We start from the raw sequence: 72,089 nt of genomic DNA, 5'->3' as shown, positions 1-72,089 counted from the left end.
GCTCCATTCTTTCTTCGTATGACAGTCCCGCCATCCCGTGAATTAACCTCGTGAACCTATGCTGCACTCCCTCAATAGCAACAATGGCCTTCCTCAAATTAGGAGATCAAAACTGCACCCAATACAGCAGGTGTGGTCTCACCGGAGACCTGTACAACTGCAGGACTTCTTTGCTCCTGTTCTCAACTCCTCTCGTTATAAAGGCCAATTAGCTTTCTTCACTGCCTGTTGTACCTGTATGCTTACTTTCAGTGACTGGTGTACTAGGACAACCAGGTCTCGGTGTACTTCACCTTTTCCTAACCTGATACCATTCAGATAATAATCTGCCTTCCCGTTCTTGCCACCAAAGTGGATAACCTCACATTTATCCACATTATACTGCATCTGACATGCATCTGCCCACTCATCCAATCTGTCCAAGTCCCTCTGCATCCTCATAGCATCCTCCTCACAGTTCACACTGCCACCCAGCTTTATGTCATCAGAAAATTTGCTATTGTTACTTTCAATTCCTTCATCTAAATCATTAATGTATATTGTAAATAGCTGCGGTCCCAGCACCCTACTAGTCACTGTCTGCCATTCTGAAAGGGACTCATTAATCCCTACTCTTTGTTTCCTGTCTGTCAACCAATTTTCTATCCATGTCAATATCCTTCCCCCAATACCATGAGCTCTAATTTTGCCCACTAATCTCCTCTGTGGGACCTTATCAAAGGCTTTCTGAAAGTCCAGGTACACTACATCCACTGGCTCTCCCTTGTCCATTTTACTTGTTACATCCTCAAACAATTCCAGAAGATTCCAGAAAATCCATATTGACTTGGACCGATCCTGTTACTGCTATCCAAATGCGCCGCTATTACATCTTTGATAATCGACTCCAGCATCTTCCCCAGGCTAACTGGTGTATAATTCCCTGCTTCCTCTCTCCCTCCTTTCTTGAAAAGTGGGATAACATTAGCTACCCTCCAATCCACAGAATCTGTAGAACATTGGAAAATGATCACCAATGCGTCCACGATTTCTAGAGCCACCTCCTTGAGTACCCTGGGATGCAGGCCATCAGGCCCTGGGGATTTATCAGCCTTCAGTCCCATCAGTCTACCCAACAGCATTTCCTGACTAATGTGAATTTCCTTCAGTTCCTCCATCACCCTAGGTCCTCTGTCCCCTAGTACATCTGGGAGATTGTTTGTGTCTTCTTTAGTGAAGATAGAACCAAAGTACCTCTTCAACTCATCCGCCATTTCCTTGTTCCCCATAATAAATTCACCTGTTTCTGTCTTCAAGGGACTCACATTTGTCTCAACTAATTTTTTCCTTTTCACATACCTAAAGAAGCTTTTACTATCCTCCTTTATATTCTTGGCTAGCTTACCTTCACACTTCATCTTTTCTCCCCGTATTTTGCCTTTTTAGTTGCCTTCTGTTCATTTTTAAAAGTCGCCCAATCCTCTGTCTTCCCGCTCATCTTTGCTTTTGCTTTGTGTCTTCTCTTTTATTTTTATACTGTCCTTGACTTCCATGGTCGCCTCTTACTCCCCTTAGAATCTTTCTTCCCCCCCCCCTTTTTTCCTCTGTACAGACAGCACCCGTGGTTAGTATCGAACCCGGGTTTCCGGTGCTGTAAGGCTGCAACGTTAATGCTGCACAGCCGTCCGTGCCACCCCTGACGCTGCTGTCTAGAAATTGCTAGTTGTTATTTGAGCAGCATTGCTGATTGCCTGGAAATGTTTGTGCCAATTGCATGAAGATTAAAACGTCAGTCAGGTGATTCACAAGGACATTGTTGTTGGTTTCTCCTGCATTTACTGGGGTTGGATGGCTGGGTACTTTGTATAGATGGACCATGGGGACCTCCAGGGAGGAGGTTGTAGTAAAGGAATGTGTACCTTGGGAAAGACAGTGATGCAGGGAGTGGCCTTTCCCACTCTGCCTGCTGCTGTGGGCTGAAGGAATAGTAGATGGAATCTCATGGCTCGAAGGGCGGAATGGCCTACTCCTGCACCTATTGTCTATTGTCTATCCCGTTCACTGTGACATCTGGGCAACCTCCCTAATAGAGTCAGAGAGTCGTAGCGTCATACAGAATGGAAACGTACTCTTCGGCCCAACTTGTCTACGAAGACTAACATGTCCCATCTAGTCCCACCTGCCCGTGTTTGGTCCATATCCCTCCAAACCTGTTCGATCCATGTACCTGTTTAACTGTTTCTTAAACCTTGGAATTGTCCCTGCCTTGACTAATACCTCTGGCACCTCGTTCCATACACCCACCACCCTTTGTGTGAAAATGTTACCTCTCAGATCAAATCTTTGCCCCATCACCCTAAACCTATCACCTCTGGTTCTCAAATCCCCTCCTCTGGGCAAGAGACTCTGTGTGTCTACCTGATCTATTCCTCTCATGATTTTATACACCTGCAGCAGAGAGGAGTAAACCATCGATGTAGCAGAGGTTAGCAGTCCTGGGGCTGGGAAAGCTGAGACAATCTATGACCTCCGATCTCCAGCGTCAAAGGCACACAATTGAAGATGAGGTCACCGGAGGTCAGAGAGCTCAGTGAGGACAAAGAATGAAGTCTGAGTGTTGGCCCTTTAAACAGCATGGCTTCAGGGAAACAGATTAGTCACACACACTGTACAGTGGGTAAATAGAACCTTTGAGTTTCAGACCAGGCCGTTTGAAAGCCTCCCTGCAGTTGAATTTACATCTTGTGCTGGAAAGGGATGGAGAACCTAGTGTCATTGTATCATGACAACAACCTGGGCCCTGATGTCAACAAGTTGAAAGAGTTGGTTGCGACACAAGGAAGCAGGGGTGAAGACAACACTGTACCTACTGTAGAGAGGGTCGACATCTTCAGGCTCTTCAGCATCTCCATCACCAGCAACCTAACCTTGTCCCTTCACACTGATGCAGTGAGCAAGAAAGTGCATCAGCATACTTCCTTTTCCAATGCCTGAGAAGATCTGGCATGTCCATGAGTATTCTCGAACCTCTACAGATGCACGATAGAAAGTATTCCAATGCAATGCTTCTCAGCTGGTGTGGCCACTGCTCTGCTCTCAACTACCTGAACCTGCAGAGAGTTGACAGCAAGTTCATCACTTTCTTCCATCTCGTTCATCTTCACGAAGCATTGTATCAGGAAGGCTGGAAGTATTGCCAGAGATACCTGCTACCCCGGCCAAACTCTTTCCTCTCTTCTACCTTCTGGGAGCAAACACAGAGGCTTGGAAGCTTCAATGTCCAGAAATAAAAACAGCTTCTTCCCCAGTGCTATCAAACTCCTGAACCAATCATCTCTTTTTCACCGAAGTTAGACATAAAATGCTGGAATAGCTCAGCGGCTCAGGCAGCATTTCTGGAGAAAAGGAATAGGTGACTGGACTGGACTTACTACGTTAATTCCAGGAATGGCGGGACTGTCGTATGTTGAAAGACTGGAGCGACTAGGCTTGCATACACTGGAATTTAGAAGGATGAGAGGGGATCTTATCAAAACATATAAGATTATTAAGGGGTTGGACACGTTAGAGGCAGGAAACATGTTCCCAATGTTGGGGGAGTCCAGAACCAGGGACCACAGTTTAAGAATAAGGGGTAGGCCATTTAGAACGGAGATGAGGAAAAACTTTTTCAGTCAGAGAGTTGTGAATCTGTGGAATTCTCTGCCTCAGAAGGCAGTGGAGGCCAATTCTTTGAATGCATTCAAGAGAGAGCTAGATAGAGCTCTTAAGGATAGCGGAGTCAGGGGGTATGGGGAGAAGGCAGGAACGGGGTACTGATTGAGAATGATCAGCCATGATCACATTGAATGGCGGTGCTGGCTCGAGGGGCCGGATAGCCTACTCCTGCACCTATTGTCTATTGTCTATAACTCCAGTCTGAAGAAAGGTCACCTATTCCTTTTCCCCAGAGATGCTGCCTGACCCGTTGAGTTACGCTAGCATTTTGTGTCTATCTTCGGTATAAACCAGCATCTGCAGTTCCTTCCTATTTTTCACCCCCTTCCTGGAGTTGCTGTCACATATTCTCACTTTTAACTCTACCTCATTCCATTGTTCGATTATTGTGCTTCAACTTCTTTCTGCACTACTTCAGGTTGCACCACAATCTTGCAACATTCTGCCGTTTTACGATACGATTTGGAACGATAAAACTTTATTCATCCCCGGAGGGAAATTGGTCTGCCGACAGTCACAAAACACAAGGAACACAAAAACTTGAAATTAAAAGTGAAACCAAAAAGAAAAAGATGAGCGACTGTTGGCTGGCTGCCATGTGCACGGCGCCTTCACCGGAACAAATGAACAAACAAATATCGCCGCCACCGCTGAGGCTCCTTCGGCCCAGACAGGCCCTGCCACCCGGCTTCACCACAGTCCCCTGGGAGGCCTGTGGGGCGAGTCGGGCCTACCGGGGCGCGTTCCTGTCTTCGGTCGTCGTTCTGGTCATTGGCGCCATGGTTATTGGACTGGTGGATCGGGCCTACACGGCTCACCGGGACACTTCCACCACACGTGCGGCTCCCCGCCACTCATTGCTGTATTTATCATTACTCTGTGTATAGTGTTACTCTGTGAGCTCCATGTGAACAAGGAATTTCATTACATGCCAAGGTCATAAGTGATAGGAGTAGAATTAGGCCCTTCGGCCCATCAAGTCTACTCCGCCATTCAATCATGGCTGATCTATCTCTCCCTCCAAACCCCATTCTCCTGCCTTCTCCCCATAACATCTGACACCTGTACTAATCAAAAATCTATCTATCTCTGCCGTAAAAATATTCACTGACTCGGCCTCCACAGCCTTCTGTGGCAAAGAATTCCACAGATTCAATACCCTCTGATTATTGGAATTTCTCCTCATCTCCTTCCTAAAAGGACACCCTGGTGTATATGACAATAAACTAATCTGAATCTGCTCGTTATTGATATTTGAGGTGTTTCACACTGGAAAATAAAGTGCTTGGAAGAAAGAAAATCCCACGAAAAATGAGTAATAAGAATCCCAGTCAACAGCAATAACGGAAAAGAGCACCACCAAGATCTAGTCCAGGTTAATGCAATCTGCATGTCACAGTGTTTTCCTGGACTGTTGAATATATTTCTGGCCCACTGTCTATGCAAGGTAACTGTGCCTGTAACAGGACTGCACCTGAGACTGCTTGTATCCAGTACCACCGATTTTCCGGTAACTTGTGCTCCAGCACCTCCTTTAATCCAGACAAAATTATGAAAATTATGAGGGAAATCCCCCCCCTGGAAGTCCCCCCAAAAATGTGGTGTCTGGGACAGTTGAGGCGGCCGATCTCGACCTCATCAGGAGTTCTGCAGCCCGTTCTGAGAGTCTAATTTGCCCGCTGCGGCCGGGGCTCTGGAACTCCGGCCCGGCCGTTCCCACATCCGACTTTCGAGGATGAATTTGTGGGCCGGTATCTCGGCCCCTGAACGGCCGAGGCGAAACCTTCCGGTACCGTTCAACGCCTCTCGGAGGCCATGACCTCCGTAGGTCCAGCAAAAGGGACAGTGCTGCAAGCCTCTGGAACCAAGGGTGCCGGAAAATTGGTAATGTACCTGCACCGTGCATGGCCATCTATCTACCTGCGCCAGGTGTGGTACTGTTCTGTGCCTGTACTATGGCACGCTCTGCCCATGTCTGATGTTGACAACCCTCTACTTCTTAAATCCAGCATCTACTTGCAATTTGATTTCAAGCTTTCCCCAGGCTGTTTCACTGAATATTAACAATACCTCATATCAAATTACTGGAGACGCCAGAATTTGGGGAGGATAATTAGCCCCAAATAATCTGATATTTTTGAATACTTCACACTGGGGCTGGTGATTGAGTAAAGGTAGCTTCTGCCTCTCAACACTTACTAGCCTTGTGGCCAGTCTGGGCTGACCTGAAAATTTAACAGTGCACTGAAGGACAGTGACTAACTTGCAATCCTCAAGAACTGTTGTTTTTAATCCCCAAAATAAAGACAAATTCCTCTCCAGTCAGAAGGAGGACGGTCTGATCTTTCATCTTGAGGGGTGGTGATAAACAGTCTGAGAGAGTAACCCTGAGGCTGCAAACCTGCTCACCGAATGGCAGGAATTTTCTGCAGTTCTCAGCCAAAGACATTCACTTAAAGACAAATGTTCATCTTGGGGAATTGAATGTGACACAAGAGCTGAAATAAATAGGAGCAGGAGTCGTCTACCAGGCCCCTCCAGCCTGCCCCACCATTCAATATGATCAAGGCTGATCTGTGCTGGCCTCAACTCTCCTTTTGTGCCAGTTCCCCATAACCAACAAGACCTCCAAAGACATATAGGTTTGTAGGTTAATTCACTTGGTAATAATGTAAATTGTCCCGAGTGCATGTAGGATAACGTTAATGCACGGGGATCGCTGGTCGGCGTGGACTCAGTGGGCCGGAGGACCTGTTTCCGTACCGTAGCTCTAAACTAAACTAAAAATTCCTTGATGTTTCAAATATCTATCTACAGTGGCATGGTGGCTACCGTTAGCAGCTGCTGCCTTGTAGCTCCAGGGACCCAGGTTTAAACGGGACACCTTGGGTGCTGTCAATGTGGAGCTCTCTCCATGACTGTGGGTATTTCCTCCAGGTGCTCTAGTTTCCTTCCACATCTCAGAGATGTGCCGTTAGTTTAATTACTGCAGCTGAGTCTCGGAGGAATCAATAAGAGATGTCGATAGCCACAAGAAAGAGAATGAGCTGTGTTGAACAGAGGAAACAGGGAGTTGGGAATGGGACTGATGAAAGTGTCTTGCTGGAAGCCAATTGCCAATGGACTGAATGGCTTCCTCCAATGCTATAGAACATTTCACAGCTCACTAAGTGCTTCAGTAGCTTATCTAGTAGTGTGCACACAGCCAGAGCTCACAGATAATGACTCAGCTGTTCCTGTTTTGGGTACATGTGGACAGGGCAGCACAATGGTGCACTGGTAGAATTGCTGCCTCACAGCACCAGAGACTTCAGTTCAATCCTGACTACAGGTACCATCTGTATGGAGTTTGTACTCTGTGACCGCATGCATTTTCTCTGGGTGCTCCAGTTTCTTCCCACATTCCAAAAATGTGCAGGTTTGTAGGTTAATTAGCTTCTGTAAATTGTCCCTAGTGTGTAGGATAGAACTAATGTATGGGCGATTGTTGGTCGGTACCAACTCAGTGGTCTGAAGAGCCCGTTTCCAAGCTGTATCTCTAAACTAAACTAAACACTGGAGGAGAGTTTGCTGTGAGATTGCAATGTGCAACCAACAGGCAAGTACAACCTATGATAACCGACGCATCCCTTATTCATGGGTTGGCACCCATTAATGAATCCACAGAACTCCTCCATACAACAAAGGCTGAGAGCTCAAATTCTGGAGTATCACACAGCCATTCCGCGACAGGAGTGTCAGTAAATCAACCGAGCCAGCACGCCAACCTGGAGCCATCGTTTTTTTTTAAAACACAAAAATAAATATTGAAGAATATTGTATCAAAGATTACAGAGGGATTGGCTCTGCAAATATTTGTCACCATGGAGAAAACTAGCGAGGGCCTCGGCCCAGAGTGAGGGAGACCGATGTGAAGTGAGCAGCATTGAATGAAAGAGCCGAGCGGCACAGAACAGACCATTCGGCCCTACCTGCCCATGGTGACCAGTGGGCACTCTTGTTGCCCAACACTGGTCCATAGCCCTCCACGCTAAGAGAATCAAGTGGTCATTTTGATACTTGTTAAGTGCTCTCAGTGACCCAGCTTCAATCACTCGTGCAGGCAATGCATTCCAGATCCTTAAGACTCTCTGGGTGAGTTGGCCCTCCTTCTATCCCATCTAATCTCTTTCCCCTTACCCTAAACCTGGTGGTCTTCAGTGCCACCGGGCGGTAGTCATTAAGGCACACTAACTTTTCTTTGGCATCAGGATGATAGTGGTCTTCTTAAACCATGTGGGGAACTCAGAAGGGAGGGGAGAGAGGAGAGGTTAATGATATCCATGAATACATCCCTCCTAACTTTATCACCTCAATCAGGTCCCCTCTGAACCTCCTCTGCAGACCTAGCTTCTCAAGTATCTCCACATATCCAAACTGCTCCATCCTAACCAACATCCTGCACATATATAAGAAAATATCTGCAGATGCTGGTACAAATCAATTTATTCACAAAATGCTGGAGTAACTCAGCAGGTCAGGCAGCATCTCGGGAGAGAAGGAATGGGTGACGTTTCGGGTCGAGACCCTTCTTCAGACAGTGGGCACTCTTGTTGCTTTTGAATTTTGGTTGAAACACATCATAAGATTGAGCACATCCCTCTTCCTCAACACTGTCACATCCTCATACTTTGGGTGACCAGAAACGCACGCAATACTCCAGCTGAGGAGTGTTCAAGGTTTGAAGTGACTGAAACGGAGGTCTGAGTAATATTAAGCAAGGTTTGAATTTTGGTTGAAACACATCATAAGATAACACGTTGCACACGGGAGCTTTGAATAGTTGAATTTATGATATTCATTGCACACTTCTGCATTTTTCTGTTAATTCCATAGCTACAAGGAAACACAAGAGACTACAGCTGTAGGAGTCAGGAGCAAAAAACAAGCCGCTGGAGAAAGTCAACAAGTCAGGCAGCAGCTGTGGAGGGAAATGGACAGACAGCATTTCAGGTCAGGAGCCTTCAGCTGGACTGAATAAGAACAAGGCTTGACATTAAAAAAGCAGTCAGTGATAGAAATGAATGAATTGTATCTGGAACATGGTGAATTTCAACACAGCTGCTGAACTGACCCTGTTTGTGTTGTGCAAGATATAAGCAATAGCTAATTATTTAAAACATTTGAATGGCATACTTTTAGGTGAGGTGAACACTCCCTGAGAAACATAGAAAATAGGCACAGGAGTATGCCATTTGGCCCTTTGAGCCAGCACCGCCATTCAATATGATCATGGCTGATCATCCAAAATCAGTACCCCGTTTCTGCTTTTTCCCCATATCCCTTGATTCCCTAAATGAGTTCAGCAGAGTTATTAACCAAATATGATCTACACATGTAACATAAAGGAACTACAGATGCTGGGGTATACCAAAGATATACACAACATGCTGGAGAAACTCAGCGGGTCAGGCAGCATCTCTGGAGAAGATGGCTCAGTGACATTTCAGGTCGGGACTAGTCTGAAGAAAGGTCCCGCCTCGAAACATCACCTATCCATTTTCTCCAGAAATGCGGCCTGTCCCGCTGAGTTACTCCAGCATCTATGATCTACCGCATGGTTCAATGCACCAGGATGAACAGTCAAGGTTGAGCTATGTGAATTAGGGTGCGCATATAAATGGAAAAAACTGATGTGGTAGTATTAGTTGTCATCAAAGACAATTCAGCCAAAGCATAACAGTAAAAGGGAGTACCACCAGCCAAGAAAGGCAGCGTTTGGATGTTAAAATAATTTCAAAGCGATTGAAAATACTTCTTTCAAGATAACAGAACGTGCAGATCAAACCAGACAGAAGAGCGTAAGGAATGCAGTGAACTAATTGATGAAAGAAGTGCATGTTTTACAGTCCAGCTAGGTGCAGTTGGTTGGAAGCTTTTGAGGCCACTTTCCACTTCTACATTTGAGTGTCTTGCTTTCCAGTCACCATGTTGTTTGTCCATTTGAAGGCATCCCTACATTTTAATTGTAAAAGTTTGAGTCCCAGCCCTACATAATGTTACATCATTAATTAATGCCTATTCTGTTTCCTGTTTACCAGCCCATATTCCATCTGTGTTACCTCTTACACAATGAGCTTATAATTTTCCAAATGATCTTTGATGTTGCACCTTATCAATGCCTTCTGAAAACCTTTCCATCTATTTGCCTTAAGGTGCAGCATGCTATTTCTTCAAAGAACCTAATAAATTGGTCAAACATGATTTCCCTTTCATAAAATCAAGTTGACTTTGCCTGATTGCCTTGTTTTTTTTTTCTAAGTGCCCTGCAGTAACATATTTAATAACAGCTTCTAACATATTTCCCTTTGACAGATATTAAGCTAACTGGTCTGCAATTTCCTGCTGTCTCCCAACTCCTTTGAAAAAAAATAAGTTAAACATAATAAGTAGCACAGACACAGGAGTCTGCAGTTGCTGGAATCTTGAGCAAAGACACGAAATGCTGGAGAAACTCAGCAGGTCAAGTAGCATCTGTGGAGGGAACGGACAGGCGATTGTTCAGTGCAGGACCCTTCTTTCGAATAAATAGTGTCCTGTCACAAACATTTATTCAAGTTTACTACAATAAGAAGTCAGCAGACCAACCTTGATAAGCGTGCAACCAGGCTTTAATTGTTAAATGATAATTACAAGTTACCTGATCTTATTCTGCAAAATGTGCTACTCTGCAGACATCAGCTTGGATATTGAATGCCAATCTTTTTGGTTTCCAAGCTGTAACTTCTGTCTGAGTGCTATATATATAAATTGGCCAAGTAGCAATAATGCCAGAAATGGAAGCCTAGTAGCAGAGAGTAAAATTGTAAATTATCCCTAGCCTGTAGGATAGTGCTAGTATACAGGGCAATTGCTAGTCGGCATAGACACGGTGGGCCGAAGGGCCTCTATCCCTACACCAGAGGTCAATGATGGGATTAAAGAAGAACAACATGCATGAACTCAATGGTACTTGCTTCCAATGGAAAGTTTCAAACAATAGGCAAATTTCACATCCATAGAACCACTGAGCTGAGTGCACTGTTTGCCCAGGTCATTATCAATTCACCACCTTGCCTAAACTTGCTCTGCTTTTATTCTCCACCAGAAATTATCAAGTAATATGTGGTCCCAATATTTACAAATAAATTGTACTCAGTCATAGTAAAACAACAAAGTAAAGGTATACTGACTCACATTTAAACCCATCAAGTGGATGGGGTCACGACCACGGCTGTTAACATTTCTGCGGCACTATATTATAAAGAAATTATCAACATGCTCCTTTTCAATTTAACTAAGGAATTCTATAAATCAATATTCCATCAGGCTAAAACGTCAGTCGGGGGGGGGGGGGGGGGGGGAATTAAGCAATTCAGGTTGATAAGTGAAAACCACATTTAGAGGTGAGATTAAAACCTGAGTAAAAAGTGCCTACAATTCACAATATTCAACTGGAGCAAAGCATGGGATCGGTAGTAAAGAAAGCAAACTCAATGCTAGCATTTATTTAAAGAGGGCTTGTATACAAAAACAGGGATGTAAAATGTTGACTCTATAAGGCACTGGTAAGGCCGCATCTGGAATATTATGAGCAATTTTGGGCATCATATCTGAGGATGTGCTGGCTCTGGAGAGGGTCCAGAGGAGGTTTACAAGAAGGATCCCAGGAATGAGTAGGTTAACCTATGATGAGCGTTTGTCAGCACTGGGCCTGTACTCGCTGGAGTTTAGAAGAGTGAGGGGGGACCTCATTGAAACATACAGAATAGTGAAAGGCTTGGATAGAGTGGACGTGGAGAGGATGTTTCCACTAGGACCAGAGGTCATAGCCTCAGAATTAAAGGACATTCTTTTAGGAAGGAGACGAGGAGAAATTTCTTTAGTCAGAGGGTGGTGAATCTGTGGAATTCTTTGTTACAGAAGGTTGTGGAGACCAAGTCATTGGATATTTTTAAGGCAGAGATAGATTATTGATTAGTACGGGTGTCAGGGAGAAGGTTGGGGGAAGACAGGAGAATGGGGTTATGAGAGATAGATCAGCCGTGATTGAATGGTGGAGTAGACCTGATGGGCCGAATGGCCTAATTCTGCTCCCATCACTTATGACCTTATGAAAGCTGAACATCATGTATATCTGTGCACCAATCCACTCCACTATCAAATAGTTCACAAATCATCAAGTACATATCTAGGGCAGTGAAATTAAACGAGACAATAAATTCTGCTCCCAACTGACACAGTGCACCTTTGCTCTTGATTTCTAATAAAGAGAAATGGCATCTTAGCACTTTGAATGGCGGAGTAGACGATGGGCCATGATTGAATGGTGGAGTAGACTTGATGGGCCAAATGGCCTAATTCTACTCCTATTCCTTATGACCTTATGGAAAAGGCAGGAGTGAATGAATGAAATGATTTTGTCAAACTTGTGTCTACAAATTCAAACAGAATTGACACCACAAAACTGCTAATGAATCTAAAGAATTGGAATAAACACCACTGGGCTCATTGTGGTTTCTTCATTGTGTTTAGAATATCACAGCAATGCAAACTAATGACAAATAAATCAAGGAACTTACATTCAATAGAATTGGAGTGTCTTCTCTGGAATTTGCAGAGACCTGATAAACATTTATAAAATTATGAGACATGGATAGGATAGGCTGTCAGAACCTGTTTCCCAGGATGGAAAAAATCAAATACTAGAAGACATAGCTTTAAGGTGAGGGGCAAGGTTTAAAGGGAGATGTGCAGGGCAATTTTTTTAATTTTTTTGGGACACACAGAGGGTGAAGAGTAACTGGAACACACTGCCAGGGTTGGTGGTTGTCAGTTACTTGCTTTTCATCTGATGAATCGAGGAGCGGTATTTATATTGACACCTATTGGAATTTCCAGGATGTATCATGTTTTTGTCTTTGTTGATTATTGGGTGGCAGGTTGCTTAAGTATTCAACGCAAGGATGCTGTACAAAAATGGCTCCAGCATTCCAGGGACCTGCCTTTGATGCTGACTGCAGATCCTGTCTATGTGGAGTCTGCATGTTATTCCTGTGACCATGTGGGGTTTCCCTCAGGTGCTCTGGTTCCTTCCACGTGCTAAAGGCGATGATTAAAGGCACCATGTTGACGATGCTGCCTCACAATTCCAGGGATCTTGCCTCAATCCTGACCTCCAACGCATGTGCGGAGTATGTATGCTTCCCCAGTTACCCCATGGGGTGTCCCAGTCTGTTCTAGATTACTCCTCTAATGATATGCCGGTTGGTTAGTTAGTCACTGTAAATTACCACTTGATGTCCATACCTCAGTGGTGGCAAATGAGGGCCACATTCCACACAGATGTCCGAACCATCTCAAACATTGCACAGGACCTTTGCACCAGTTAATCTTTAATGGGCAATTAGTGCTACCTCTGCGTAAAAGCTGGTTTGAGCTTCTTGGCCTGTTTCAGGCAAGTGAGAACTACTTCTCCTCCCAAACACCCTTCAGTGTTTTCAATTCACATGTTTCTTCAGTCCTAATGCTCGATGACACTTCAATTTTTGAAACTACGGTAGCAAGTTCAAGAATGTGAATGAGTTTATCAAAATATATATCTCTCTTATTCAGTTAGTTCAGTGTACTCAGTTACAATTTTCACAAGTCAAATATTGAAAACAAACACTTAAAGACTGATTACAAGGCAGAATGAAAACCAAATTGAGATAACTCGAAAAGCTATTAAAGATTATATTCAAAGAGCAATGCCAAAAAACAGAGGCCCTCTCGCCATGATAGAACAAGCACCTTCCTGTTAAATGTAGGCCAAAGTTGTGCCTCACCATTTTGTGATGTGGTCTCCTTTTCATTTAAATATGAGGTTCCTTTTTGGCTTAATGCTTTAACTGGTCAGAATTTTGCAATAGATACAAATGCAAATAACTACAATGGATCTTCCTGCTCTCCACCAACAAAGGTCATTGCCAAGGTCCCAAACAACCTGCTTCTCCCAGTCATGAAGGGCTGTTCCGCAAATCAGTCTGGATTCCATCAAAGCAGAAGCCTAGCTCTTCGCACAATAACTTCATGGGAGACACCATCCATGAATGGCCTTTATGATCACACTAGAGCCTTTGATTCAAACAGACCACCTTCCTGTAATTCAGTGTCCACAGGAATTTTGTCTCCATCTTTCATAGTCTGAAGGGTCCTGACCCAAAACATCACTTATCCATGTTGTACATAGATACTGCCTGGCCCGCTGAGTTACTCCAGCATTTTGTCTTTTACTCTCAGCAGGTCAGGCAGCATCTGTGGAAACCTATGACAGATTCCACTCGGGATCGCACTCTTGAGTATTGTCATGTGAAGAGATTTCCAGGTGAAATGAAAAAAGTGCCACAAAGTGTTCAAAACCTCTTTGAAGAATGGGAAGATGGGGAAAAGGCAGGAGAATGGGGTTGAGAGGGAAAGATAGATCAGCCATAATTGGGCTTGATGGGCCGAATGGCCTAATTCTGCTCCTATAACTTATGAACTTATGAAAGCTGAACATCAAGTATATCTGCACCAGTGAACTAATGAAGCGGAATATCCTGACGAAGTCCTAGGAATCTCAGACGGCTTAAACTGGTGAAGCAACATTTGGGATCGCATTGAGAATCTCAAGTCCATGCAACGGGGGGGGGGGGGGGGGGGAGGGGAGGGGGGGAGAGGGGAGGGGGGCAAGAGGAGAGGGGGGGAGTGGGTGCTGCACCAATGCAGGAGAGGTTTGGGCCCAACTTGGTCTAGTTGAATCCATAAAACTGGAGTGGAAGCTAGTCAGCTTTGAGCTGAAGGTCTGCCTAATGATTTTAAACAGGCCTTAGTTTGATCACGCTCTCATACGAGTGTGCACTCACCTATTTCCACTTACGGTCAACCCAGGTGATTCAGTAATCCAGGCACAGGAAAAGGAAAATCTGCCTCATTAAATTTGGATTAAAATCTACAGGTTACACTAAAAAAAACTATCAAGGTAAAAAGACAGGATTCAGTCTGATGGACGAATTGTTAGCATAAATTACAAACTGTACTGAGTGTAGTAGCAGGATTAAGACATAAATATCCATTCATTCAGTCAAACCATTGCTTGATATATTCCTAAGCACAAACTACACACAGAGGTACATGGTATATTTTAATGGTGGCTGAATTTAAAACATGTTTGGGCTTTAGTAACTTTACATTAGTCTCTGGACATCCATCCGTAAGGTGGAGGTTTTAATGCTTTTAAAATCAATTTGAGGCCTCTCTTCAATGAGAAAGGGAAGTGCTCTCTCTTCACTCACTAAATGTAATAAAATATTCACTGGAGACAAAGGAGTAATGAGCAAAGATGCAATTTAGGCTCTTTTTAATACAGTACAGCAGACACTTTTCAAAGTACTCTGCAGGCCAAGCAAGAGATGTTTCTGTTGGAAGCGGTCAGTCTGATGCAGTCAGCGAACAGATTGCTTCAATCAGGGCCTCAATCACAGCACATATTTGATCCAAATCAACCGCGTGGGCAGTAGGTGTAAATATACAACGTAACACCATTTTTAACATTCCCAAAGCCACATTGATGACATTTGGACACGATCAAAACTGTAAAAAGCAGTTTGCTGCTTTATAATAAATACTGGCTCAAACAGCAAAAATTAAAAATCTTTAAAGGAGAAATTTTAAGTATATCCCCATTTCACACATTATAACTGTTCTTTGAGAACAATTGTCGAGTGAACTATATTAGGTAGGGATTATGATATCTTGCACACATGCCAAGCAGCGTTGCTAGGAACCTATTAGAACTATGGCAGATGGATGGATGGATGGATGCAACAGTGAAAGAGTATCTTGCGATATGGTTGAAACTCTCTGGTCTATGGTCCAGCAACTCCTGTGGTCTGGCATGTTTTGATTCTGTGGTACAGATCTGTACTAATTGACTGATTCTAACTATGATCTCATGAAAATCTAAAAGCGAACTAAAATCTGTTCAAATCTGTAGCTAGATAAACCTTCTAGTGCAATTTTTGCGATCTCAGCTGACAGCGTTTCCATTTTATGGAAACTTTGGTTTACAGAACCCTTCCCCAGGGATGGTCTATACTTAAAAACAGTTCTCATACTTGGAGGAAGATGATCAGGGGGCAAATGCTGTGGTCAGGCACCAGTTAGGTCCCAAGGGTGCCAGGCTAGAGGCTCAACCCGTATCATCAAAAATTACTCATGTTGCAGTTACAGCCTGATGCCAGTGGTGTCACTGTGTTGCCACTGCTGGCCACTTGCTTAAAGCGGGGCCCAACACACAATTTTATTCGAAGCAGCATTAAATGAGGAACAAATAACGACATGACACAAGGTGGCAGGAGGGAACTCTCCCGCTTTCTTCAAAACGAGAGGCGAGATAACAAGAACCACACACGTCAGACTCGGAATGGACCTTAAAGGAACTCTGGAACAGGAACCTTTTTTCCCCCACCTCGGAATTTGGACTCCAGAAAATAGAAAAATTGCAGAGTTTGTGCCGGGCCAGCTTCTGAAGCACTGCATGTATCACAGCATTCATAGAATCCTAACTTTGACAGAGTCAAGGACGACAGGATACTATTGAGAAGTACTGCTTTTGAAGCTGCCACACCAACTAGCTGCAATTATGTGGGGGAGGTTATATGAGGAAAGAGGAGACAGCCTAAAGGTAGCTGCCTGCCGCAAAAAAAATCATTATCAAACGTGCAGACAGATACATTCTTCCCTTGCAGGTACAAGGAAATGAAGTTCATTGGAATTCAATATTTTATTATTTCTAACCAGAATTACTAGTCTTCACCATGTCTTTGATCAGTCTTCCTCTCAGAAACAATTGGAAGCTGTGGAGCTAATTGCGTGCACTGGACTGTTCATCAAGTTTATCGGCATTCTGTAAATTATTTTAGAAGAGCTGAAGAGAGGGGTCGAGATCAGACAGCGATGAGTCAGACAGAGACTTGGTCAGCTTCTCAAGGAAATACTGATTGGTTCCTGTAGCGGACTGCATCACAAAGGCATCTGCTCATGTCAAGTACTTGATCGCCAAGACCATGATGATGCAGGTCACGACCATTCCACCGATCATGATGAACTTGTCCTGGAAAGCCCGTTTCTCAATCAGACGCATCACGGTGTTTGACATTCCCAACATATTTGCCACATCGAGTATCTTCTTTTGTGCTCCCTGTAACAAAAGAACACAATAGACACACTTACAATCATTTTAATCCCATAAATCAGCAGCCTAGGTGTGTCCTGCACCATTTGGTTCAAAGCTCAGGAAAATTTCTCCTGATGTTCTTCATGATATTTATTCTTGAACTTACAATGAAAATGTCTGAGTTGTTTGTGTATCCTTCCCAAGAGAAATTGGCTGTCAGTGGCCGAACAGTATAATCACAGCAAGACTGGTATTCATAATAAATGCGGACATAATGTGTATATAAAGGGCAGAAGGCAGGAACAGATCAACCATTTAGAGCCCAATTCCAGTGGAAGAGTACATTTAATCTTGATCCCCGAAGCCCAGCGTCACAAAAGAGAAAACATTAACAAAATAACACCCACACACATTGCATGTGCATGGCTCCATACTTTGAAAGACCAAAGCATAACACAGTAAAATATACTGTTGGGAAGAATCAGCTCATCTGTCATGCTTCCATGTGATAAGCTGTTTAGTACAATAGGTGGATATAGTAATAGGGAAGTTTGCATTTGTCAAAGGACTGAATTAATTGTGCAAAATAATGTCTGCAGGGTGACCAGGTGCAGCTGGTAAAACCCAGTCTCGGGTTCAATCCAGACCTACGGTGTGCGTGTGTGCATGCGTGTGTGTCTCTGTGTGTTCTCCCAGTGAGAATGGTTCTCCCATGGACCACCATTGGGTCCTCTAGTTACCTCCCACATCGCAAAGACATGCAGGTTAACTGGCAACTGCACATTTCCCCTATTGTGTAGGTGAGCGGTAGAATCGGCTGAGGGGGGAATGAGACGAAGAGGGTGGGTGGGGAGTTGATAAAATCCATAGAAAATGGGAATAATGTAGGGTTAGTGTAAGTGGATGGTTGATGTGGACTCAGTGTGCTGGATTCATGACTCTATAGTTTAGTTTCGTTCAGAGATACAGCGCGGAAACAGGCCTTTCGGCCCACCAAGTCTGCACCGCCCAGTAATCCCCACACAGCAACCTCTACACACTAGGGCCAATTTTACACAAACACTAAGCCAATTAACCTACATACCTGTACGACTTGAGTGTGGGAGGAAACCGAAGATCTGAGAAAACCCATGCGGTCACGGGGAGAACATACAAACTCCGTAGTCAGGATCGAACCCGGGTCTCCAGCGCTGCAAGGCAGCAACTCTACCGCTGCACCACCGTATCGCCCAACTATACTGATATGTTAAATTGTATCTCGACTTTACAAACTGATAGAAGTAAATTGATTGTAGTTTCGGTTGCAAGGGAAATAGAACATCACCTTGATGGATAAATCCAATGATGGGTATTCAGAAATAGTGCTACAGAAATGATTCTCCAAGACAACTGGCTGAAAAGAAAGCCTTGATAGCTGATGGTTTGAGAAGTGAGGGGGATAGTAGGCTCTGCTTGTGACTGATGATTCAAACAACACAGGGTCAAAGATAGACACATGGATCATCTAAGCTCCATGACTTAGACGAAGGGATTAAAAGTACCATTAGCAAATTTGCAGATGATACTAAGTTGGGGGGTAGTGTGAATTGTGAGGAAGATGCAATAAGGCTGCAGGGTGACTTGGACAGGTTGTGTGAGTGGGCGGATACATGGCAGATGCAGTTTAATGTAGGTAAGTGTGAGGTTATTCACTTTGGAAGTAAGAATAGAAAGGCAGATTATTATCTGAATGGTGTCAAGTTAGGAGGAGGGGGAGTTCAACGAGATCTGGGTGTCCTAGTGCATCAGTCAATGAAAGGAAGCATGCAGGTTCAGCAGGCAGTGAAGAAAGCCAATGGAATGTTGGCCTTCGTAACAAGAGGAGTTGAGTATAGGAGCAAAGAGGTCCTTCTACAGTTGTACCGGGCCCTGGTGAGACCGCACCTGGAGTACTGTGTGCAGTTTTGGTCTCCAAATTTGAGGAAGGATATTCTTGCTATGGAGGGCGTGCAGCGTAGGTTCACTAGGTTAATTCCCGGAATGGCGGGACTGTCGTATGTTGAAAGGCTGGAGCGATTGGGCTTGTATACACTGGAATTTAGAAGGATGAGGGGGGATCTTATTGAAACATATAAGATAATTAGGGGATTGGACACATTAGAGGCAGATAACATGTTCCCAATGTTGGGGGAGTCCAGAACAAGGGGCCACAGTTTGAGAATAAGGGGTAGGCCATTTAGAACGGAGATGAGGAAGAACTTTTTCAGTCAGAGGGTGGTGAAGGTGTGGAATTCTCTGCCTCAGAAGGCAGTGGAGGCCAGTTCGTTGGATGCTTTCAAGAGAGAGCTGGATAGAGCTCTTAAGGATAGCGGAGTGAGGGGGTATGGGGAGAAGGCAGGAACGGGGTACTGATTGAGAGTGATCAGCCATGATCGCATTGAATGGCGGTGCTGGCTCGAAGGGCTGAATGGCCTACTCCTGCACCTATTGTCTATTGTCTATTGTCTATTCCATGAGATGGAATTAAATCATGCAAAATTCAACTACATTTGCAAATAGTTTGAATGGACATCATTAATAAGATTGTCTGCTTAACTATTTCATATATCTGGAATTAAGATCTGACAAAAACATATTTCCCCATGCAACCAAAACTACGTTCAATTTGTTTCTATTAGTTTGTAAAGTCAAGATTCAATTTAGCGTATCAGTACATGAAATGCCTCAGCAATGTAGGTCCTTCACATCTATTAGATTGCTTCAGTTATCAGCAGAATCACATTATATTATAAGGTCATTAAGTAAATCAATTTGCAGACTTCCTGCTGTTAAAACTAATTTTGGCAAATCTTCATTCGTTCTTGCTGAGGTTCAATTATGGAACTCTATATCAATCAAATAAAATTATCTCCAAATCTGCACTTATTTAAAGCAAACAAAACTGCCAATTTTTCCCACAGCAAAAAGTACAAATCATGAGTTGGCATAAATTATAACCTGCAACACTCAAGGATCCAGATGTGGATGAATGCAAGGTCGCACACAAAGGAACAGAAAAGAATATATAATGGCAAAATTGTTCAGTGTTGGTCACTCTAGACTGACAGTTATCAATTGAAATTAGAAAACTGGTAAACAAAATTGCACTGGACAACCATATCAACCTGGGCCAGGTATATCTTACTGAAACAAATTGTTTACTCTGCAGGCCACATCTTGTTGATATGAAGCATTTATTAATAAATTTCAATTGCTTTTGGTGTTTTACATCAATCAGTTTTCCCTCATTCACACTAAAATAGTGTAAAATACTAAAGACATGCAGGAGTAAAACTATTCATAGGAATGAACAAGTACAAACATTATATGAAACTATCCTTATTTCTGACACAGTGGCCATTAACAGGCAACCCCTACAGACTGGGGTAACACACAGTTGCAGCAAATAGAACTGCTGCTTTGCAGTGGCAGAGATCTGGTTCAGTCTTGACCTCCGGTGCTGTCTCCATAAAGCTTATACTTTTTCCCTGTAACTACATGGGTTTTCTCCAGGTACTTCAGTTTCCTCCAATATCCCAAAGACGTGTGGGTTGACAGGTTAAAAGGCCATTGGAAATGTTCCCTTGCGTGTAGGTGAGTAGTAGACTCTAGGGGGAGTTGTTCGATTAACGTAGAATTAATATAAATGGGTAAATGAAGGTCGGCGAGTCGAGAAGTCAGTTTCCATGTTGTATCTCTGTGTCCCTATGACTCCAACTCGGATTCTGTAGAAGATCCTGTACAGAAACCACCATCCTTCCTATATGCCCCCTCGCCAAATACATATTCTTCTTTGGCCTGGTAAACCCCTAGGCCCTTAGACAGTTTTTTGTTCTTAATATTCTCATCTTTGTGTAATTCCACACAATCGATGAAAACCGTAAATGCTGGAAACACTCAGCGGGTCAGGCAGCAACCGTAGAAAGAGAAACAGAGTTAACACTCAGGTCAACAAAAACCCTTCAACAGAATAGCACATATTTTATTCCATTGTCTTGGCAATAATGTTTAGCGAGATGTACAGAGCACATCAGGACAGCATTTCAGTTTTATCAGCATGGCTCATACTGAGTTTTGAAAACTCTTCCAACTCAGTACGTTAGGTCTATTCAGACAACTTCAGACCAATCTCCAACCTATCCTTTCTGTCCAAAGTTTTGGAACGTGCTGTAGCTTCCCAACTCAAACACCACCTCTCTACCAATAACCTGTATGAAACTTTCCAATCCGGATTCCGTTCCAACCACTGTACTGAAACTGTGCTCCTCAAAATCACAAACGACATTCTCCTCTCCTCCAACGCTGGCAACCTCAACATCCTCATCCTACTTGACCTCAGCGCCGCCTTTGACACCATAAATCACTCCATTCTCCTCACCCGACTTGAAACCTCCTTTAACATCACCGGCACAGCCCTATCCTGGTTCAAATCTTACCTCTCTGACAGACACCAGTTCATCTCCATTAACAACTGTAAATCCCCCACCGCTCCCCTCCCCCAAGGTGTCCCCCAAGGCTCAGTCCTTGGCCCCCTCCTCTTCATCCTCTACCTGTTCCCCCTTGGTCAATTAATCCGCCGTCATGGTCTCAACTTCCACTGCTTCGCCGATGATATCCAGCTCCTCATCTCCACCAAGTCAATCTCCCCCACCACACACTCTACACTGACAAACTGCATCACTGAAATAAAATCATGGCTTCAATCAAATTTCCTCAAACTCAATTGCAACAAATCTGAAATCATCATCATTGGTCCAAAAACGCTCACCAAATCCACCCAAAACTTCATCCTCAACATTGATGGTCTCCCAGTATCCACCTCCCCTCACATCCGGAATCTTGGAATCATCTTTGATCAAACCCTCTCCTTCGACAAACACATCAAACACATCACAAAGACAGCCTTCTTCCACCTCAAAAACATTGCCCGTCTCCGTCCATGCCTCTCCTCCACAGCTGCAGAAACCCTCATCCACGCCTTCATCACCTCCCGTCTGGACTACTGCAACAGCCTCCTCTATGGCGCACCCTCAAAAATCATCAGTAAACTTCAATACATTCAAAACTCCGCTGCCCGTCTACTCACCCACACCCCGATCCGTGACCATATCACCCCCGTCCTTTACAAACTCCACTGGCTCCCCATCCCCCAGAGAATCCAGTACAAAATCCTCCTCATGACCTACAAAGCCCTCCATAACCTGGCCCCATCCTACCTGACCGACCTCCTCCACAGGCACACTCCCACCTGCACCCTCCGCTCTGCTGCTGCCAATCTCCTATCCCCCCACATCCGGACCAAACTCAGATCCTGGGGGGACAGGGCTTTCTCCATCGCTGCTCCCACCCTATGGAACTCACTACCTCAAACCGTCAGAGACTCCTCCACACTCACATTCAAAACATCACTGAAGTCTCACCTATTCGGTACTGCCTTCAACCACTGAAGGTCACCCCACCCTCTGTCTCCTTTCTCTGTTCGTTTACTTATTTATCTATTTATTCACTTCCCTATGTTCTCTAAATCCCTGTAAAGAGTCTTTGAGTATATGAAAAGCGCTATATAAATGTAATGTATTATTATTATTATTATTATTATTATTATTATTAATTCCTCAAGTTATAGAGGTAGTATACTACAGTGATCTTTCTTACAACACTAAATATTATAAAAGGGGAGAGTTATTTGGAAAATCAAAAACTAACTACAAATACTAGAAGTCCAAAATAAAAACCAAGTGCTGGAAACACCCAACAGGTCAAGCATCTGTGGAAAGAGTAAATGTAAGCTTTTCAGGTCCAGGACCTTTCATCAGTTACCCACCATATTAAGCCATCTGGTATCACTTTATCAGAAATATTCCCTTTGTTCTATCCATTCCTCCCACACCTTCTCTGCTACCAAGATCTAATTTACTTTCTTTCTTTCCTTCCCAGGTCTGATAAAGGGTGACAGACCTGAAACATTAACTGTTTCTCTTTCCACAGATGCTGCCAGACCGGCTGAGTGTTTCCCACATGTTCCTTTTCTGTCGATGACTAATTTTGATAACTTGCAGCTACACCATTCCAGCATTTGAAACATTACAACTGATATTTGCCAGGTAGGTGACAGGTTTAACAGTACCAAGTGTCTAAAGCTTCTTACCAACACCATTCAGGGCCATTATGGATAAGGTTCATTGAGTTGCATTTCAGCTAATACCAGATATGGGAAAACATAATGGCTTCTCCCAAATTGTCTCTAACTAAAGGCTTAAGACAATAATGAGTAAACCTTATCAGCTTTACAAACATCAATGATCACTCAATGGGAAATGCAGTAATATGGGAGGGTGCCACAGATTGGAAAACTGCCAACGTAACTCCCTTGTTTCGAAACAAGGGAATATGGAAACAGTGGAACTATAGGCCAGTTGGTTTAATGTCTATTGTTGGCAAGAGGCTTGAGTCAAGAATCAAAGAGGAAGTAACGAATCATTCAGGAAAGCCGAATATAATCAAACCTAGTCACATGGTTTTATGGAAGTTAAATCATGTTTGACAAATGTGCTCAATTTGTTTGAGGATGTGACAAAGTTGATAGAAGGAAACCTGTAAATGTAATGTATTTAAATTTCCAAACGGCATTTGACGAGGTCCCATATAAGATAGTGTATAAATTAAGAACCCGAGGTGTTGGAGGAAGTGTGTTAACATGGATTGAAAACTGGCAGTCACATGGAAAGCAAAGAGTTGGAATACATTTTTATTTCAACTCTACAGGCAGGAGAGAATACCCCAAGGAGCAGGTCTTGGCAGAGAAAGCGAAATGCAACTTTTCTGTGATACAAAAAAATAAGTGCAAAGGCATATTATATTGAGGACATTGATTCTGCAAAACGCTGTAGAAAGATTGACAAAAAGCTGGCAAATTGAGTTTAATAGGGAAGGTGGGAAGGGGTGTGCAAGGTCATGAACTTTAGTAGGAAGGACCCAAAGGCAGATTATTACCAAAATCTACAAGGAATGCAAATAAGTGAAATAAGTGATTTTAGGCATCGAGGTGTTCTAGTGCATGTATCACAAAAAGCTAGCAGGCAGATCCAACAAGTAATTAAGGTGGCTAACAACATGTTGGCCTTTATTGTAAAGAGTTTGGAGTTTTAAGAATAGGGAGATTGTGATATGCAATTGTGCAGGGCATTAGTGAGGCTTGATCTAGAATACTGTGCATTATTTACTATTACTTAATAAAGTCGTTAGTAACATTGGAGGCAGTACAAAGAAGATTCACCAGGTTAAATCTGGGGATAAGAGATCCCATCAGGAGGCTAGATGGCTTGGAACATTTTGCCATTCCTTTGGTTTTTGAAGATTGAGGGATGACCTTATTCAAACATGTACGATCCTGAGCTGGCTTGATAGGGAAGATATTGAGAAGTTTTCACCAAGGGAAGACATCTAGGTAGAGAGTCACAAACAAGGGAATATAAGGGGCCAGTCATTTCAAACTGAGCAGCATAGAAATTTCTTCTCACAGAGGGTAGTGTTTAGTTTAGTTTAGAGATACAGCAGGGAAACAGGCTCTTTGGCCCACCGTGTCCACGCCGGTCAGCAATCCCTGTACTCTAGCACTGCCCACGTGATCACAGGGAAAATGTACAAACTTGGTAGAGACAGCACCCGCAGTCAGGATCGAACCCGGTCTCTGACGCTATAAGGCAGCAACTTTACCACTGCGCTACCTAGTCAATGTCTGTAATTCTCTGCCCCCGAAGGTGATGGAGGCCAGATATTCAGATATACTAACAGCGGACTGAGATGAATATTTGGAAGCTCGACAAATTGAGGATTTTGGGAAACTGGCACAGAAGAGGATTGGAACTAAATTGGCCATGATATATTGAATGGCAGGGCAGGCTTGGGGTGGGGGGGGGGGGGGCAGGCACCACTGCTCATCCTCTTATTTTAATTTATACATTTTGGTAACTTATCAAAGGTTCCCACGCTGAACACCAGAACTAAAAGCAAGGATTCACACAAAAAAAGTTTCATAAAAACTGGGAGTAAAGATTAGAGTCAGCATTCAAAACAGGGCCAGGCGAAGTCAAAACATTCTTAGCCCCACAACATTAAATAATATGTGTTACACATGATAGCAGTCTAAGAGCATTATGCACAGCATTGTTCTTCCAAAAGGCATACAATTCTAGAGCAGTGTAAAAAAAAAATCAGTATTAATCAGTAAATATTCAATTAAATTTAATACAAACCATCTGAAGTATAGATTGCTCTCATGAAATTAGAAGAAAGGGAGCACAGAATAGATAGATTGCTTTTTATCCAAAGGCTCCGTTAATCAAAGGTTACCCCTAAGGTAACAAAAAAAAATAACTTAGAAAGTAGTGGGTATATAGAACGAGTGCCAGAGAAGGTATTTGAGGCAGGTACTATAACAGCATTTAAAAGATACTTGGACAGGTACATGAATGGGAAAGGTTTAGTGAGATATGGGCCAAATGAGGCAAATGGGACCACTTAGATGAGGCATCTCAGTTGGCATGCCTAGCTGGGCTGAAGGGCCCATTTCAGTGCTTCATGACTCTAACATCTTCAATATTTATGAAAAAGTGTGACATTTAATAGACTTACATTTAGTTGAAATACAAAAGATTAATGTGCTGAATGGCAGAGTAAAATGGAAATCCCAAAGATATGGAATTATAAAGCATTAAAGCAATTATATTTGAACTAAAGTAACTAGAACTTCAGCTAACTTCCCCAAAATGTCAAGCCTGTTTAACTAATATCAGAACCAGAAGCACAACACTTTGAGTGTAATGTATGCTACACTTGAATCACCTTGGGACAAGGAGTGCATCAGGTTTCATACATGTGGAAAGAGGTTGAGAAGATCGCTAACACTGATTACAAGCAGAAGAGCTGGGTGACGAGGCCGTGCCAAAAATATGTATCCTTGAGCAATGAAACCCTGAAGATTTGCTGGATCACCTCTAGCTTTAAACCAACAATGAGGTGACGTAGCAGCAATCCCAGATTTGCTCCATACTATGTGCTGTCAAGGCTCAATGCAAAGGACGCTACCATATCCCCAAAGACGTACAGGTTGGTAGGTTAGTTAGCCACTGTAAATTCCCATATTGTGTGGATGATCGGTGGAATGTGCTGGGAGTCGATGGGAACATAGGGAGAATTTAAAAAATGGGCTCAATGTAGATTTATGAGAAAATGAGTGGTTGATGGTTGGCATGGATTTGTTAGGAGGTAAGGACTATTTCAAAGCTCTAGAATAGGAAGGTATTCAGGTCTCCGAAACACAATAGTCAACCCCACATTTCAGCTTTGTGGAACTGAGTGCCAACTGATTGTTTCCCCTGTACCAATTAACTTTGCAATATCTATTTCCAGCACAGGTACATCACTGATTTTCCAGCACCCTTGGTTCCAGAGCCTTTCTGGATTATCTGTTTTGCTAGACCAGCAGAGGTCATGTTCTCGGGAGGCAGAGATAACAGCCCGCAAAGTCAGCCACGGAAATCGGCAACGAGAATCGATCGGCCGGCTTCGTCCGGAGTTCTAGAACCACAGCTGCAGGTGGCATATTTGACCCGCCGATCAGCTGCGGATGTCCCGGAGGTCAAGATTAGCCTCATTCAGCCACATTTTGGGGAGGGGGGATTTTTGTCTGAATTAAAGGGGGTGGGGGGGATTACCAGTTGCCAGATAATCGTGGATCTACATGCAGAACAAAGCAAATTTCTACATGGGCAACAATCTGGTTGCACTCGGTCCCACGTGACTGAAACACGGGGTTAATTGTCATGTTAACTCAATGAACTCAAACAGAACCAAGCATTGACGATGCAAAGACGCCGCTACCGTTTCTCGGGATGAAGGAAGTGGAAGATGACATCATTGTGTTTTTCTACAATGCTGACAAACATGTCAGTGTGCATTCTCATCACTTTCCCTAAAAACTTGGCTATACTGACAGCCACGCAAGGAGATAAAATCAAGGCAACAAACGATTGCCTGCATTAAAAAAATTGCATGAATAATTTTCAACTGAATACAAATGGGAATAAACATCAGAAAATCTTTCTTGGCAAATATTATCTGACCAATGTAAAATGAACCATTTGCAAACATTTTGTTGCAACCATTCAATTGTCATTAAATGCTATCTGTTGCTTGAAATGTTGAGTGCTTAGACCATTTGTGAAGCTGTGTTCGTAGTCCAAGGACACAGATGTTTTCTATCTGGAGGAAGGCACTTCAGAATGGATGCTTAAAACATCAGTGTGGGAACCAAGCTCTGGTGATCAGTAGATAGCCTGGATCTGATCCATCCAGTTACAAATTAGCATCAAATTCAAAACATCTTTTTTAGGAAGGGTGGGGTGAACCAAAAATATGCATTCTGGTTTTCATATTGTTATAATATTCTTATTTGTATATCCCTGACCATTCAACAGAGAATGATCGGGGCATATACATTGGCAGAAATATTCCGACCAGCTGTGGAAACTTCAGTGCAAGTGATTCTGATTTTACTTAATTCCCAACAGAAGCAGGCAGGGCTTGTATTTCTTGCAGCTCTACTCTTTGCTCTCCAGTTCCCAGTGACCACACCTTAGATAAAGAGGCTGACATGATTTCCACTGGCAGATAAAACACAGATAGAGAAAAGGGCAATGGCAAATAGGGAAACAAATTGAACTGAACGTTGAACAAAGAAAAGAAAAAGCAGCCAAGTCACTTTCATGGAGCCACCTTTACAGCTGGGGAGACTTTCGGCATTCGCTGCAATAGAAAGTTTGAAAAAAATTCAGACTTCAAGTAATCTTTTATCTTCATAATCTGCAAAATGCCTGTAACATAAGTACTGCAAATGAGCAGTACATCGTTGAGAACCAATGCGAAAGTTACATTGCTTGATAAGTATTACTGCAAACATTACCAGTTGCCAGATAATTGTGGATCTATATGCAGAACAAAGCAAAATAACCCTAATCGCTGAGGTTGATTGACATTCAAGATTCATGTCAAGTCTGTCAAAACAGATTGCAAAGTAACCATCGTGCATGTGACACCTTTTTCAAAGACTCTTGCCCTACAAGTATTAATCCAAAGAAATATTCACTCAATTTGATAAGTAATCTTCTATTTGGGCAATGCTCCCAAGAGAAAATTCTGCAATAATACCGAGCAGTTCGTCAGTTCTTAGTTTGCTTTGTTGCAAGCAATACATTATCACGGTCTGTTACAGAAGGTTTATTAGGTGAACATCGTCCCATCCATCGATCGGCAAAGCATAATCCGAATCCCTATCGGGATCCATAGCAGATTGGTACAATTGTTAAACATTACTTGTCTTTACTTTACTAAAATGCACCAATTAGGGATCATTGTCGAGCTGACAAAGTTCAGTTAGCAGGCAGAACCACTGGCCAATCTGTTTGGAAATAACTGCTGCAGAACTAAAGGGATTGGCGACAGCTAAACCAGCAGTAGTAATGTTGGGTACAGCATAAATCAGGAACTCAGAGGTAAACATTGTAAACAAAACAATAATCATGGGGTATTCTAATCTATGCGCCGATGGTACAATACAACTTAGTAGTAATAGTGGCCATTTATCTGCAAAGGTGATGGGAATTAGTCATAGAGTCATACAATAGGGAAGCGGGCCCTTCAGCTCAACTTACCCTTGCCGACCAAGATGCCCCATCCACACTAACTCCAGCTGCCCGCATTTGGCCCATATCCCTTTCCTATCCATCTATGTGTCCAAATGCTTTTAAATGTTATATTACCTGTCTCAACTACCTCCTCTGGCAGCTCATTCCATATACACACCACACTGTGTGCAAAAGTTGCCCCTCAGGTTCCTATTAAATCTTTCCCCTCGCACCTTAAACCATGTCCTCTGGTTCTTGATTCCCCATCTAATTCAAGGATAAAACTAGCCAGAACATTTGGGAAAACTTTGTTGCTCTTCAAGATGGTGCCATGGGATTATTTTTATGATTACTCGAAAGAGCCGGTCGTCCCTAACTTTAGCATCTAAAAGATGGCACCTCCAACAAAACAGCACTCCCTCATTCGCACTTTGCAAGGTCAGCTGAAATTTGTGTACTTGTGTCTGTGTGGGACTTCAATACATAACGTCCGAATCAGACAATAGATAATCCACCAACAACTGCCATACAAGAAAAAAATAATTCTTATCATTCAATTCATTTGCAATCTATACAATTAATAAGAATACATCTTATGCAACTTCCAGCAACATTGCAGTCACTAACACATACGGCAAAGATGAAAGGCAAGTGTTTGACGGTACTGGGCCTGTACTCGCTGAAGTTTGGAAGAATGAGGGGGGACCACATTGAAACGTACAGAATAGTGAAAGGCTTGGATACAGTGGATGTGGAGAGAATGTTTCCACTAGTGGGAAAGTCTAGGACTAGAGGTCACAGCCTCAGAATTAAAGGACTTTCTTTTAGGAAGGAGATGGAGGAATTTCTTTAGCCAGAGGGTGGTGACGCTGTGGAATTCTATGCCATAGAGAGCTGTGGAGGCCGTCAATTGATATTTTTAAGGCAGAGATAGATAGATTCTTGATTAGTAGGGGTGTCTGGGATTATAAGGAGAAGGCAGGAGAATGGGGTTAAGAGGGAGAGATAGATCAGCCATGATTAAATGGCAGAGTAGAACAGATGGGCCGAATGGCTTAATTCTGCTCCCATCACTTATGACCTCATGAAAGCTGAACATCCTGCATATCTGTGCACCAATCTGCTCCACTGTATCAAATAGTTTACAAATCTTCAAGTATATATCTAGGGCAGTGAAATTAAACGAGACAATAACTTCTGCTCCCAACTGACACGGCACACCTTTGCTCTTGATTTCTAATAAAGAGAAATGGCACCTTAGCACTTTACAGAGCCCCGAGCTAAAACTGTATTCTACGTATTCAATGCATTTAATAACATACAGAAGTCTTGCTTTGTCTCGAGTCTGTCAGCTCATATACCTTCCCTATTGTTTGTAAGATGGAACAATTTATTAAAAAAGCCCTGCAAACTCAATGCCCTTTATAATGACTGCATCCCTCTTGTCTCAGATCAGTTGACCTACATCCAAGGCAATTTCCATTTTTTTCCTTCAGTTTCATTTTATTCAAGTTTCCTTAATTAGTTAGCTCAGCTTCTGCAGTAGAAATTGGATTGTGTGGCACTGTTTTATTAAGTGCTAAACGATCCAAAACCAATTTTGCCTGGAGTGAATTGTGCTACCTCCGGATGAAATTGTGGCAAGTGCAAAACTGGATCAAACATTTTTGATCCTGACATTTATATAATGCACATTCTCACCCACATCAACATAATTGGAGCTCAAAGCTCCACATAATAATCATTTAGAAATTGTCTTGGTAGAACTAGGATCACTCTGAACCTGCTATTCTCAGTTTAAAGGGACACACGACGAACATTGGGAAACCTGACTGGGCAGTTCAATTGTGAACACAAGACTTTACTAAGCCCCCTATGTCATAACCAGCAGCAGATGCTTTTTGCCGCATTTAGCGCTAAGATACTCATTCACTGGCTACCTCTACAGTCACACTACTGGTAGCATCCCATTCCCGGAACCAGCATGATGGGTCACTCAGGGACCTTGTGCCAGAAGATAAACACATATGCATCTGTGATGTGCCAATTCTCAGACAGATCTTCAGGAACATCACATCCTGTCTGAACAAGGCCTATCCTCTACTACCAAGGTTTCTCATGCCAAATGGGACAGCGAGCATTGCTGTGACAATACCACAACCATGAGCATCGGAGTGAGAAAAACCAGTGCTCTCCTGAAGGTAAGATTCCATACGCAGTACATGTCAACCACAGGCACAGTATTCCTCGCGGTGCTCTGCAGGCTGCACAACCAAGCAGAGCACAGACAACAGGCGGAAGAGCATCATGCTGACCTGGAGCCAGGGATCCATGAGTCGTAACCTGAACACCTATGTCATCAAAACGAGGAACACCTGGCAGGCTATCAACGGCCTCTTCTTTCGGGTAGGGTGATGAGAAAGGCTATAAAGGAGTCCCTCAGGAATCATAAACCAAGTAGCCTGTTCAACACCTCAATTATGCACAGCTACACTAGACATAAATAACACTGCATTGTAGAGCTCAGATGATGCACAAAAGTCCCTTAAAGTGTCCTTACGCTGGAAAGAGTCCAGAGAAGATTCACAAAGATGTTGCCTGTACTTGAGGGACGAGCTATAGGGAAAGGTTGTGTCGGGTAGGATATTATTCCTTGAGTGCAGGTTGAAAGACGATCTTGGAGAGATGTATAAAATCATGAGGGGAATACATAGGATAAATGTACAGAATCTGGGAACAAAGAAAAACAGAGATTTAAAGTAAGCGGGGAAAGATTTAATAGGAACTTGATGGGGGTGCTGGGTACATGGAACGAGCTGCCAGAAGAGGTAATTGCGGCAGATACTATAACAAAATTGAAAGGACAAGTACATGGATAGGAAAGACTTAGAGGTATATATGGGCCAAAAGTGGACAAATGGGACTAGCTTAGATTGGACATCTTTGTTGACATGGACGAGTCGGCTTTGGGGCCTGGTTCCGTGATGTACAGCTCTATGACTCTGACTTCAGGTCAGAGATCATTCGTCGGAACTATTAAAAAGTTTTTGTGAAGTGCACAGTTCGGACATGGGATCTCGAATTTAACATAAATTCAGTTCCTCTGTCCACAGATATTACCTGACTTACTGAGTGTTTCTAGCATTGTAGACATAAGGAACTGCAGATGTTAGTTTACACAAAAAAAAAGACAGAATGCTGGAATAATTCAGCAGGTCAGGCAGTATCTCTGGAGAACATGGATATATGACATTTCGGGTCAGGGTCCTTCTTCAAACTGATTGTGGCGGGGGGGGGGGGGGGGGGAGATTGCTGGAAGAGAGGAGTGGCAGGTCAAAGTTTGGCGAGTAATAGGTGGATAGCTGACATCAGGTCTCAGCGCTATAGATTTCTAGCATCTGCAGATATTTTGAATCTCACTAGTTTTTCTATCTTTTGAGGGGAACCTGACTTGATATGAGCACTAAGTGCAACAGGCCCATGCACCAAAAATGGTTAAAATCCAATTACTAGGCATGTTAATTTGTGTGGAACCTGTAATGGTGAGGTTTTGGTACTTTTACACGTTCTTCCAATATTACAAACTGTGTATTTCATTCCCGATCTGCAATTATTTCAGTGACAAGGAATTTCTAAAGAGAAATTTTTGAAAAACGAATTCTTTCTTTGCTCATATATAATCATTCCCAAAGCCTTACTTCGAATAACTTAACTGCCTTCGAAAGTACCTTCTCCAAATGTTGAAAACTTTGTTATAAAGTGCCATAAGCACTGACCACACATGACACCAACAGCAAAACATGGCATTTAACAGAGCAAAACATCCCAAGGCACTTCACGGATGGAATTATTAAATAAAACTTGACACTGTGCCACACAAGGAGCTATTTAGACAGCCTGACAGAAGATTGATCAAAGAAGTAGGTTTTAAGGAGTGTCTTAAAAAGTGGAGTGCAGCCGAGATGTTTGGGGAGGGGATTCTTGAGCTTAGGGCTCCAAGACCTGACATAGACGGCTGCCCACACAGTGATTAAAGGTAGTACTGCAGAAAGGAGCCTGTATTGGCGAGCAGAACCTTCAAGGTTTTTGGAATTGAGGTTACAAAGAAAGGGAGGGATATAGAGTCACAGGGCACAGAAGCAGACCTTTCGGCCCGCACAAACTATCAACCACTTGCAATGATCCTACACTAATCCCATTTAAGTCATCTCACATTCGCATCAGCGACGAAAGGCTTTAATAGTCACCTACACACACACATGCGCACTTTGGGCAACTTGCTTCTCCGTCTGCACGTCTTTGGGATTTGGGAGGAAACTGGAGCACATTGGAATCCCAGGCAGTCACAGGAAAAATGCACAAATTCCCACACAGACATCACCAGAGAATCAGACGAAATGTGTAGAAAGGAACTGCAGATGCTGGTTTAAACCGAAGATAGACACAAAATGCTGGAGTAACTCCGTGGGACAGGCAGCATCTCTGGAGAGAAGGAATGGGTCTCGACCTGAAACGTCGCCCATTACTTCTCTCCAGAGATGCTGCCTGTCCCACGGAGTTACTCCAGCATTTTGTGTCTATCAACCAGAGAATCAGAAGTTAATTGAAGTTGAGAGGCAGAGATGCAACACTACCTCAGTGTGCCACTGTACCACGTAGTGGTACCACGCAGTGAGGCTATAATATTAGTGTGCCACACTCTGATTAAGCTGAGAAAGGACTCATTTTTGTTTTTCAATTGGTACAATTTATCAATTTGAAGCTAGATTCCTACATTAACCACACATGTTCTATCTTTGCTATTTGTCCAATAGTACTTCTGCCTGCTGTGTACTACTGAAAATATCTAACCAACATCATGAGGGGTCTTGACATTGTGATGTGCAGAGGATGTTTGCACTTCTGTGAGAAACTAGAACTAGGGTTCACTGTTTAAAAATAAGAACCAATAATTTAAACAGTGATAAGGTTACATTTTTGCCCTAGAAGCTTGTGAGCATTGGGGACTCTCTTCCTAAAATGGCAGTGGAAGGGGACGTTTTGAGGATTTGTACGGCAAAGGGAGTCACAGAGATATAGCACAGACACATGCCCTTCTATAACCCCATTTATACTAATCCCAAATCCATTCCACTTTTTAATTTTCTCCACATTTTCATCGATTTCACCCAGATTCCACCTCTACACCGCAGGCAAGTTACAGTGGCCAATCAACCTGCCAAACTACACGTCTTTAGGATGCTGGAGGAAAACCAGGAGAATGTAGTCACAAGAAGGTACAAATTCCCCACACAAAGCACCCAAAGTTAAAAATGAACTCGGATCTCTGGTGCTGCGAGACAGTGGCCCGGCCGCCTGCACCAATGTGCCCAAAGTACTTGATGCACAAGAGGATGATAATTCGTAGGTTCTTGTATGACACAGAATTAAAAGTACATTATTTTCATGCTAAACAGCAGCATTATACTCTACAAGAAGAAAAGGGACATCTCAGCTTCAAATGAAACTGGAAAGGGTGAAAAAAAGATTTAGGAGGTTGTTACTGGGTCTGAAGGGTTTGAGTCATAAGGAGAGGCTGGATCTTTATTTCCTGCAGTGTAGGAAGCCGAGGGTGATGCTGTAGAAGTTTACAAAATCATAAAGGGCGTAGATTCAACCTGGGTGAATCACCACAGTCTTTTCCCCAGGGTAGAAGAATGAAAAACATGAGGTCATAGGTTTAAGATGAGAGGAGAAAGATTTTATAGGAATCTGTGGGCAGCTTTTACACACAGCAGGGTGGGTATGTGGAATGAGCTGCCAGAGGAAGTAGCTGAGGCAGGTACTATAACATTTAAAAGACATTTGGACAGGTACATGGATAGGAGAAGGGAAAGATTTAAAAGAGATCCCAGGGATAATTTTTTCCACACAAAAGGGTGGTGTGTAGATGGATTGAGCTGCCAGAGGAAGTGGTAGGGGTGGGTACAATTCCAACATTGAAAAAGACAGACAGGTACATGGATAGGAAAAGTCTGGAGGGATGTGCACCATGGGTTTGGCATGCACGAGTTAGGCCTGTTTCTGTGCTGTAGAGCTCTGTGACTCTGTGAACAATTTCACACCATATCTGAACTGAGAGAAACCATTGTGTGAAAATCATTTGGATTTGAAATACAGCATGCAGTAACAGTGTATTTTTAGAAATATGCATCTCCAAAGGAGAATATTGCACACGCCACTCTGCAACTTCCTTCCTAACAACAGTGAATACATTTCAGAAAGACATGATTGCTGTAAAGTGCTTTGTTACACCCTCAAGTACTGATTATAACTGCAGAGTGAGGGAACGAGATGATAATGAAGGTAGATTATGGAGGGCAAAGGGACTTTAAGGCTGTGTCAAAAATAAGCGGAATAGCAGAGAAGATAGCTCTATTAAGATGTGTTTATATATAAATACATGGGAAAAACAATGTTATTGTGGGATCAACCATTCATTCCATAGAACAAGCTTATTCCATTCTATCACAGTGCTCATTCGTGCTATTCTCCAGAGTAATCAGAGTAATCATCCCAATTAGGGAGAATTCAAACAATAATATTAGTTGGTTCAGTCTGTTTTTCTGAGGTATTTAGTCATTTATTTTTGGTTCATTCTTTTTTAATGCTTTCTAATTAAAAGGATGGTAGGAAGTCATGTTATTTTCAATAAACGAAACCCAAATGATTTGCATTAGCATATTTACATATTTTATACAATTTATATCAGATGTGATACCCTCCTCAACAGAAAAGCAGATTTTCAGAGAAGACATTAAAAAAAATCAAGTGAAACAAATGTGTCTCCTGTGATTCATGATCTACTGTGGAGATTTAACACTATTAAAATTACTCTTTGGTTAAATAAATAGAGTACAATATCTGTGAGAAAATCCTGCTGTTATGATTAGAAAAATTGGAAGCATAATTGTGCTCGACTATTTTCTCTTTTTTTAAAAGCAGACTTTAAATCATATGCAGTTTCTTTCTTTTCATTTGCAACTGTGTAATTATTGTGAGCCTGTTCGTTGCTTAAGAAAACATCCTTGCCCTAATATGGAAGAGCTCTGCTCCAGAACTAGTTATACCTTTAAGTTAAACTATTCAAATACAGCCAAAGCACTGGCATATATCCAACAAAGGTGAAATGATGCATACGCACGTGCTGTCTGAAAACACAGGACATACCAAATCTAGTTGATTACCATCCAATTCGTCTATTCTCACTCAGTAAAGTGATAGCAAGTGTCAGTATGTTGGTGCTTCCCGCTCACTGACACTCAGTATGGATTTTGTCAGGACCACTTAGCTCCAGACTTGTTTACTGCTTTAGTCCAAACATGGACCAAAAAGCTGAATTCCAGATTAAAGATGAGAATGACTGCCCTTGTCATCAAAGCAACATTTAAACAAGTATGTCATCAAATAATTCTGGTGAAATTAAAATCATTGGGCATTAAGAAAAACCCCCCCACCTGTGGTTGAAGGAAGATGGTTTTAATTGGTGGGTCAGTCATCCCAGCTCCAGGAATGTCTTAACTATCCTCATCTTTGTCCTTCCTTACTTCATAAAATCACATTCACCTTCTAACACCCCAAACCATTCTACCATCTACTGGACATACAAGAAGAGTGTGATTGAAGGCATTCTACTTGCCTAAAAATGCAGCTTCAGCAACACTCGACACCACCCAGGAAAAAGCAGCTTGTTTAATTAATAGCCCAGCCACCATCCCAAAGAGTTATTTCTGTCATCACCAGCACATGCTGCCAAAGTGCTCATCATCTACAAAATGTATTTGAATTTAGCTGACAGTGCCTTTAAGCATACAGCCTCCACCATGGACAAGGCAAGGACAGCATGTAAGTGTGAACCTACCAATCGCAGGTTTATCTCCAAATCACATCCTCCTGACTTGGAAGTGAATTACTGTTGCTGGATCTATATTCAGAAGTTACCCATTCAACTACAGGTGCTCTCCGCCTTAAGATATTTCGACTTTGCGATGGTGCAAAGGGCAGCGACCTGTAGCGAGCCGCAGCTCGCTTCCGGCCACGTGTATTCAATGCATTTCGACTTACAATATTTTCGGCTTCCGATGGGTTTCTCGGAACGTAACCCCATCGTAAGTTGAGGAGCACCTGGAGTGGGATAGTCTAGGACCAGGGATAGTCTAGGACCAAATAGCCTCAGAATTAAAGGACGTTCCTGTAGGAAGATGAGGAGGAAATTCTTTAGTCAGAGGGCGATGAATCTGTGGAATTCATTGCCACAGAAGGCTGTGGAGGCCAAGTCAATTGATATTTTTAAGGCAGAGATAGATTCTTGATTTGTACGGGTGTCAGGGGTTATGGGGAGAAGGCAGGAGAATGGGGTTAGGAGGGAGAGATAGATCAGCCATGATTGAATGGCAGAGTAGACTTGATGGGCCAAATGGCCTAATTCTGCTCCCATCACATGAACATGAAGATTGTGGCAGTACCTTTCTTAAAAGAACTGTGAAAACTCAAGATGGTTCAGCGGTAACATTCCAAGGGTCATGTGGGGATGGGCAATAAATGTTGACCTTGCTTAAACTTGAAATTTGGTTTTACAAAGAAACTGGAGAAGCTGCTACAGTTTTCCTTAGAGCAGATAAATTTAGTGCCTGTTTAACATAAATGTTCAAAACCAGGGAGGCTTTTTGTAGAGCAAATAAAGAAAAAACATTTAACCTTACAAGAAGGTCAATAACCAGAGGGCATAGATTTCAGATAACTGGCAAAAAAACAAGAGGGAATAGATTTTTGAAAATAAGGCAAGTAGTTTTGATCTTGAATATTTACATTAAAAAGTGATGCAAATCACTTGTCAACGTGAATCTGATGTGAATCACAGATTCAACAAAGGCTTTAAAGGGAATCAGATATCCACTTGCACAGGAAACCATTGTTCGACTCTGAAACACCAACAGGGGAATGGAACTAATTAACTCTTTTGAAGAGATAGCACAGGTATTATGGGTTGAAATGAAAGAGTTTCTGCTACATAACTCTATTAAGTCAGTGTGCATTTTGGTCACAATATTTACAGACCGATACACTACTGTGATATATATGATGAGGAACATCATGACAATTAAGGTAGGGCATATGGCATTAGTTGCAGATTCTTGGCAAGACAAAGGAAATGAGGTATCCTGTTTTAGGATTACATCTGAAGGATCATATCAGTGCCATCAACTTTCTATTTTTCTTCTTTGGAAACTATTTATGCAATTGCTTCAGATATCCCAAACATGATTTACATAAAATTAACCATATTAGACGCTGCTTGACATCTCAGTGAAGCAGACGGCTGAAAATACTGTTAACACTGCCATATGTTTTATTTGAGGCAGAAAGAACTTTACATAAGCATCTTTTCTGATAATATATGGCCATCTGTGATGCGATGTTGAGATTAGTACTGGTGATGTGTTGTGCAGAACTGATAAGACTATTTATGCAGTTCTGTGTTATTAACAGATATTTATGGAAGCATTTCTGGGAAAAATATTAAAAGAGTTTAATTTATTGGCTAAACTGGAAGTTACCCAGAACAAGTACTTTCCAAATATCTAGATACAAGTCTCACTTAATTTAATATCAACCCAATGGTTACAGATTCGCGAAGAATGAGTAACAATGAGTTTCACAAATACGTACATCCCAAGTTAATCTCTAGACTGTTTATTTTGGTTAACACTGACCAGGGCAGTATCGTGTTGATATGTAGGTGAGAACAAAGTAAATGATCAACAAATTCCATTTATCTAGCACCTTTAATGGAGCAAAGATGTCAAAAGAACAAAAAGAAATAACATGAAGGTGCAAAGACCAGGGAAGATGATCAAAAATCCAGTCAAACAGCTGGGTTTCATAAAGCTTTTCAAAGCAGAGAGGTTTTCAGGGAAGGAATTAGGAGTTGAATCATAGCCATCACATCTAGAACAATGACAGCCAAGGATGACCAAGAGACCATAATCAGTGCAACGCAACATCTCAGCAGATTATAGGGCTGGACGTGGTCACAAAAACAAGGAGGTAACCCATGTCATCAAAGGGAGGACATGCAAACTTTGCACAGACAGCACCAATGTCAAGATTGAGCACAGTTAACTGATGCTGTGAGGCAGCAGCTCTACTAACTGCCCCACTGTGCCTCATAGGTCTTGAAAAATAATATCTGGCAGTTTGCAACTGCAGTGTGTATTGAAGAAGCCAGTGAAGCTTGCCGCCACAGATTCATCTATCAATGATTACAATTAGCATGAGTGACCACTGTCCAAAGTCGCACCTTGGCAATGAAAACAACATTCATCATGTTGTGTGGCACTATTCTCCAAAAGTGTTGTTCTCTACCACCAAGAACAACAGCAAGCACACAGAACACCACCACTCACAGATTTCCCTCCAACAACATTCTGACTTTGAAATCTATTGTCATTCCTCCTAACTCGTTGGATCTAAATCCTAGAACTCATACTCAGATTGTGAGAGTACCTTCATCAAAGGGGCTAAGGAATTCCAAGGGCAATTAGAGATAGACAATACACATTAGCCTTGTGAACATCATTCAAATTCTACAATAAAAATATAAGCACATTTTATAACAATGCCAAGATTAGACCACATAGCACAGAATATCATAACTTCAGAATGTCCAAGAGTCGAGATAGCCAACAATTTACAAGAAATTCCCAAAAAGACAAAAGGAGGGATTTTAAGGTGGATGGGCAGGGTCCATTGAATTTTTAAAAAAGACCTTGGAAGCACAGGAAGACCTCTGCAATAAATTAAATATAAAATTGATTGAGATTATTAAAACACTTATTAATTCATGCTATTTCAGAATTAATCAGGCTGAAGAGAGCGTGGATCTCAAATAGCAGCAAGAGTTTGGGGAATAGTATCATAGAGATGGAAAAAAAATTGAAATCCTGCAAAAGAACGGCAGCAGAGTCTTCAGAAAGTTAGCAAGGAAAAAGACTTGACCTGGATGATAATGTCAATAGCAGAGAAGCTGGATACAAGCAACATTAGAGGTGATGCAAAGGAGAAGGATTTAGGATCTTAGCTTGAGATCCAAGAACAAGGTTGCATTCAATCTAGTTCAGTGGCCAAGGATTGGGATTACTGTCAATAAATTGCAGAGGGATTGTGTTCCAGTGATCTGTGCAGTTTTAAATGATCAAAGGTGCAGGGATGGCAATATCATTCTGCATGACTACTGCCAGGGGATACTGATCAGGTATGTTACTGTGACCACTACATAACATGTGGTATCTAGGGAGCACACCAAGTAGCTTGGCTCATGTACAATTATTTTTTTTTTAGTAAGTCAATGGAGAAGTGCCAGCATCTATGCAACTGCACACCCACATGAGTCAGTCAGAAGAGGAAGAGTGAAATGAACAGATGGTGAGAGATGTGGGGGAAGTAAATCACATTAAGGCTGTGAACCTAAATGAAACAAGAAGGTGCAACAATTCAGAAGAAAAGTGAAACAAGATGCATACATATCCCAGCACATCATGCAGTAGAGTTACATTGGACAGCATTGATATATTCCAGCAGATTAGTTTTGAACTCAAGTTAAGGGGTTTTGAATAATTATTGAACAATACCAAAGTATACCAAGCCATCGAAAGGAATTCTCCAATTTTAGGTAACTGCAAATCCCACCTCCTTCTTCCCCCTCCCTCCTCTCTCCTGTGCCCCACTTGGACACGTACCTACTTCTCCCCTTCCACCTACATTCCTTCCTCTAGCTTCACAATTCGCAACTCTTCAATCCTTTGATGTCACGTCTTATGTATTTTCATCTCTGGCCTTTGTCCATCCATCTGCCCATCAAAAGCCTCTGTATCCACATTACTTGCCAGGCTTTGCCCTGCCCTTCCTCTCTTCCAGCTTCTCCTCCCCTCCCTCCAACCACTCAGTCTGAAGAAGGGTCCGGATCCAAAACGTTGCCCATCCATGTTCTACAGAGATGCCGTCTGACCCGCTGAGTTACTCCAGAACTTTGTGTCTTTTTTAACAAAAACATTTTGTTTATAATTAATGCAAATTTTAATCCAGGCTCTCACAAACGACAGTCCAAGAGTTTCTTTTTATAAAACAGGTTATCAGTAACAATTGAGATGAAATCATAGCATGTGTATTGTTTTGAGATTGGTTAATCATTATTTCAAATTATTAAAATCTCAAATTTAAGATGAATTCCACTCACGTTGTTTAAACTTAAAATGATTGCTCAAAAATTATTCTCAGCAGCAAAACTTCAAGGGAATTTTAAACTGCTATTGAGCGTTGTCATCCCAGAGAGTATGCTTACTATTTGCTGACTTCAATTCTATGTGATCATTTAAAAAAAATTATATTTATATCTAATTATATAAAAGTTACTCCAACATAATCTGCAGTACAGTCACATGGCAAAACAGTCAATGTTGCACTGATCACAATTATTCAATAACTATTTCTTCAAGGGAAATGATATATAAAACAAGAATATCAGTAAGTTTGAACTTCCAGTTGGGTTTCAGGTGATTGCTCAGACATGAGAGTTCTGCATGCCTGATTTGAATTTTATTTGATTAAAGAAACAATAATTCAAAAGATAATTTTCTCTGTAACGCACAAGACCCATGAGGTCCCATTGCTAGTATAAACGATATGTAACTGGATTAAAGGATGAATGAACATCTGCGGATCGCATCTATCTATTTTAGCAATTTTCATTTTTGTACAGGTCCAAAACATTTGATTGTAAAATACATCTTTTGTTGGCTTGATTTGGCATGTGAAATGTTTATCTTTAAAAGATGGGGTATTCCAAAATTAAGCTTAGTGTTAGGTCAGTATATACAGTTAATTATTAAACAGGATAATTGTTAGGAAAGTAGAAAGTGCAAGACAAATTTTGTACTGAAAAGTACAAGGGCTCATCAATCAAGCTTGAACTTTTCGATTAAAGTTAACAGCAATATAAAAACGCCTCAAGTAATAGATTAGCTCCAAATTGCAGTCAGTTTTCATTCAATTATCAAGGTAGATCTTATCCTTTCAGCTATGGAAATCCAATTATTAATTCTGACTGTGATATCTGCAGGCCAGCGTGAAAATCTGAGATGCTATCTTTCTTTTCCTCATGCATTCAAAAATGATTGTGCACAGTTCACACGGGAAGGAAGGAAGGCAAGCAACCATTCTGATCCAGTCATGTGCACCTTCTACCATTCTGCTATAAAGAGGCAGGTGCCCAGCTGACTTTCCCACACAAATCTATATGGCAATAAAAATAATTACGGAGATAGAGCACACTTACTGGGTGAGTTACCAATTTGATCAAGGATTTAAATATAACAAATATCACATCTTCCTCTACTTCAAAACAAAATATTTGCAGGATGCGGGAGACATGAGGAAGGCGTTTATTGAATGCATGTAAATGCCATTGAGAACATGTTGATGAGACATCTTCTTAAACTCCTGCAGCATGCCTAGTTAAGTTACTCCCAGGGTGTTGTTAATTAGGAAACTTTCCTATTTCGTCTATTTTCTCTACTGGTGAGTTCATGTTTCATCTGGCCAAGGAATGTTTCCATTCCTACAATTCCGCACTTTCCCATAAGATAACAATACCAGGCATGGCTAAATGAAACATCTAGATTACAGGAGATGGGGCTCAGTTTAAACTACAGCAAATTATGAACTAGTTCACAGGCAGCAAAAAAGCAAATGTTAAAATCCAGTCAGTTCAATAACCTATTGCTCAGACAAACAAGGCAAAACATGCAGTTAGCATCAAAGGCATGCAGTTACCCTCGGATAAAAGGCAGGGATCTGCTACTTGGCCTCAAACACAAGTTCGATCAAATTGAAGCATTCTTCTACCAGCCCTGGAGTTTGCATTTGAGTTTATGATGTAATGATAAACATCTACTCCATGCATGGGGCCGCAAAGTGACTAATTCTGCCGCCTCACAGCTCCAGAGACCCTGGTCCAATTTTGCTCTTGCAGATACAATGAATTCATAGGTTGTGCAGATATAATGAATTCATAGGTTGCCTCTGTTTCTCCACTGTTCCAGTATCCCCCTGCATGCCAATGAAGAACTGGGTGGTAGGTTAATCAGCCAGTGTACATTGAAAATACAGGTGCTTGAGGAAGAGCTGATAGGGAGGGACGCTGGAGGAAAAATGTGATAGATCAGATGCATTGGACCAAAGAGCTTGTTTCCTTATGGATGACTCCATGACTCTGAAGACCCTGCAGGTAACAACACGAGGGCACTTGCAATTTAGAAACTTGACAACTGCACTGCCCATCAATTAACACAAATATGGCAACCATTTGTAGGTTGCAAATAGGGTGAGGACTGAACAATTAAAATGACAGATTGCTCACCTTTTAGTCTTTAAATGAATTGCTAAACATGTGCTCTTTTTAGTATGGTTTTATCAAACATTAATGGGTAGATTTGCAAGGACAGATTTAATTTTCCCCTTACTAATGATCCTTGTCCCATGGACAAAGAATAAGCACTGATATGGTTTATATTTCATTGAGAAAGATGTTGACGTTGGGGTAATATCATATGTGATTGATATGTGACTGATAAAGAAAAAAGAAAAACTGGTGAGGGTGGCACAGTGGCAGCCTCACAGTGCCAGAGACCCGGGTTCCATCCCGACTATGGGTGTGGTACTACGGACCACTTTCTATTTGTGAGACAATGGTATGTACTTTTAAAGGGAATGTATTTGGTTTCCCAGACCAGACCAATGGAAATTCCTACACTACATCGAGGAAATAAGTCAAAGATAGATTGGGTGGTGCTCTACGAAGGACATTAACATCAAATAAAACACCAGGGAAATAATAGAGAACAAATTAATAAGTGGACCACAATATATTTTAAAAAATAAATCAACAATTCAACACGTTTTGTCTGGGGAAATATATATAAATGCTAAGAACTACAAAGCTTTTAAAAAAAAATTAAATTATAGTTTTAAAGTAGGTTTGAAAGCAGCTTGTGTGACTGTGACTGACAGCTAGGTCAAAACACTGTAAGATTAGGTTTGCCATTTTCTTCTTCCACAGTGCGACACAAAGTAGTGTTTATCAAAATACAATCTGATCTGCCAGAACAGCTGTTTGAATATTGAATATTCAGAAATGCACAATTTAGCTTCGTGAGGCAAGAGATTTGGGGGAAATGAAGAAAGCGGAGATAGATCAGAGACCCGTTCTTGATTAGTATGGGTGTCAGAGGTTTTGGGGAAATAGGTGCAGGAGTAGACTATTTGGCCCTTCGAGCCAGCACCGCCATTCAATATGATCATGTCTGATCATCCAAAATGAGAACCCGTTCCTGCTTTCTCCCCAAATCCATTGATTCCATTAGCCCTAAGAGCTATATCTAACTTTCTCTTGAATACATGGAAAAGGCAGGAGAATGGGGCTAGGAGGGAGAGATAGACCAGCCATGATTGAATGGAGTAGGACTGGAATGTCCAGTCACAATCCTCCTCCTGCTAATTGTTTAACTGTTCACTCTTCCTGATACAGACCATGGACCTTTGATGAAGACCACTCATGGCAGGATGTTCAAGTCTACCTACAGCATGTTAATCAAGTTTGAATCTCATTCTAAGGCAAGTGGGTTGCTAACCTTGGCATGCTGTGCTACATTGTTTGAACAAGGAATGATTCTCTGACTTGAGTGATGATGGAGTGGGGTTCTATTCGGCCACAAAGTCATGGATTGTGTTAGAATAAGGTTCTATTGCATCTGGTGGCCCAAAGGTGTTAGATTGGTTCTAAATCTACCCCATTTACCAAGACAGTGGGCACACAGCACAAAGGAAGATACCCTCAATGTGAAGACTGACGTGCAGACACAAAATGCTGGAGTAACTCAGCGGGTCAGGCAGCATTTCGGGAGAGAAGGAATGGATGACGTTTCGGGTCGAGACCCTTCTTCAGACATGCAGAGGTCATTCTTACCAACGCTGTCATGAACAGATGAATTGACAAGGACAAGTGGGACATTGTCCTTGCACTGGTATAATCTGCCACAATCCAGACAGCTATGTGGCATTGTGCAATGGAGGTACACTTGGTGAAAGACACTGATACCCCATTCCCACCACCTCACCCCATTTCATCAGAGCAAATTCTGTGCTCTTGCTGCCAAGTGAAGCTCAACATGATAGAGTACTGATTAATAAACAGCTTGGTTAAAAAGATGCTCTTTGCTTCTATTTGAGTTGACACCATGAGGCTTCATACGGTCTGGAGACAATGCTAGGGACACACACTCCCAACTGATGTTTCCATTAGTGGGAGAGTCTAGGACTAGACATTCCTTTAGGAAGGAGATGAGGGGGAATTTCTTTCGTCAGAGGGTGTTGAATCTGTGGAATTCTTTGCCACAAGAGGCTGCGGAGGCAGTCAATGGATATTTTGAAGGCCGAGGTAGATAGATTCTTAATTAGTACAGGTGTCAGGGGTTATGGGGAGAAGGCAGGAGAATGGGGTTAGGAGAGATAGATCATGATTGAATGGCAGAATAGACTTGATGGTCCAAATGGCCTAATTCTGCTCCTATCACTTATGACCACCTTGTAACGTTTGCATGTATCCATGTGTTCATGAGGACCCAGATGGTCTAGTCTTTATCAAATCCAATACCTGAACTCCTGTCAGATAATTAATCAGATTTTATTCTTATCCTAGTTTCTACAGTGATCCCTTCATCTGAAGCTTGTTTAATCATTTTTAGAATGCAGCGACATTGTTACGGGCCTTCCTTAAATACCAGAGGGTTTTATAAAAGAGCTGGCTATATTCTACTTCGTATGGATGATGTACTTAAAAAATAATAAATTGTCATCAGTGAAGTGTAGGAAAGAACTGCAGATGCTAGTTTAAATCAAAGGTAGACACATAATGCTGGAGTAACTCAGCGGGACCCGAAACATCACCCATTCCTTCTCTCCAGAGACGCTGCCTGTCCCGCTGCGTCATCAGTGAAGTGTCTTGTTTACAAGTTTCGATACAATTTTCCAGAGGTAACTGTAGTACGGCTTTTCTAGCATTATTTCATTGCTACTTTATTTTGTTGGCATTCACCGATATAAAATTGAGATTTGAAGCAAAGTTTTGAAGCTGAAGGTCACCATAAAATTAAGATGCTATGGATTATTAACATCAATGGGTACTGGGAGGATCATAGTCCAAGATAGAAACAACCAGCCCATTTATTTGTTTGACTCAATCATGTGAGCAATTTCATTCAATAAAAAGAGATATTAGTTATGAAATAATTTTTTTAGAAGTTTTAGAAGTCGGCAAAGGGAAAATCAAAACAGAATGATCACAGACAGCAATGTCCTTTCAGAGATTCTACATGCGTTGTAATGTCCCACCTTGAGAGTCATCCGCTGATCCCGTAGTCCAGTGAGAATAGAGGACCCGCTCCCCAGGAGATCATCCATTCCTTTGTGTGCATTGTGTAAAGAAGTGTTAAACTGCAAGCTCTCGTCTATTGCTATTGAAGTATCAGCATCCTGCACAAAAAATGGGAGGTCCTTATTACCCATTCAGATTCTTCTCAGTATCAATGTACATTTTTACTGCTAGGAATTTTTGAAACATTTACTTACTGGGAAATATTGCTTACAAGCTCATCAACTCCAGTTAGGATTATCACTTAATTTGTCTTTTTTTTTTAAAATGAACAGGACTGGTTCAGAAATAAACGAATGAAAGCACAAAAATTAAATGCCTGGATTAGAACCCTAATAATCTTCAATCATCTGGACCCATGTGATTGTGCTATTTATTTCTAGTAACCCCATTCATCCCCAAAACCATAGAACTTCTAATATTTCTTTTTTTGTTTCATATATTCGTTGTGAAAGGAAGTTTGAGTCTATCTCTGTGACCACAAGAACTCGAGCACCTTGGTACAATAGTATTGTGGTTAAGTTACTGAGCTAGCAAACAGACCTCTGGACCATGGATTTAGAAACACAATTTCAAATCGTACCTCAGCAATTTGGAAAACTACATTTAATAATTAAATAAAGCTGGAATTTGGGAGAGAAAAAAGCTGGTCACAGTCACTGTAACCATGAAATGACTAGATTATCGGGTTCACTAATCCGGTTCAGGGAAGGAAGTCTGCCAATCTTATCCAATGTGACCTCATAATACAGGATCTACTGGTGGGTCTAACAGTTTTCTTATTTTGGGGCTAAATGGGTATAATCTATGTTCACCCTGCCAGGGACACCCATATTTCATTACTGAATGAATTAAATATTGAGGATAATGTATATATATTTACACCACAAGTGCATGTGTGATGTTTAAGGCTCCATTTACACTACAACAGCAACATTGGAGTGAACCAGTTTTGACCTTAGCCAATATATTATTCCTCTCAAGTTGGAGGATTTATATCATAATTTAGCATTTGCATAAAGTAAAAACAATTTTTACTAATTTGGATTTGGTGATCCAGTGATTTGGATCTTATTAAAATAAGTCATCAAAATAGTTCAACTAGATATGGCAGCCAGTTTGTAGTCCCAAAATGTTGAATTTCCATACTGCAGTGTTAGGTCTCACTCAAGGCAGTAAGGAGGATATTAAACCTGGTCACACTATTTAGTGCGAGAAGAGGAAAGTTTGAATATTCTAGTTTGCTGTGGGAACTATCTTTTGGCATTGCCAAGGTAAAGACCAGGCCCATTCCTGCTACCCGACACCACCATCGAGCCTCACATGAAAAATGCTTAAAAAAGCAACACAAGAGGCCCAAGGAATAATAGGGAGTGAATTGGTTGGGCGATACGCTGAAATCCTCTCCAATGTGAAAACCGAACTGCCAAGAAAACAAGATTAAATCTTTTTGGCGTTTAAAAGAAACGAAAACCAAAATTTTAAGGCTGGTCTTTTTCAACAATGAAGAGATATTTCAAAAGTACAGGGCCAGAAAAAATAAACCTAACAATATTTTCTGATTTATTTAGGTGATCTTAAAAATAAAAAGACATGTTCAGGATTATAAAAGACAGTATTTTCCTCACACATGCACAATAAGTAGTTCGACCATATAATATGGACGAACATAAGCCAAATGGACTCTTTAGATTCAGTGAGATGGGAGAGCATCCGGGTAGTTATTCTGGAAAAATAAGATCACATGGTCTGAAGCTGTGACTCTTGCCTTCTTCACCAAACTAATTAGGTGATTTTGGCTCTAGTAACTTCATGTATAACTCAGTACTCTACCCTATACTCCAAGTTAACCTTATAGTTTCGTTTTAATTGATAAGCAAAGTTCCAGAAATTATAACCTTTCTCAAGAGGTTTGCATGCAAAAAGCTTTTCACTGTATCTCGGCGCACGTGACATACACTCAAAGAGGGTGAGCAGACAAACTATATTACACAATTATTTTACCACCAGGATTGCAAAGTACATTCAAATGTGGAGAATAAAGACAAAGTTTTATTAAAGGTCTAGCACTGATTTTCATTGCCAAATGTTGTCTTTATTACATTTTTTTCTTTTGTCACTTGATAGTTTGTGAAATAAATACCAGGATGTATAGACAACATATTACAGCAAATTTCCTCATGCTATCATAGAGAGAATAACTGAATAATTACATTTCCCAAGTTTAGTTTTCAGTTTTTAAAAAAATAAGGAAAGGCAATCTGACGTTAAATGGACAATAATATATCTCCAACAACTTAAAAATGATTCATGTAACCTGTGACTTTTACAGTGGAGCAGCACTGTCTGTACTCCTCACTGTTTGACTGGAGTTTAATAGCTGAAAAACATATTAAATACTGATGGGTCATGCATTCAAGGTAGCAAGGACCTTCAAGATAACCATGTTTGACAATTGGATGAGGTTGGGAAAGGCAGGGGAGAGACTTCAGTGAAAGTACACCACACACCAAGTGGAAGAAAGCATTCCCAGATGTGTATTTCCTATGATCCTAAGCATCCATGTCCACAATGACCTCACTGTAGTATAGAATTTTCCCTACAGCTACTCTTCTAATCTCTTCCCACAAATCAAGCCCACAACCATCATTCTCCCATCTGGATAGACTTTTTATCTATTTCATCCTGTTCTAAACACATGAACACCTGCACCTTTTTAGAAAGTAACTAGAGGTCTTCAATAACAAACAGATTTCACAGCAAGGGTGAGATGATGGTCAGCCAAACCAAGTATAACAATATAGTAACGGCCCTTTGTAGAGAATATTTACCAAGCACTTTTGACTCCGATTAGTCTATGCACAGCTTCTACAAATTAAAGGTTAAAGAGTCATAGAAACATACCCATGGAAACAGGCCCTTTAGCCCACTGAGTTCACACTGACCACCAACCACACATTTGTATACATTAATCTCATCGTTCTATTAATGAATCCCAAGTGCTCTACTAATCATTCTTTCAACATGCCCTCTGTTACCATACATCCCCTATACCCATATCATTGGGCCTATATTGTGTCTCTTCTGCCAATATGCAATACTTCATCTATCTCAATATTAAATTTCATCCGCCATATACCTGACCATTTATGCACCTTTTCCTGCAGTCTATACTATGCCCATTCAGTGTTTATAGTTCAAGCTTTGGGTCATCTGCAGATAAGGACATTCTACTTGTATCCATATCTAAGCACTGATCCCCTAAGACAGATTGAGTTAGATAGAGCTCTAGGGACTAGTGGAATCAAGGGATATGGGGAGAAGGCAGGCACAGGATACTGATTGTGGATGATCAGCCATGATCACAATGAATGGCGGTGCTGGCTCGAAGAGCCAAATGGCCTCCTCCTACACCTATTTTCTATGTTTCCATGACAGACCCTGCTTATTATCCTGTTGTCATAAATAAAACACATTTACCACTATTCTCTGCTTTCGAGCCTTGAGGCAATTTTCATCCTACGATGCTTAATTTTCTCTACATCTATCTTGCTTACCAACTTGTTTGACACTTTATCTTTATGTTTGAGACTGCCTTCTGAAAATCTGTGCTGACAACATCCATTGCATTCCCTTCACCAACCTATTCTTGACTTTCTCAAAAAACTCATTGGTTAGTCATACAGGAAATGCCTAAAAAAAAAATGGCATTGGCTCTGCTTTAAAAAAACCTAAACTCTCCCAGTTCCAATTGTTTCCCCATATTTCTCCTTTTAATATTTCTGCACCCAAAACAGAAAATGCTGGAATCCTCACGATGTCAATACCTGTAGAAAGAAATATAGTTAATATTGCAGGTCTGAGACAGAACAGGGAAAGAGTGAAATCAAGTTGGTTTTCAGTATCAAAGGAGAAAGGGGAAATATCTCTAACAGAGCAAAACCAAATGAGTTAATATAGCAATTATAAAATCAGATTCTGCTGCCTTGTCTGTGCGATGGTTTGTTAATAGCAAGGCTGTGGGACATGCCCCGAAGGCCAGACTATATTAATTGAATAAGAAAAAATAAGCCAAAGTGATGATAGGCAGAAATTGCAACTCTGATATAGATAGAAACAGCGAGTTATCTAAAGTTGGAGAATTCGACATTGAATCTGGAAGACTGCAACACGCACAGACAGAAGAGGTGGTGTTCCTCAAGCTTGCGTTGGGCCTCACCATAACACTGCAGGAGGGCATAGGCACAAGATCAGAGAGGGGTGGGGAATTAAAGTGCCAGGCAACCAGAAGCACAAGTCACTCCTGTTGGACTAAATTCAGGTGCTCAACAACACCTGATCACCCAATGCATGTTTGTTTTTTTTCTATTGCAAAGACCACATTGTGAACACAAAATGCAGTACACTAAATTGCCAGAAGTAGAAGTGAATCATTGCTTTACCTGGAAGGACTGCGAGAGTCCCAGGGCGGTGGGAAAAGAAGAGGTGATAGGAGGATGGTTCATATGAAAGAAGATGGAAAGTAGTAAATAGAAGATCACGCCAGGGAATCGCAATCCCTTCAAAATGTTGGAAGAGGAGGGGATGAAAATGTGCATCTAACAAAGGATGATCCATTGAACATGGAAGTGAGTATGGTATAAAATGTGGACCAGGAAAACTTTGCTTCTTGATCTGTGCTGAAGGAGGGGTTGAGAGCAGAGGTACAGAGAAAGACAAGATGCAGTCATGGGTTCTGTCCACTATAACAGAGCGAAGCGACAGTTCAAGAAGACATTTCAGAGGCACAAGCAGAGTGAATTCCTGAATCAAGCAGCAATCCATACAAATATCTTCATAATACAAGATACCATGAAGGGATTATTTTAACGACTCGCGTATCTTCCTCACAATCTAATGGAGAAAATATGTGATTAATTAGTTACTCCAAGTTTATAAAATTGATAAATTTCTATCTGAAAGCAAGCGCTCAGCTCATAAACACCTTTTGACAGAAAGCTTGCTGCAGGTTATAAGTTTACTCTATGCATTCTTCCCATTGATTTCAGGGCATACGATTGTTTGCACCTGCAGTTTCTTTCCAAAATAAAGTGGTAGAATCATCCTCTAGATGAATGGGGAGTTTTATACACTTGTATGTCGATTTCCCTTCTTCTTATGTTTACCCACTATCTACTCCAGTGCAGGGGACGATGTGCAGATGCCACACGATAACCAGAGCTAATCATGCCACTGCAGATATGGCGAACCAAGCTGGATGTACCTCCTTCCTTTTCAGACATCAGAAGGCCTTACCAACTCTAACATATAAAGGCCTTCCAGAGATGCAAATCTACAGCATCCCACACGGAAAACATTGTTATTCAAATGTAGGGTACCACCTACTTTTCCTATTATGAATACTAGCAACCATTTCCACCAACATAGGATAAAGCAGCATTAATTAATCCTTACATTAGTTGTGAACGTGCGTTGTAACAATTCCTCGCGCTCTCGATCCTGTTGTTCACGTGTATAGCGGCGGTGCTGGAAATTTTTTAACGCCGTTTGTAAGTGCTGGCAGTCATATTTCAGTTGATCCACTCGGCTAGAACAGAGAAGGGAAGCACTGAATGCCATTTCAAACTAAGCTTAACAGGTATTGTGAAAACATCAGTGCAAAAGCTATTGCAGAGGGCCCATTGATCAGGGAGATTTCAGACACTTTGGACAGCAAAACCACAAGATAGTTGGAAGCAGCACACATACAAAATGATTTAATCCAGCATCCAATTACTTATGTTGTGCAGTCGTGACAGCATTGTGGAGGTAAAGTCGATTGTTTGACCATTATTACAACTAACAGTCGAAATAACCTTGTTTATTTTGGTCCAATTTTGACATAATAATTGAATCTCAATTATGCACCAGAAACTCAAACAAACAACTCCACAAAACTCACCAACTTATTCAGCTTTTTTAGGACTAGGATTTGTTTTGTTGGAAATATTCAAAATTATTCTGAATAAATAAGTAAGAATATAAAATAACTTTCGCACTTACAGCTTGGCATTCTGCCGTCTGTTTGGTGGCTCTTTGCTTGTCAATATTTCTAGTCGCTCCAAACTGGTAAATATTTGATCTATTCTGGCTTGGATTTCATTTTCCACCACTGTAGAAGCATCAGAATTATCAGTTTATTAAAACAATGAAAGAAATAATGGGAGATTTACACAAGCTCCTCAATTAACATTATGCCAACATTATGTCAATAAATATTATGCAACATGCCAACCCAGCTGTATACTTCCAATGCAAAATAGTGTATACGTCTTACAATAGTAGCTGATCACTGGTAATATTCAGGTTAGGTTATGGATACAAGTTAAATTTGAGCACAAAACCGAAGATTGACTTTCTCAATCAAGTGTTGAAAGAGATCATGTATTCAGAGGTGTAGTCTTTTGATAAGACTTGAAGATATCATGTGCTTCAGGTGGACACAAATGACTTTATGCCACTATTTTAAAAAATAGGGACGTTATTGACCATTCATTATTTATTACTCTGCAACTCCTCTGTAATTTATCCGGTCATTATAAATCAGTTTGTACAAATGAGCTTACTTTGTACATATTGACTGCTATATTTCCAACTCTGAAAAATGAACTACACTTAAAGAAAAGTACTTCAGTGGCTGTAAAGTTCCAAGATAAACCTTCAAGTCATGCAAATGATCCCGACAGGGAAAAAAACTTCCTAATCACCAGGTCCATTTAATTTCAATGTTGTAGAAACTTTTAAAACCAATAATGAGGGCACAATTAGGCATTAGAAATCTGAGTGACTAATTCACAATTTGGTTAAGGGAAATCATGTCACACCAATCTGGTCTGATGAGGTAACAGATGGTGAAGGAGGAAAACAAATTAATCTCCATGGATTATCAGGAGACATTTGACCAAGTCCCTCTTAAAAGGCTGCTAAAGGCACATGGAATTAAAAAAATTGTAGGGATGAAAAATTGGCTCGTGAGCAATAACAGAGAGAAGACGTAAGCAGAGGGACAGTAGACAGTGGGGATACCCAAGGACAATGAGAAGACTACTGCTTTCTTTGATACATTGAGGAAGAAATTGGTGAAGCAAATGAAATCTAGAATAGAAAAACATGTTATGTTGAAGAGGTATAAAAGATTGACATGGTCAAAATGGAGTGCTGCATTCAATTCTCCTCACTAAGTATTTGAATGGTCTGGAGAGTATACGAGAAAGAATTCTTCCAAGCATAAGAGGTTTCCTTTCAGCTACAAATTTACAGTGGAGAAACTGGCACTTTTCTCCTCGGAGCACAAGTTTGAAAGGTGAAAAAAAAATAAAAATGCTGGAAACACTCAGAAGCAGGTCAGGCAACATCTGTTAAAAGATAAGCAGAGTTGACATTTCAGGTTGATGACCCTTTGTCCATTTCCAGCATTTGAAATATTCTGCTTCCAAATGGAAATTTCACACTGGTGCAGTCCGTGATGTTTATTCCAGAGTCCAGCTGGAATATCAGGCTATGTAGACTCATCTTAATCTAGATCAAAACAAGCATGTATCCTGCCAAGAAGAAAGAATTATCAGCACATTTCCATCCTCAATATTCCATTATCTTCCATTGTAAGATCTTTTAAGTCTACATAGTGAAATAAGACTGAGGTACACAAATTTCAATTACAAAAGCTTTTTCTTCAGAGCCCGGAAACCCAAGGATAATATCAGTTCAGTCCCACTTCTTCTACAAGTTCCAATTAGCAAAGATGGGGAGTGCTGGAAGTACTGAAATCGCATAAGTGGGAAAAGAATGGGTTGAGGTCTTCATCAGAACTAGAAATGTGAGGAAGAAAACATGTCAAGTTGCAGTGAGAGTGAGCAGTGGACAGAAGAGAATACCTGCGATAATCAGTCCCATTAAAGACTGACTGAAGATATTTAGCAAACCGGACAATTGATCGGTATTTGGTTCCCCAATGTCGAGGAGCCAACCAAATGCAACGCACTAAATTGGAAGAACAACAAAGGAGGAGACAAGACTTTTTTTGCCTTTCATCACAGTGAGGAGGTGCCTGGAGGAGTCACTGTGATGGTTGTTTATGTTAAACTTATGAAATTGTGTGTTTTGTGCTCTTTACTGTCATGACTGTATGGCAACGACATTTCATTCAAATTTATTTTGAATGACAATAAATGCTTCAATTCAATTCAATTGTGCAAGCAAGTAGTTGCTTCACCTAAAATAGATGTTTGGGTCCCTGATGGTGGGAAGAGAAGAGTTAAACAGGCAGGCGTTGTATCTCCTGCGGAACTGGACCATGTGAAAGTGAGAGCTGGGTGCAAATTGGCAGCAAAAGTAATGACATTTTCAAGTGTTGTATTTATCCAGGAAGCAGCACCTATATGGTTACCAATGCATCAGAAGAGTTGAGCGAGTGGGCCTGAATAATACTGAAACAAGGACTGTCCGTGAATCCAATAAAGTGATCTTCACCACCTTCACTACTGACCTTCAGCACCAAGCCGGGCTGCCGACGCCGGCCCATACCACCCCCCTGGCCGCTTCCAGGCCAGGCTGCCAACCTTCGCCACCAGGCTGGGCTGCTGATGCCTCCCTGGCTGCCTCAAAGCCAGATCTACTGCCGCCACCGTCGGCCCACACATTTTCCTTGGTCGCTTCCACGTCATGCCTGCTGCTGCCGACCTTTACCTGCTCTCCGGTTCCCCTTAGGCCGCGACCAGGCCAGGGCCATCAACTTACCTGGATTCCAGGCACAGTTTTAGACCGAGAGTCTGAAGAGGAGTCTCAACCCGAAACATCACCTACCCCTATTCTCCTGGGATGCTGCATGACCCACTCAGTTACCCAGCATTTTGTGTCCTTTTATGCATTAACCAGCACTTGCTATTGGCTGTTTCTACAAATTATACAATGGTTATACAATGGCCCTTACTTGGCTACAGCGGACAATCAGCAATAAAGGATACCATCCCCCCCCCCCCCCCCATATGGTCCACTATAACGAGGGTTCACTGTATACACCTTTATTCTGCTCATTATGAAATTGATATCAGAATGCTGCTGTAGTCACCATAACTTGCTGTATATTTTACTCATCATCCCCAATTATGTTAAATCTTAATGTGTTTTGAAATTATCCAATTTAGACCCCCTGCTCCACAATTAGCAAGCTCCACAATTTCCTGTGTTCCTCCACTTTGGCCTCCGAATCAATGCTGAATGTAATTGTCCCCCCAAAATCCCGAGCACAGAATTTTCTTGGCTAAATGTTTGCACCTCTTTCCCTTCCTTCAAGGCATTTAAACGCTGCCACACATCTAGCCAAATACCTCCGTGTGGCTCTTTATCAAACAAGATTTGACTACGCTCCTCTGAGGCGCCTCGGAAAATGTTAGTACATTAAAGGCGCTATTCAAATACAAGTTATTGTTGTTGGATGTGTCACCTCGTAAAATGCAACGTAATAAGGAACCCCACCAGGAGGAAAACATTATCATTATTTCTTTTGGCAAAGGTTTATGCCCACACCACTCCCCGTCCCCTGACTTGGCACCAGGCAGACTCTGTTTACATCTCTTAATTACGAATACTCACAGTGAACAGACTGTGCGTCCACCTTCTCCAGCCGCCCCATGTGGGTTTGCACCTCATGGATCTGCCTGTTGAGGAGACGCAAAGGAAATGGGTGGATTAGCATCTATCTACAAACTTCTGGGCAAGGCCAGTGAAAGGAAAGACTTATTTTTTGCACCGTGCTGTACAAGGTCTCCATATCAGCCCTGGGAAAAAAACATGACAAAAGCCAAAGGAGTGGTTCAGTTTTCACAGCACAATTGGTGAGAAAGATAGTTGCAGTCTGGATACATGCACTGCAAAAAAAATGGTCTGAAACAGTGACGAATCTCTGATTCTTCCTGAATAAATTATACCCATACAGATCTAAGCCTCTGTGAAAACAGACATTAATAGGGAAAGCGAGAAGGTCCATCAAGAGGGACCAGCGGCAATTACAGGAAAAGAAAGATGCAGTCAGTAACTAGCAATTAAAAAACCCAAGTGGTAGTGATGAAATCAAATACTAATCAGATACTATTACTATGTTTAAGAGGCATTTAGACATGCACTTATATAGGCAAGGCATACAACCCAATGTGGGCAAATGGACTATTATTGATGGGTAATAAAGTTGGTGTGGACATAGTAAGCCAAAGAGCTCTGTATGACTGTGACAAGTTCAATTTAGTTTAGTTAATTGTCATGTGTACCGAATGAAAATCTTTGATTGGATGCTAACCAGTCAGTGGAAAGGCTATACTTCATTACAATCGAACCATCCACAGTGTACAAATACATGTTAAAGGGAATAGCATGAATAACATTTACTTCAAGATAATGTCCAATCAAAGATGGTCCAATAGTCTCCAATGAGGTAGATAGTACCTCAGGACTGCTCTCTAGTTGTTGGTAGGATGGTTCAGCTGTTTGATAATAGCTAAATAGGTAGATAGTAGTTCAGCACTGCACTCTGGTTGTGGTAGGATGATTCAGTTGCCTGATAACAGCTGGGAAGAAACTGTCCCTGAATCTGGTGGTGTGCATTTTCACACTTCTATACCTCTGGCCGGATGGGAGAGGGAAGAGTGAGTGGCCTGGGTGTGACTTGTCCGTGATTATGCTGGTGGCCTTGCCGAGGCAGTGTGAGGTGTGTTAAGGAATTAAGGTGTAAAAGGAATTAGTATAAACTGCCTGGAGCCAGAAGTTAACTTCTGACCAATGCAACTCGATTCTCCATCTGTACCTGCACCAGGTCAGATGGGCAGATGTGCTTGTAAGAATTCCTTCCATCCTTGCTCAATGCCCATAAATTTTTATTATACATTAGCATTATTAACAATTTGGAAGAATGAAAGCAATTAAAAAACGGAATTAAATCTCTCAAAACAGATACTGCCACAATAAAAAAAGCCTTCTTTCAATAATTAAACTACAAGGAAACATGTTGCCTCAAGGACAAGCAAGGAATTAGATTTGATCTACATCAGCTCAGCGGACGACTCTTGAAGAAAATGGATTTAAAGCAATTTAGTAAAATTGTTCCAGTGTTTAGGGAATAAAATTTGAGTACTTTTGAATGCCAAAACTGCAGGATTGAATTTCTTTTTTCACAACCAATGCACTTTCATGCAGGTTTTTATTAAAACACTAGACCAAGTGGACCCGTTGGGCCCAAACCTCTCCTGCATTGGTGCAGCACCCTCTTCCCCCCCTACCTCTCTCCCCCCCTACCTCTCTCCTCCCCCCACTCCTCCCCTCCTCTATCTCCTCCACCCCCTCCCCTCCCCTAGGAGCATTGGAAGAACAAAAAAAAGATTGTTATGACAAGGCTGCAAAAACTACAGCAAAAACACCATTGTAACTGTTAAGGAATTATATGACAGTAATTTTAGTTTAGGAATACAGCGTGGAAACAGGCCCTTTAGCCCACACCGACCAACAATCACCCATAGAAGTCTGAAGAAGGGTCTCGACCCGAAATGTCGCCCATTCCTTCTCTCCTGAGATGCTGCCTGACCTGCTGAGTTACTCCAGCATTTTGTGAATAAATACCTTTGATTTGTACCAGCATCTGCAGTTATTTTCTTAAACAATCACCCATACATTAGTTCCATGTTATCCCAGTTTCGCATCCTACACACTGGGGACAATTTTATAGAAGCCAATTAATCTACAAATCTGCACAACTTTGGAATGTGGGAGAAAACTGGAGCACGCAGAGAAAACCCATGTAAAACAGGGAGAACGCGCAGTCTCCGCACAGACTGCACCCATAATCATAATCAAACCCAGTTCACTGGCACAGGAAGGCAACTCTACCGCTGCGCCACTGTGCCGCCCTAGCGGAAAAATTCCGATCCCTCTTCCTGCTTTCTCCCCATATCTCGAGATCTCTTTGGTCATGAGTACTATACCCAATGCCTTCTTGAATATAGTTAATGATTTAACCATTCTGTAGTGTAGAATCCACAGGTTCTCCACTCTTTCATCTTAGTCCTAAAATAGCCCATCGTGCATCCTGAGATGGCGGTCCCTTGTTCTGGACTTCATACCATCAGAAACATCCTTCCTGCATCTAGTCTGCCAGGAATTTATAAGTTTCAAAGACATTCCCTCTTATATTCTTCTAAACCCAAGCAAATAAAAGCCTATTCATCCTAATCACTCTTCGTACCCCAATCAAACCAAAGGCTTGCAACACTCTAATGCCCAAGGGTCCCCTTGCATCATTTTTAAATATTTGTTTCCAGAAACAGAAACATGGATAATTTTTTTAGAGATAAGTTACATATAGTTGTGTGCCAATAAAAAAGTTAAAGATTTGATACAAAATGCCTTTTTATTCAAATTTGAAATCCAATGATATCTTAGTTAACCTGAAGAGAAGTTTTGCCAAACAGATCAAATTGGCCACATGCTCCACTTATGATTCATAACATTATTTGATCTCAGCAATGACCTTTGCATGGGTGCTGTAAAATAAATTCAGTGTATTTTTCGTTCTCCATCCATAGTTGCCTGCCTGAAGTGTATGAAGATCTGACCATGCTCAATCTCAATGATACCCATTGTCAAATAAATGTACACCTGCTGCAGAACACTATAATACAATACAGATGGCAGCATGGCTAGTAAAGCTACTGCTGCCCCGCTCCAGTGACTCGAGTTTGATCCTGATCTCACGTCTTCATTGTGTGGAGAGTGACGTTCTTCTTCTGGGTTCTGAGTGCTCTGGTTTCTTCCCACAACCCAAAGATGTACAGGTTGGTGGGTTACTCGACAAATGTGGATTACCCTTAATGAAGCAGCAGGAGAATTGTGTGGAGATGGACATGTGGGAGAGAATAAGTTACAGGGAAATAAGTGGGGGAATGGGCTGCTGGGATTACGTTGAAAGACAGCAGAGATCCCGCAGTTAACTTGCCCCATTCTATGCCAAAGGGAAACATGGGCAATGTGGAGAAGTAGTAAATTAAGTCCAAGTAAGATTTTCATGAAGGGAAAAAATAAATAAAAAGGAATCACACGACCCAGGACTGACAGGTCAGTTCACCTTCTTTAACTGTTCCTCACCCAACCATGCATTTCCTCCAGCTGTTGACATACATCTTTCCTGTTAATGGACACCATTTGGAATTTCGAGGTTTTCTTACATGGAAACAGCTGGGAAAGCTGAACACCAGAGATCGTGAAGGAAACGCAATGCTGCCAAATTATTAACTGCGTCACAGCCAATTTGTAGTTTTAAAGATAGGACATTATAAACAAAGCTCTTCTGTGATTGACTTTAGATTTAAAATCAACTCAAACACACAGTATGAGGCTTAAAGTACTTTCCCAATTTTAATCGGTGATTTGGTGACCTGAATTTGCCACTCTTTTTACCCTTGCGAGTTCTTACTTTTCAAATCCAAAGTTCCTGCTGTTTTAAAAGAAACAGCAAACCACAACCTAAATTACTGAGTAGGAAGGAACTGCAGATGCTGGTTTACACTGAAGATAGACACAAAATGCTGGAGTAACTCAGCGGGACAGGCAGCATCTCTGGATAGAAGGAACGGGTGACGTTTCGGGTTCTGAAGGGTCTCGACCCGAAATGCCACCCGTTCCTTCTATCCAGAGATGCTGCCTGTCCCACTGAGTTACTCCAGCATTTTGTGTCTACCTAAATTACTGAGTTACATTGGAGAATCACGCAGATGAGTTTATTCAGTCCAACATCCTGATGTCTTCTTTTCAAACCAGCATTTGCAGTTCCTTGTTTCTACAGTAAAAAGTGGTATTCCCCTTTTTTAATTTCCCGATACCTTGAATGTGCCAACTTATGAGCCTCAGAACTTAAATATAGAAGTAACAGCACAGATATCAAATAAACATGGGAATATTCAACCTAACCAGATAACCCCTAATCAAAGTAGAACAAGGCATGGGGAACATTGCCTGCAAGTGACAGTGAAGAAAATGTGCAAAAGGACAAAACTGCTCTGCCACGCCTATCCTGAACAGAGTCCTCTCGCTTTCTATATCTACGGTGGCATTAGAGACTTTATAGTATAGAGCATGGTGCCCACTTTTGGAACTTTTGGTTTCATTTTATCAGCTGATAGTTTCCTTATTGCTGTATAATAACTCTTATTGTTGGGTGGACCTTCAAGATTGAGAATTAATTATTTTGGCTCCAGTTCTATTGGTTCTGAATTGGTTGATAAATCAACATGGGGCTCCAGCAGCATTTCTACTGGTTAGACAATCTAATAAAGTCTGTGGAAGGTAATTGACAAATGGAATTTGAACTTAAATCAACTTAATAGGAATATGAGGGGTAACTTTCTCACACAAAGGATGGTGGGTGTATGGAACAAACAGCCAGAGGTAGTTGGGACAGGGACTATCCCAATGTTTAAGATAGATATGTACACAGATAGGACAGGTTTGGATGGATATGGGCCAAACACGGGCAGGTGGGACGAATGTAGCTGGGACATGTTGGCCGGTATGGGCAAGTTGGGACAAAGGGCCCGTGTCCTGTATGACAAGCAGAAGTTGGACATTCAGATCCACATGTTTGCTCTACCTTGAAATACAATAGTTTGTTAGCCCCATTTTCCTACACAAACCCCATGTCTTGACTCTTTAACATCTAAAAATCTATTGACCTCCATCTCAAATGCAATCAGCAACCGAGCAGTACTTTCAAAGATTCACTACACTCTGGGTGAAGAAATGTCGTCTCATCTCAACCATGAATGGTTACCCTTTTAGAGACTAGCCTAGTGGTAGCCTGAGAAAACAATCTCTGTATATACCTTGTGCAGCAGTTTAAGGCTTTTTCATGTTTTAATCTCAATTATTTTATGTCAAAGATGATAATTAGCTAAATCAAAGATCGGGTCCAAGAGTCGTTAGGTGCAGTAAAAAGAAAGTCGTTAAAAATGTGTTTGGGCAATCTGGAAGAATCTTTACTCCAACTACTGAATGGCTGCAACAAATCACTTTATTATAGAACATAGAGGATAAAACTATGAATATCTAACATACAATAAGTCAAGGTGCTCTCAATTTCATGCTAAAGTGCAATTTTCACATATTATATTATTATATAAAGTCTGCATTTCAAAATTCCAACAGACTTCAGTGTTACTCTTGTGAATCTTTCTGCTGCTGTTCCTATAATTTTACTGAAATGCTGAAGCGATTTCTCATATTTACTTTTTTAACATCGGAGGCCATGAGACTCACAGTAAATGCCAGCACACATAGGAATCCCACTCACATATTTATGTCCTTCTAACAATTCTCTCTCACATGCCCATCAAACTCATCCTAATTCTCCTAGCTGGCATTAATATACAGCGATCTGCCCACTGTGACAACTTTGGGATATGGAAGGAAACAAATGTACATGGGTTAAATTCATGTTGTCACAGGGAGACCATGGAAACTCCACATGGACAGAGCCAGCATTCAGAACCAAACCCAGGGACAGTAGCATTACCTACAGCTCCACTCTGCTGTCCTTTTAACAACACAGAATAAGTTACCTGCAACACTTCAAAAACTAATTTAAAGACTCGCAATAAAGTAGTACAGAGCATGTTTGATTGCATTGATTGAAAGGTACAACATGGAATTAGGCCCTTTGGCCCACCGAGTCCAATCTGACCCTCCATTACCCATTCATACCAAAGATAGATACAAAAAGATGGAGTAACTCAGCAGGTCATGCAGCATCTCTGGAGAAAAGGAATAGGTGACGTTTCGGGTCGAGACCCTTCTGCATATGATTTTGTCTAAAGAAGAGTCTCGACCCGAAATGTCACTTATTCATTTTCTCCAACGATGCTGCCTGACCCGCTGAGTTACTCCAGCTTTTTGTATCTATCTTTGGTTTAAACCAGCATCCATACTAGTTCTATGTTAAAATTACTTTTGCATCCACTTCATTTCACTGCACATCGTGTCTGTGTATGTGACAAATAAACTTGACTTGACGATGGGCAATTTACAGAGGCCAATTAACCAACAAATCAGCACGTCTTTGGGATGTTAAAAGGGAATTGGAGCACCCCGGAGGAAACCCATGTAATCCCAAGAAGAATGTGTAAACTCCATACAGACAGAACCTGAGGTCAGGGTCAAACCAGATCTTTGGCACTGAGAGGCAGCAGCTTTACCAGCTACACCACTGTGCCACACTAATAAGATGAAATTTTATAAAAATTTGAATAAAAAGAACACGTCAATTTCACATATTGAGGGTGACCAAACAAGTTGGCACAGGCAGTAACCCAAGAGAGACACAATTTGTACTCACTTAACCATTAGGGACATGTATCCTTTAACAAAATATTAGAGCGCAGAAATGTACTTTTGCAAAACCTTTGACAAAGCACTACATAGTAGGCCAGTCCCAAAGATCAGGGTGAACTAATTGTATCCAATTGGATACAAAATTGGCTTAGTGGCAGTAGTCAGGAGGTGGTACTGGGTGCCTGTCACCTGTGGTCTGCTGTGGGGAGTAGTGCTGGGTCCACTGTCACTTATATTAATGATCTGGATGGCAATGTTAACAAGATCAGTAAATTGGCAGATTACACCAAAATTGAGGTATAATGGCTAGTGACGATGGTTATCTACTATACAACAGGATCTAAATCAGCTGGTGAAGTTGGCCAAAGAATTTAACTTGGTCAAATGAAACTTGCTGCACATTGGCAAATATAACCAGGGCAGGACTTACACAGAAAATGTGATGGACCTGGAAATTATTGTAGAACAGAGAGACCTAGGAGTACAGGTACATAACACCTTGAATGTGGAGACACTAGTAGACAGTGGTGAAGAAAGTATTTGGCACACTTGCCTTCATCACTCAGGGCACAGAGTACAGGAGCTGGAATGCCACATTACAACTGTATAAGTTGTTGCTGAGACTACACTTGCAATACTCTGCACGATTTTGTTGAGCAGCTGCAGGAAGGACACCATTAAGCTGGAAAGGGTGCAGAAAATACTCACAAGAGTGTTACTGGGAATAGAGGGCTTGAATTGTAAGAAAAGTGTTGATAGGTTGTAACTTTTTTTTGAAAGGTGGAAGACTGAGGGGTGACCCGATACGATAGAACTTTATTTATCCCAGGAGGGAAACTGATCTGGCAACAGTCTTAAAAACACAAAATACATGAAACATTAAATTAAAGTGACGAGTGGAAAGGATTGGGGATGTGAAAAAATTTGGAGGGGGGGTGGGAGGGGAGTCAGTCTCAGTCTACCTCATGACAGAAGGTGGGGAAGATTTATACGGTTTGATAGCCACAGGGAAGAAGGATCTCCTGTGGCGTTCTGTCCTGCATCTTGGTGGGACCAGTCTGTTGCTGAAGGTTCTCCTCAGGTTGATCAGTGTGTCGTGGAGGGGGTGAGCTGTATTGTCCAGGATGCTCCGCAGTTTGAGGAGCATCCTCCCCTCCAAGACTACCTCCCATGAATCCAACTCCACTGCCAGGACGGAGCCTGGTGAGTTTGTTAATCCTATTGGCATCTGCGGCCTTCTCCCTGCTGCCCAGCACATGGCAGTGAAGAAGATGGCACTGTCTACCACTGATTGGTAGAACATCTGCCGCATCTTACTGCAGACGTTGAAGGAGCGGAGCCTTCTCAAAAACTACAGCCAGCTCCGTCCCTTCTTGTCCAGGGCCTTAGCGTTCCTGAACCAGTCCAGTTTACTATCCAGGTACACTCAAAGGTATTTGTACTCCCTGGTAAACTGCACAAACACACCACTGATGGAGACAGGGGTGTTCTGCTCCTCCTAAAGTCCACCATTAACCCTTCAAAGATATAAAATCATGGAGGCATAAATAAAACGAATGGTTACCGTTTTTCACCCAGGTTAGAAGAATCTGAAACTAGAGGATATACATTTAAGGTGAGAGGAGAAAGATTTAAAGACCAGAGGCCAACTTTTTACGTGTAGAGGCTGTAGGGAATGTAGAACAAGCCACCAAAGGAAGTGGTAGAGGGGCGTACAATTATAATGACAGGTTCATGGATAGAGGAGGTTTTTAAGAATATGTTCGAGAATAGGCAAAAGGTACTAGCCCAGGTAGTCACCTTGGACAAGTTGAATCAAAAGGGACTAGCCTTTGTCACCTTGGACAAGTTGAATCAAAGAGCCTGTTTCCATACTGTATAACACAATGCCCCAAAATCATTGAACCTGAAGAATGGAGTCATTCGGCCCATCAGTTCCGTGCTATATGCTTACAGATTTCGAATTGGTCTCAGACTTGTAAGTATTGTTTAAATCACAGTGCAACCAGTTTCTGTGCTCCCATCTGTACCAGGGCTGAGAGGACTTTCCAACCAGGAGAGTTACCAGGACTTGCGGGCTTGAGCTATAGGGAGAAGCTGAGATTAGGAAGGGGGTACAGCGAGTGGGGGCAAGTGGGCCCAGCCCAGAATGCCAACTGGGCCGGCGTGGACCAGGTGGGCCGAGGGGCCTGTTTTCGTGTTGTATAGCTCTCTGGGAAGCCCGGGCTGAGACAGTCTGCCAGGTCCTGGGCAGTGAGCCCAGGTAGAGACCGCCGGGCCCCGGGGTAGAGACCGCCGGGCCCCGGGGTAGAGACCGCCGGGCCCCGGGGTAGAGACCGCCGGGCCCCGGGGTAGAGACCGCCGGGCCCCGGGGTAGAGACCGCCGGGCCCCGGGGTAGAGACCGCCGGGCCCCGGGGTAGAGACCGCCGGGCCCCGGGGTAGAGACCGCCGGGCCCCGGGGTAGAGACCGCCGGGCCCCGGGGTAGAGACCGCCGGGCCCCGGGGTAGAGACCGCCGGGCCCCGGGGTAGAGACCGCCGGGCCCCGGATTGTGAGCCCGGGTAGAGGCAGCCGGGCCCGGCTCCGGGTGTAGAGTCTGCCGGGCCCCATGGCAGCGTAGACCGCCGGCACTGCCTGGGCAGTGAGCCCGGGGTAGAGACCGCCGGTACAGGGGAGCGAATGCAGCCTGTCAGCCCCCGGCCTCGGGCAGCGAGCGAGCCGGCCCGTCCAGCACACTCACACCACACTCCTCCCCTGGCAACGGCCGCCACTTACTTGTTGGTCTGGTGATAGAGCGTCTCCATGGCGAGCGGTGGCATAGGCGGAGGCCGCGGCTCCGGCCCGGCCCGGCCCGGGACTAGGCCTCTCCCTGCAACACGTCAGCACCCGCCGCCGCCGCCGCCGCACGCACAAACAAACAAACAAACCCGCGCCCTTTACACGTTTCTAATTTTAAATGCGCCCGTTTGACTTGATTTTTGAATTCTCGCTAACGGTCGATGCCACTTCGGCGCCCCTTCCCCGGCGGCAGATGAGGCGTACTCCACCAGCGACCACAGCGGCTGCTTCACGGTCTATCACCTGCCGGCCCCCCTCCCCCCCGAGAGGCTTATCAAGTGCCAACGTGGAGCCCGTTACATCAGAGTCAGGTCAAGAGTCTTTTGTCGTATGTCCCAGATAGGACAATACAATTATTACTTGCAACGGCACAACAGAATATGTAAAGTGTAGGAACGAACTGCAGATGCTGGTTTAGACAATAGACAATAGTTGCACGAGGAGGCCATTCTGCCCTTCGAGCCAGTACCGCCATTCAATGTGATCATTGCTGATCATTCTCAATCAGTACCCCGTTCCTGCCTTCTCCCCATACCCCCTGGCTCCGCTATCCTTAAGAGCTCTATCTAGCTCTCTATTGAATGCATTCAGAGAATTGGCCTCCACTGCCTTCTGAGGCAGAGAATTCCACAGATTCTCTGACTGAAAAAGTTTTTCCTCATCTCAGTTCTAAATGGCCTACCCCTTATTCTTAAACTGTGGCCCCTTGTTCTGGACTCCCCCAACATTGGGAACATGTTTCCTGCCTCTAACGTGTCCAACCCCTTAATAATCTTATACGTTTCGATAAGATCTCCTCTCATCCTTCTAAATTCCAGTGTATACAAGCCTAGTCGCTCCAGTCTTTCAACATATGACAGTCCCGCCATTCCGGGAATTAACCTAGTAAACCTACGCTGCACGCCCTCAATAGCAAGAATTTACCGAAGATAGACACAAAATGCTGGAATAACAATAGGCAATAGGTGCAGGAGTAGGCCATTCGGCCCTTCGAGCCAGCACCACCAGGCAGCATCTCTGGATTGAGACCCTTCTTCAGTCTGAGAGTCAGGGGAGAGGGAAACTGGAGATATGTGCTTGGGTAAAGTGTGAAAACCACAGATCAAAGCAGCCAATTCTACACACTAGGGACAATTTACAATTAAACAATGCCAATTAACCTACAAACCTGTACGCAGGTGGGAGGAAACCGGAGATCCCAGAGAAAACCCATGCAGGTCATGGGGAGAACGTACAAACTCCGTACAGATAGCACCCGTGGTCAGGATCGAACCTGGTGCTGTAAGGCAGTAATTCTACCACTGTAGAATGGATCAGTGTTAACTAACGATGACAACGAAGCATACAATCAGCAAAATTAGCTAAATTAATCAGGTGGACAGTGAAACTAATCAGAGAGAAAGCACGGGTTACTTAAAGTTAAAGCAATCGAGATTCATACTGCTACATTGTAAGCTACCCAAGTGAAATATGAGGTGCTGTTCCCCCAATTTACTTTGGGCCTCACTCTGACAATGAACAGAAAGGTGCTGGAGCCTGAAAATAAACCAGGAACATGTTGCATAAGGGACAAGGATCACACACCTTCTGGAACCCCCGCACTCACACGGTCCTATGATCTCATGTTCTGAGGCCAACATCAGAACATCCTTCAAGAGAATCCATGCAAAACATTGGGCCCAAGCAGCCTGGAGTATGTGTTCCTATTATAGACACAAAATCTGCCTCAATGACCACGGTCCAGTAGCACTTACATTCCCCGTAATGAAATGTTGGCACAAATTATATCCTCCCTCAAAAATGACCTGCTTCAATTTGCCTCTCGCTGCAGCGGGTCAACAGTAGATGTCATCTCATTAGCTCGCCATTCTGCTCTTGACCACCTGGATAACAGCAACACATGCGCCAGGCTGCTGTCATCGACAACAGCTCAATATTCAACGCAATCATCCCCTCCAAACTCATCACCAAGATCCAAGACCTGGGTCTCTGTACCTGCTTTTGCAACTGGATACTTGTATTCCTCATCAACAGACCTTAATCAGTGTGGAATAATAACGTCGCCTCCTCTCTGACCATTTTTAACACAGGTGTACCTTACAGCAGTGAGCTTAGCCGAGCCTAGCTTTACTCTCTTGAAAACCCATGATTGTGTGGCTAAGCACAGCTCCAATGCCATCTGCAAATTTGCCGTTGATGCCACTGTTGTTGGCCGAATCACAGGTCATGACGAGTCAGCGTACAAGAGAGAGGTAGAACTCCTAGTTGAATGGTGCCACAACAACAAACTTACTCAATGTCAACAAAATGGAGGAACTGATTGTTGCATACGGCAGAAGGGTCCTGGAGAGCAGCGGAGATTCCCCGACAGCAGGCCTGACCCACCTGCTGTGGATCAGGAAGAGGGAAGCCACCAAGCCCGGCCACTGCCTGTCCCAAAGACTAGGGAACCGGAGAGGAAGTGGAGGGAGTCGGCAACAGTGGTGGACGCTGGGCAAAGGACAGTAGGATTAAACAGGCCAGCTGCAGTTGGGATTGTGAAATACACTAAAACCTGGCAATTATTGCACTTGGAGTCAGTGTGCTTTTTCAATGCATTATGTGCTTAACCAGGGATTGTACTTATGTATGGCAATAATTTTACTGATCTATATGCGAGAAATGAATCTCACTGTAGCCTTGTGCACGTATGAAGCGGGCAGCCATGGTGGCGCAGCAGTAGAGTTTCTGCCTTATAGCGCTTGCAGCGCCGGAGACCCGGGTTTGATCCCGACTACGGGTGCTGTTTGTACGTTCTCCCCTTGACTTTTCTCCTAGCTCTTCGGTTTCCTCCCACACTCCAAAGACGTACAGGTCTGTAGGTTAATTGGCTTGGTGTATGTGTACATTGTCCCTAGTGTGTGTAGGATAGTGTTAATGTACGGGGATCGCTGGTCGGTGCAGACTCGGTGGGCCGAAGAGCCTGTTTCCACACTGTATCTCTAAACTAAACGTGATAATAAAGGAACTATTGAACCATTGCCTTTAGAAAAGTACTTGGGACACCACATGTCAGTTTTCATTGGTGTACCAGCAGTGTAGAGTTAGTAGCTTTAAATTGCTTGGCATTTCTGACGACCTGTCCTGGACCCAGCTCATTGATGTAATAACAAAGAAGGCACAGTAGTGCCTCTACTTTCTTGGAAGTTTAAAGAGATTCGGCATATCACCAAATACTCAAACAGACTTTTACTGATGCACTGTAGAAAGTATCCTGACTGGTTACATCATAGCCAGCTGTAGAAATTCCAATAGACAAAAATGTAAGGGGCCACAGAGTAGACACAAAATGAGACCCTACTGAAACATCACCGATTCATTTTCTCCAGAGATGTTGCCTAACCCGCTGAGTTACTCCAGCATTTTGTGTCTACTCCAGCATCTTTTGAGTAACCCAGCATCTGCAATTCCTTCCTGCACATTTAGGCTATAGAAAGTGGTGGACTCACCTGGTTCATCAAGGCAAAGTCCGCCATCGAAAGTATCTCAATCTGGAGCTGCCTCAAGAAGGCTGCATCCGTCATGAATGACCCCCAACATATGGGCATGCCCTTTCCTCACTGCCACCTTCAGGCAGGTGGTCAGAAGTCCCAAACCATGAGAGACAAGAACAGCTAGTTTCCAACATCCTTAAGGTTCTTAAACCATTCTGATCCTAACCCCAGCAATGGAACATAACACAACTTCCTATGGACTTGTTTTCTAATTATACTTTGCTCTAATGTCTTGTTTGTTGCACAATCTTTTTCTTTTCACTCTCTAGTGGAATTTACGTACAATATATGTTTTGTGTGTTGAAGGGTCAATGTGCCTGTGATGCTGCTGCAAGCAAGATTTTTATTGTCTGTCAACCTCACCATACATGTGCTTATGGCAATAAACCCCACTTGACTTGACTATGTGGGAAGAAAAACTGGGTTATCTTGCAACAGAACTGGTGTAAAATGTACTCTTGAGAAGTCATTGACCTGTGACATTAATTCCATTTTCCTCCAAAAATAAAAATACCTGTACAACAGAGGCAAAGATATTAAGTAACAGAAATAATAGCCAGTTCACAATATCTGGGCAAGATCACATATTGAAGTTTTTTTTAATGCATTTCATTGAATGCGAGCCACATGTAGTACTAAAGCTATAACAATCCATAGGAAAGATGATTAGGTACTTGCCTTTTTAATCGCGGTGATTATTGTGCTGGGTTTATGCACATAAACTATATATATATATATATATAACTTCCCTCATTATTGCAAGATATTCCTTTTCCTTCTAAGAAATTCTATGCTCCGAGGAAATTGACTTTGTTTTCTATCCAATAAGCAATCTGTTGTAACTGATCAGGTCAAGAGGGTGTTGTCTGTCAATAATCCAAACCTGTTAACCTGGTGATTTATTTGCAGGTGGTCTGAAGTTCTACTCTATACCTAATAGCTGATCTGAGGAGCATGAACATCGGGCCATTTATTGGATTAAACTAAGTGTATTAGCATCCAAGTAATTGGTGCAACATGATGCTACACCGTTGTACTTCTTAAACTATCTTCTGACCTGCTGGTCGAAGGCTTCAATTGGCGTTAGTACGGCTACAATGTCAAGTGCTCAGGAGTTCGCAACAAACTCCCATGAGAACCAATAATCTTGGTAAATTGTTAGAGACTCCAGGTCACATTCCTAGAGTTTCCAAATTCCTGTTTTACTGACCCTCAGACAAGCACCAGACAGAGCTCACTACTGAGGATGCATCCCTTTATAATTAATTGGTTGCTGGTAATTGTCACAGGTTAGTTTGGAAAAGATAAGAAACAATCAACATGGAAGAAGGAGAACTAACCAGCAGCTGCTGCAGCCTTCACACTGAGGCAAGGAGAATACTCCAAGCTTCTCTGAGTTCCATATTAAGGGGCAATTTAAAACACATAACTATGGGCTCCTTTCACCACCTCTAGCGGCTCTTTAGGACTGCTGTTCTGGCTGCTGTGGAGCCAAGAATTATAGTTGAAGCTTCCCAACAAAAACTCTGACTAGGTCGACCCGAAACTTCACCCATTCCTTCTCTCCTGAGATGCTGCCTGGCCTGCTGAGTTACTCCAGCATTTTGTGAATAAATAGGTTAAATGGATTTGATGAATATGTCTAGAACTTGCTGTGGGAGCCACAAAATAACATGGAAATGAAACTTGGGCTCATTTCAGAATCTGACTAATTCAGCAGTGACTTGAGTATTAATAAACATTTGGAATGGTACAGGAATAGGAAAGGTTTGGAGCGATATGGGTCAAAAGTGGGCAATAGAGACCAGCGTAGATGGACATTTTGGCCGGCATGAACGAGTTCGACCCAAGGGCGTGTAATCTTGCTGTGTAATTCAATTTTGATGTAGGTCTTATCACTGTTCATAATTTTGCAGGTTAAATTCCTCAGAAACCTGGAATATGCAAAGAAACCTCTTACTTAAATAATCCACATTATGGATTTCCATCAGAAGGTCTAGGTTCTTATGTCTAGGACATTAGACAGAATACGATGAGTTGAGATGTCCAATGTGATGAAAAGGTCTGCTGCCTTTCTATGTCTGACACAATCTTAAAGAATGAGGGTGAGCATTGAGCACTGTCAGACATAACCCATTCATAACCCTTCAAAATATCTGATGTCTGAATGTAAAAAGATAATTTGGTGCTGTTTTGAAGAAGAACGTTAAACTACCGCCTAGTTCTTTGGCCAATATTTGTCTCTCAAACAACGTCTTTAAATTAGATGAAAAAGATAATTATCACGATGCTGTTTATAGGAAGCTGTCTTGAATAATTTGACTGTCACCGTTCCCACGTTAGAACAGTGCCCAAACATTAGAAGCACTTTACTACTTATAACGCATGCTGGAATATTTCAAGGTTGTGAGGAACAGGACAGAAATGATATTCTTACTTTTTATGTAGGAAGGAACTGCAGATGCTGATTTACACCAAAGACAGACACAAAATGCTGGAGTAACTCAGCGGGTCTCTGGAGAAAAGGAAAAGGTGACGTTTTAGATAGAAACCCTTCTTCAGACTGAAAATCTGACGAAGGGTCTCGATCTGCAACGTCACCTTTTCTCCAGAGATGCTGCCTGACTGGCTGAGTTACTCCAGCATTTTGTGTCTTTCTTCGGTCCTTACTTTTTACTTGGATTAGAGGAATGGAAAGGGAATTATCATTTGCCAAGTTTCAGCAAAACAATCACAAGTTTTACATGATCAAACTTAAAATATTTGGAAGTGGTACAACAAATCAAACGGAAGAGAGGAAGCAGTACTAGAAAGGGAGTGTTATCAAAAGTTGTGATATTTCATGGGGTGCTGGGAAATATGAGTCAGTTTTGATGGAGCAGTGTGACGCAAAAGGAAACTAATAATTGGGAATTGTCACAGACCATCTGGGCAAGAGGAGGAAATTGAAAAGGCATTAGTTGAACAAATAGAAAATGTATTGAAGAAAAGGACATTGAACAGAAAGAGGATGTAGGGTAAGGTCACATTGTGTCACCAAGTGCCTCTGAACATTGCATGTGAATGAGGTAGAAGCCAATGGCAATCATTTTCCCGCTGGATACCAGCACTTACATGGATACAGAACTGAAGCAGATCTGCAATGCTTTAACCAAAGTTCATGCCTGTCCTCTCTGCAA

General features: G+C 42.2%; 1 protein-coding gene across 2 annotated transcripts; it reads right to left on the bottom strand.

The window, feature by feature from the left end:
• Positions 1 to 16,504: 16,504 nt before the first annotated feature.
• On the bottom strand, positions 16,505 to 65,640 carry gosr2 (golgi SNAP receptor complex member 2). 2 transcript variants are annotated; one of them, XM_078424642.1, is made up of 6 exons: positions 65,315 to 65,640; positions 55,769 to 55,833; positions 52,181 to 52,289; positions 51,593 to 51,725; positions 46,099 to 46,239; positions 16,505 to 16,936 (listed from the first exon to the last, which is right to left on the bottom strand). In XM_078424642.1, exons 1-6 carry the CDS (start codon positions 65,356 to 65,358, stop codon positions 16,775 to 16,777), a joined length of 654 nt encoding a protein of 217 aa, XP_078280768.1. In that variant the 5' UTR covers positions 65,359 to 65,640; the 3' UTR covers positions 16,505 to 16,774. The 2 variants fall into 2 exon arrangements, with proteins under 2 accessions (XP_078280768.1, XP_078280769.1); XM_078424643.1 differs by lacking the exon at positions 46,099 to 46,239.
• Positions 65,641 to 72,089: the final 6,449 nt, after the last annotated feature.

This window comes from Rhinoraja longicauda, chromosome 29 (assembly GCF_053455715.1).
Source record: "Rhinoraja longicauda isolate Sanriku21f chromosome 29, sRhiLon1.1, whole genome shotgun sequence".
Classification (NCBI taxonomy): domain Eukaryota; kingdom Metazoa; phylum Chordata; class Chondrichthyes; order Rajiformes; family Arhynchobatidae; genus Rhinoraja; species Rhinoraja longicauda.
The sequence above is the reverse complement of the archived record's forward strand: the minus strand, read 5'-3'. Positions and strand labels throughout refer to the sequence as shown.

Coding starts and splice junctions, on each gene's coding strand:
- gosr2 (XM_078424642.1), bottom strand. CDS start 65,358: ATGCCACCGCTCGCCATGGAGACGCTCTATCACCAGACCAACAA. Junction 52,290..55,768: donor GGACGCACAGTCTGTTCACT/GTGAGTATTCGT, acceptor ATGCTTCTACAG/TGGTGGAAAATGAAATCCAA. Junction 51,726..52,180: donor AGACGGCAGAATGCCAAGCT/GTAAGTGCGAAA, acceptor TCTCTGTTCTAG/CCGAGTGGATCAACTGAAAT.